This window comes from Oncorhynchus keta, chromosome 34, assembly GCF_023373465.1.
Source record: "Oncorhynchus keta strain PuntledgeMale-10-30-2019 chromosome 34, Oket_V2, whole genome shotgun sequence".
Classification (NCBI taxonomy): domain Eukaryota; kingdom Metazoa; phylum Chordata; class Actinopteri; order Salmoniformes; family Salmonidae; genus Oncorhynchus; species Oncorhynchus keta.
The window spans coordinates 42,095,045-42,167,133 of record NC_068454.1 but is presented as its reverse complement, the minus strand read 5'-3'; the positions used below and the strand labels follow the sequence as shown (position 1 = coordinate 42,167,133).

General features: G+C 43.0%; 1 protein-coding gene and 1 pseudogene across 3 annotated transcripts; one reads left to right on the top strand and one right to left on the bottom strand.

The window, feature by feature from the left end:
• Window positions 1-37,397: 37,397 nt before the first annotated feature.
• On the bottom strand, window positions 37,398-47,189 carry LOC118367555 (PMS1 protein homolog 1-like; annotated as a pseudogene).
• Window positions 47,190-48,485: 1,296 nt separating this feature from the next.
• Window positions 48,486-71,475, top strand: LOC118367162 (ORM1-like protein 1). 3 transcript variants are annotated; one of them, XM_035750265.2, is made up of 4 exons: window positions 48,486-48,949; window positions 68,101-68,281; window positions 69,215-69,366; window positions 69,674-71,475. In XM_035750265.2, exons 1-4 carry the CDS (start codon window positions 48,915-48,917, stop codon window positions 69,807-69,809), a joined length of 504 nt encoding a protein of 167 aa, XP_035606158.1. In that variant the 5' UTR covers window positions 48,486-48,914; the 3' UTR covers window positions 69,810-71,475. The 3 variants fall into 3 exon arrangements, with proteins under 3 accessions (XP_035606158.1, XP_035606160.1, XP_035606159.1); XM_035750267.2 differs by lacking the exon at window positions 48,486-48,949 and adding an exon at window positions 66,647-66,930; XM_035750266.2 differs by lacking the exon at window positions 48,486-48,949 and adding an exon at window positions 66,657-66,938.
• Window positions 71,476-72,089: the final 614 nt, after the last annotated feature.

The following is a 72,089-nucleotide window of genomic DNA, read 5'->3' as shown; positions in this document are numbered from 1 at the left end:
GCAGGTGGTCAATCCAGTTCAACTGTTCAGAAGTCTGATGGCTTGTAGTTAGAAACTCTCTCTGAACCTGTTGGTATCAGACCTCATGCTCCAATATGGTCTGCCCAACAATAAGGGAGTGAACAGCTTGAGGCCGGGGTTTGTGGGGTCCTTGATGATTCTGAGGGTCTTTCCTCAGGCACCGTTTTGAGGAGATGTCCTGGATGGGTGGGAGCACTGTCCCAGTGACGTACTGGGCCATCTTCACTTCCTGCTGGATGGCCTTGCGGTCATGGATGGAGTAATTCCCACACCAGGCCATGATGCAACCAGTCAGGACGCCGTCAATGGTGCAGCGGTAGTATTTGGAGAGAGTCCAAATGTGAAATTTTGGGCTCCAACCGCTGTGTCTTTGTGAGATGCAGAGTAGGTGAACGGATGATCTCTGCATGTGTGGTTCCCACCGTGAAGCATGGAGGTGGTGTGATGGTGCTTTGCTGGTGACACTGCCAGTGACTTATTTAGAATTCAAGGCACACTTAACCAGCATGGCCACCACAGCATTCTGCAGCGATGCGCCATCACATCTGGTTTGTGCTTAGCGGGACTATCATTTGTTTTTAAACAGGACAATGACCAAACACAACCCCAGGCTATGTCATGGCTACTTGATCAAGAAGGAGAGTGATGGAGTGCTGCATCAGATGACCTGGCCTCCACAATCACCTGACCTAAACACAATCGAGATGGTTTGAGATGAGCTGGACCGCAGAGTGAAGGAAAAGCAGCCAACAAGTGCTCAGCATAACTGGGAACTTGTTCGTGACTGTTGGAAAAGCATTCCAGGTGAAGCTGGTTGAGAGAATGCCAAATGTGCAAAGCTGTCAACAAGGCAAAGGGTGGCTACTTTATGATTCCATATGTGGTATTTCATAGTTTTGATGTGTCCACTATTATTCTACAATGTAGAAAATAGTAAAAATAAAGAAACACTTGAATGAGTAGGTGTGTCCAAACTTTTGACTGGTACTGTTGTAAATGTGATAGTTCTGTTTTTGTTGTTGTGGATTAAATCGTCCCCCCCCCCCACCTTCTCATCAATCTATAAACAAAACCTCATAATGATGAAGCAAAAACAGGTTTTCATAAATGTTATAAAAACTGTTTTTACGTCGTCATTATTTAAAAAACTGTTTTTGTTTCATCCTTATGGGTTTTTCTAAAATGTATGGAATATTCTAAACATACAATATACTTTCAGTGAAGCCACTCAACAACCCCCCCCCACTTCCCACACACACAGTTCCCCAATAGCTGTCCCTGAACCATTCAAGACCCCTCCCACAGTCCCCCCCAGGTAAAAAAAAATCAAATACAAATCATTCCATTTCCCACCCCCAAGAACCCCCCCAATGAGAAAAATTTAAAAAAACGATTTAATCAATTTTAGAATAAGGATGTATCATAACAAAATGTGGAAAAAGTGAAGGGGTCTTAATATTTTTAGAACACACTGTAACAAAGATCCACCACCAGATTTTACAGTAGGTATGGGGTTCTTTTCTGCTTATGCATCCTTACTTACAAAAACACCACTGGTGTGAGTGACCAAAGAACTATATTTTCATATCATCTGACCATTGCATCGGTTCCAATCCAAGTGCCAATCATATTTAGCAAACTCCAGGCGTTTACATTCGTTGGATGACATGACAATAGGGCTCTTTGGCCATTTTATTCTCCATTTTATGCACCTGCCCCCTGAAAGGTCTGTGCACTGCATGATTTTAAGTGTTAATCACTCAACAATGAGGGAAAACATGGCCAAAGGAAAGCAAATGTAATAGGGGCCGCACTGGCAAGAGATCAAATTTGGGTCAACAAGCTACAAGTCACCGCTCAACAATTTTGTAAGATGGAACATGGTCATGATGGTCATTATAAAACCAGTTTTTATCTTTTCCTATGGACAAACATGCAAGCAATTTTACATTACTCTTTCCAGAATATATCTATCTGATATAGCTACTGTTGGCACTCTACACCCTGGCTACCTCAACTAACATTCACACCCACCTGCTGGGATTGGCAGAAATTCTTCCCTCTCTAAAGGGCAAGCCATTCTGTTCACCTGCACACTGTGGTACAAACCCACTGTGAGGGCACAGTGCCTGGCATAATGCCAACGTCAACTGAGGTGACCCATACAGGCACCAACACAACCAGGATTTGAATTTGGAGAAGGCCTTTTCAATCGCAAGGAGAAATAAGGTCACACAAGGACAAGGGGAGGGGAGTAGGCTGAGCTTTCGCAGGCATTCATGGTATTCTATACAAACACAGAACACAATATTACAAATATACACATTATAGTACAGATAAAATGTGCAGATGTCATATGAAAAACACTAAAACCAGTGGTTTATTTGAGTTGGAATCTGCTGGAACAGGATCTGGCACCTCTCAGATTTGCCCTCTCATAGCATGATTTACACTGAACAAAAATATACAGGCAACATGTAAAGTTGGTCCCATGTTTCATGAGCTGAAATAAAACTCTAAATAAATGTCCCATGTGTGCAAATAGCATCTCAAATGCACAAATGTGTTTACAATCCGGTTAGTGAGCATTTCTCCTTTGCCAAGATAATCCATCCACTTAACAGGTGTGTCTTATCTTATCAAAAAGCTGATTAAAGCCCTAGTGAAGAGGTCCCTACGTAATCACGTAATATAGCCTAGGCTAACTAGCAGTCTCCCTAGTCTACTGTTAATTCTGAATTTGAAAGGTGAGATAGCCTTCTTTAAAATAAATTGATAAGAAAAGGCAATCTAGTTTAATGACCTTTTTCAAGTTCAGAAATCCACAGAAAGATGAAACATTAACCCGAAACAAGCCAAAGAATTGCCAGATCCAGAGAGGAGTGAGAGGCAAGCTGCTCCTGATGGAGATGCCTTAGCTAACGCTTCTAATGCTGCCAGTTCAGTATCACCACGGCACCACCACTTGCTATTAGGCCTACTAGCGAGTCAGACTTGGCGGGAACGGGAGTAAAGAAGGATAGTGCATCCACCAATGAAGTCCGGTGCATTTTGGACGGAGGCTCAACTTCGAGAACAAACTATAACCCTTGGCCTGTCATGCAAAATTCGAGGTCGCGCTGTACAACATGCAAAAAGGCAGGGAGCTTGGGTCCGGAAAAGACTGGGGGGATGAAACTCGCAACAGAGTGGGTGGAATGTACACTAACCTCCAATATTACAAGAAAAGAAAGAGTCCTCAGAATGAAAGTTGAACATGCCCGAACCAAGACCCATTTAGCGGCAGCAAGTATTGTACAAGGATAAAGAGGACACCTTATCTTCTTATGACTGGGGGCAGTATTGAGTAGCTTGGATGAATAAGGGGCCCAGAGTAAATGGCCTGCTACTCAGTCCCAGAAGCTAAGATATGCATATTATAGTATATAGTATAGTAGTATATTTGGATAGAAAACACTCTGGCATTTCTAAAACTGTTTGAATGATGTCTGTGAGTATAACATAACTCATATGGCAGGCAAAAACCTGAGAAAAAATCCAACCAGGAAGTGGGAAATCTGAGGTTTGTAGTTTTTAAACTCATTCCCTATTGATGATACAGTGGGATATTGGTCATGTTGCACTTCCTAAGGCTTATACTGCGAAGGAGGGGGGAATGAGAGGGTAATGAGTCAGAGGTCTGCCAGAGAGCCATGAGCTGGTGACGATCGTTCACGTGAGAGCGAGCTCTGTTCCATTGCATTTCTACAGACAAAGGAATTCTCCGGTTGGAACATTGAAGATTTATGTTAAAAACATCCTAAAGATTGATTCTATACTTCATTTGACATGTTTCTACGACCTGTAATATAACTTTTTGGACTTTTCGTCCGTACTTTCCGCTGGACTTGCACGATAACAAAAGGAGGTATTTGGACATAAATGAACTTTATCGAACAACTCAAACATTTATTGTGGAACAGGGATTCCCGGGAGTGCATTCTGATGAAGATCAAAGGTCATGTCAAAGGTCATCAAAGGTAAGTGAGTATTTATAATGCTATTTCTGACTTCTGTTGACTACACAACATGGCGATATCTGTTTGGCTTGTTTTGGTCTCTGAGCACCGTACTCAGATTATTGCATGGTTTGCTTTTTCGGTTAAGCTTTTTTGAAATCTGACACGGCGGTTGCATTAAGGAGAAGTTAATCTAAAGTTCCATGTATAACACTTGTATTTTCATCAACATTTATGATGAGTATTTCTGTAAATTGATGTGGCTCTTTGCAAAATCACCAGATGTTTTTGGAACTACTGAACATAACGTGCCAATGTATGCCGAAAATTATTTTTTAGAAATATGAACTTTATCGAACAAAACATACATGTTGTCAAGGTTTACCAGAATTGGACCCAGAAGCAGACCAGGACAAGGTGAGTATAAAGATGGTGAGTATTTATTAATCAATGAGAACGTGGAGGTAGATAGTTCCGGGTGGAGGAGCGGGCAGCGGAGGTGGGTTGATGGGAGTGGATAGGCAGATCCAATGGATAACAACACACTGGCGACGAGCAGACAGGGATGGGGTATGGGTTCCGGGTGAATGGCTGTAGACAAAACAAGCGGTGGTAAGTTAAAGGCAAGCAAGACATACAAAACAATAAAACAAAACAAACTCTATAAACTGGAGGCTGGTTCGTGGGCACAACATACTGTTCATGGCTAACGATCCGGCAGGGAATGGATGTCAGGTCAGAGCTTTTGAAGGGGAGAGGTGATGATCAGGACAGGTGTGCAGATTACTGATTGGATACAGGTGTGGGTGAACATCGATCTCCCAACAAGCTAATTTGCCCGGCAACCAGACAGGGTGCGTTCCAGGACACCGGAAACACACTCCAGGACAGAAACACAAGCAAACACAGACTCAGGAAGCGGGATTCGTGACAGTACCCCCCCTCCGACGAACGCCACCGGGCGGACTACCTGGAGCGCCAGGGTGGAGGCGGTAGAAGTCACGAAGCAGGTCGTCATCAAGGATCTGATGCCGAGGAATCCAACTCCTCTCCTCTGGACCATATCCTTCCCAATCCACGAGATATTGGAAACCTCGACCCCGCCGTCTGGAATCCATTATGCGGCGCACCGTGTAGGCAGGACCACCTCCAATCATCTGAGGAGGAGGAGGACGAGGAGGAGGGGTCAACAGAGGACTGAGGAGAACCGGCTTGAGGCAGGAGACATGAAAGGTGGGGTGTACTCGAAGCGTTGCCGGCAATTTGAGTCGGACCACAACAGGGTTAATGATTCTCTCCGGACCAATGAACTTTGGTGACAGTTTCCTCGACTCAGTCCGTAGAGGAAGATCCCGTGTAGCCAACCAAACCTTATCTCTGATGGTATAAGCGGGAGCAGGAATACGGCGACGATTCGCCTGGATCTGATACCGGTCAGAAACTCTAAGGAGGACCTTCCTGGCCCGATGCCAGGTCCGGTGGCAACGACGAATGTGGGCCTGGACAGAAGGAACCGAAAGATCCCTCTCCTGAGAAGGAAACAAGGGAGGTTGGTATCTGTACAGGCATTGGAAGGGGGACATCCCAGTGGCAGATGAAGGAAGGGTATTATGGGCATACTCGACCCAGGGTAATTGAGATGACCAAGAGGTGGGATCAGAGGAGACAAGACAACGCAGCGTGGACTCCATCTTCTGGTTGGCTCTCTCCGCTTGACCAAGACATACAAAACAATAAAACAAAACAAACTCTATAAACTGGAGGCTGGTTCGTGGGCACAACATACTGTTCATGGCTAACGATCCAGCAGGGAATGGATGTCAGGTCAGAGCTTTTGAAGGGGAGAGGTGATGATCAGGACAGGTGTGCAGATTACTGATGGGATACAGGTGCGGGTGAACATCGATCTCCCAACAAGCTAATTCGCCCGGCAACCAGACAGGACACCGGAAACACACTCCAGGACAGAAACACAGGCAAACACAAATTCAGGAAGCGGGATTCGTGACACATGTATTGTGTAACCAGCTTCTTCAGGCAAAAGTTTGCATCCTGTAGCTCCAACTCCAAAAGTTCTGGGACACTGTGAAGTCCATGGAGAACAAGAGCACCTCCTCCCAGCTGCCCACTGCACTGAGGCTAGGAAACACGGTCTCCACCGATAAATCCATGATTATCGAAAACTTCAATAAGCACTTCTCAACGGCTGGCCATGCCTTCCGCCTGGCTACTCCAACCTCGGCCAACAGCTCCGCCCCCCGTAGTTCCTCACCCAAGCCTCTCCAGGTTCTCCTTTACCCAAATCCAGATAGCAGATGTTCTGAAAGAGCTGCAAAACCTGGACCCGTACAAATCAGCTGGGCTTGACAATCTGGACCCGCTATTTCTGAAACTATCTGCCGCCATTGTCGCAACCCCTATCACCAGCCTGTTCAACCTCTCTTTCATATCGTCTGAGATCCCCAAGGATTGAAAGCTGCCGCAGTCATCCCCCTCTTCAAAGGAGGAGACACCCTGGACCCAAACTGCTATAGACCTATATCCATCCTGCCCTGCCTATCTAAGGTCTTCGAAAGCCAAGTCAACAAACAGGTCACTGACCATCTCGAATCCCACCGTACCTTCTCCGCTGTGCAATCTGGTTTCCGAGCCGGTCACGGGTGCACCTCAGCCACACTCAAGGTACTAAATGATATCATAACCGCCATCGATAAAAGACAGTACTGTGCAGCCGTCTTCATCGACCTCGCCAAGGCTTTCGACTCTGTCAATCACCAAATTCTTATCGGCAGACTCAACAGCCTCGGTTTTTCGGATGACTGCCTTGCCTGGTTCACCAATTACTTTGCAGACAGAGTTCAGTGTGTCAAATCAGAGGGCATGCTGTCCGGTCCTCTGGCAGTCTCTATGGGGGTGCCACAGGGTTCAATTCTCGGGCCGACTCTTTTCTCTGTATATATCAATGATGTTGCTCTTGCTGCGGGCGATTCCCTGATCCACCTCTACGCAGACGACACCATTCTATATACTTTCGGCCCGTCATTGGACACTGTGCTATCAAACCTCCAAACGAGCTTCAATGCCATACAGCACTCCTTCCGTGGCCTCCAACTGCTCTTAAACGCGAGTAAAACCAAATGCATGCTTTTCAACCGATCGCTGCCTGCACCCGCATGCCCGACTAGCATCACCACCCTGGATGGTTCCAACCTTGAATATGTGGACATCTATAAGTACCTAGGTGTCTGGCTAGACTGCAAACTCTCCTTCCAGACTCACATCAAACATCTCCAATCAAAAATCAAATCCAGAGTCGGCTTTCTATTCCGCAACAAAGCCTCCTTCACTCACGCTGCCAAGCTTACCCTAGTAAAACTGACTATCCTACCGATCCTCGACTTCGGCGATGTCATCTACAAAATGGCTTCCAACACTCTACTCAGCAAACTGGATGCAGTCTATCACAGTGCCATCCGTTTTGTCACTAAAGCACCTTATACCACCCACCACTGCGACTTGTATGCTCTAGTCGGCTGGCCCTCACTACATATTCGTCGCCAGACCCACTGGCTCCAGGTCATTTACAAGTCCATGCTAGGTAAAGCTCCGCCTTATCTCAGTTCACTGGTCACGATGGCAACACCCATCCGTAGCACGCGCTCCAGCAGGTGTATCTCACTGATCATCCCTAAAGCCAACACCTCATTTGGCCGCCTTTCGTTCCAGTACTCTGCTGCCTGTGACTGGAACGAATTGCAAAAATCGCTGAAGTTGGAGACTTTTATCTCCCTCACCAACTTCAAACATCAGCTATCCGAGCAGCTAACCGATCGCTGCAGCTGTACATAGTCTATAGGTAAATAGCTCACCCTTTTTCACCTGCCTCATTCCCATACTGTTTTTATACTGTTTTTATTTATTTACTTTTCTGCTCTTTTGCACACCAATATCACCAATATCTCTACCTGTACATGCCCATCTGATCATTTATCACTCCAGTGTTAATCTGCAAAATTGTATTATTCGCCTACCTCCTCATGCCTTTTGCACACATTGTATATAGATTGCCCATTTTTTTCTACTGTGTTATTGACTTGCTAATTGTTTACTCCATGTGTAACTCTGTTGTCTGTTCACACTGCTATGCTTTATCTTGGCCAGGTCGCAGTTGCAAATGAGAACTTGTTCTCAACTAGCCTACCTGGTTAAATAAAGGTGAAATAAAAATAAAAAATAAAAAAAAAATAACATGAAGTCCTATGAGTGTCATCTGATGAAGATCATCAAAGGTTAGTGATTAATTTATCTATATTTCTGCTTTTGTGACTCCTCTCTTTGGCTTGAACAATGGCTGTGTTTTTCTGTGAATAGGCACTCACCTAACATAATCGTTTGTGATGCTATTTGAAATTGAACACTGTGGTGGGATTAACAAGAAGTGTATCTTTAAAATAGTGTAAAATACTTGTATGTTTGAGGAATTTTAATTGTGAGATTTCTGTTTGAATTTGGTGCGCTGCACTTTCACTGGCTGTTGTCATATCGATCCCGTCAGCGGGGTCTCAGCAATAATAAGTTAAAAAGAGCAATTCACCTTCTTTTCAACCTCAGGGTCTACATATGTGACCGACCGGCTCAAATCGGTCTTATATCAAATTTGAAATATTTTTTTATATTTTTACATTGGATAAAAGCCTCAGAGACTCAGAGCTACAAAATGGTATATCATACACTACAGTTGAGGAACAAAGGGAAGAAAATTACCTTTGAATGTTTTGGTACTACTACTGGAGAGCAGTTCTTTGTCTGCACCCATTCAGCATCGTGTACACCCTCTTAAGCTTTAGCCCCACCCATCTATTTAAGGGTTGATTCGTGTTCTGTACTAACAGCAGCAGTCAAGCACCCAAGCTAACCTGCTAGCAACTTCCAGACACAAATGAGAGAACGGCTCACTGAACATTACTCGTCCAAGCAGAGCTGGTTAGGCTGTTATGTTATCCAGAGCGTTGGTGACTACAACTGCTGTCAGATTGTCCATTCGTAAATTCAGAGCGTTTCGAGCTGCAAAAGAGAAACTGCACCATTATTAATACACACAAGGATGTCTTCAGAGGAACAAGGGTGGTCAGTGCAATGGCACAGCAGCCAGGCTGACACACAACTCAGCCAGACAGGGACTCAGGAGAACTCTTTCCAAGGTGTCAAACTGAATGGGGGAGACCCAGCAAAAGAGTCCTTAATCAAAGGGAGTTTTTTGAGAGCTTGGCGAGGAACTTGGATGCTAGAATGTTCTCTCAAGGACAGGCAGTGGACAATACAGGACATTCATTCAGGACATTCATTCATTCAGCCAGTTCATCGAGGAGCTGAAGGTACTTTGTATGGGGAAATAGAGATAGAATCTCTCTGCCAGCGGTTTGATGCGGGCCTACAGACAGTACAGGGACACCAAAGGTAAAGGAGACATTCCAGATGGATTGAAAGAGTGGTTTGTGACAGTTAGCACCATTCCCAGTGCAGAATGCGAGCTGGGATTTTCAGGGTCTACAGACAATCACGGATTATAAAAGGAAAACCAGCCACGTCATGGACACCGATATCTTGCTTCGGGACAGGCTGAACACCTTTTCTCGCTTTGAGGATAATACAGTGCCACCGACGCGGCCCGCTATTAAGGACTGTAGGCTCTCCTTCTCCATGGCCGACGTGAGTAAGACATTTAAGTGTGTTAGCCCTCGCAAGGCTGCTGGTCCAGACGGCATCCCTAGCCGCGTCCTCAGAGCATGTGCAGACCAGCTGGCTGCTGTGTTTACGGACATATTCAATCTCTCCCTATTACGGTCTGCTGTCCCCACATGCTTCAAGATGGCCACCATTGTCACTGTACCTAAGAAAGCAAAGGTAATTGAACTAAATGACTATCGTCCCGTAGCACTCACCTCTGTCATCATGAAGTGCTTTGAGAGACAAGTCAAGGATCATATCACCTCCACCTTACCGGTCACCCTAGACCCACTTCAATTGTCTTACCGCCCCAATAGATGCGCAGACGATGCAATCGCCACCACACTGCATTGTCTCATCTGGACAAGAGGCATACCTATGTAAGAATGCTGTTCATTGACTATAGCTCAGCATTCAAAACCACAGTACCCTCCAAGCTCATCATCAAGCTCGAGGCCCTGGGTCTGAACCCCGCCCTGTGCAACTGAGTCCTGGACTTCCTGACGGGTTGCCCCCAGGTGGTGAAGGTAGGAAACAACACCTCTTTGCTGATCCTCAACACTGGGGCCCCACAAGGGTGCGTGCTCAGCCCCCTCCTGTACTCCCTGTTCACCCATGACTGCGCGGCCAAGTACTCCTCCAACTCAATTATAAAGTTTGCAGATGACACAACAGTAGTGAGTTTGATTACCAACAACGATGAGACAGCCTACAGGGAAGAGGTGAGGGCTCTGGGAGTGTCGTGTCAGGAAAACAACCTCTCACTCAACCTCAACAAAACAAAGGAGATGATTGTGGACTTCAGGAAACAGCAGAGGGAGTACCCCCTACCCCCATACACACTGATGGGACCGTAGTGGAGAAGATGGAAAGCTTCAAGTTCCTCGGTGTACACATCACCAACAAACTGAAGTGGTCCAGCCACACAGACAGTGTAGTGAAGGCGCAACAGCGCCTCGTCAACCTCAGGAGGCTAAAAAATGTTGGCTTAACACCTAAAACCCTCACAAACGTTTACAGATGCACAATTGAGAGCATCCTGTCGGGCTGTATCACCGGCTGGTACGACAACTGCACCGCCCACAACCGCAAAGCTCTCCAGAAGGTGGTGCAGTCTGCCCAACACATTACCAGGGGAAAACTTCCCACCCTCCTGGACACCTACAGCACCAGATGCCATAGGAAGGCCAAAAAGATCATCAAGGACATCAACCACCCGAGCCACTCCCTGTTCACCCCACTATCATCCAAAGGCGAGGTCAGTTGAGGTGCATCAAAGCTGGGGCCAAGAGACTGAAAATCAGCTTCTATCTCAAGGCATCAGTCATCACTAGCACATCAGAGGCGGCTGCCTATAGACACAGATTAGGGATCACTAGCCACTTTAATAATGTTTCCGTATCTAGCATTACTCATCTAATATGTATAAACTGCACTCCACACTATTCTACGGTATCTTAGTCACTTTTAAATTGTGTTTACATATTGCATCACCCATCTCATATGTATATACTGTATTCTATACTATGCCACTGTATCTTAGTCCAATGCCGCTCTGACATGTGTATATATATTCTTAATCCATTCCTTACTTAGATTTATATGTATTTTGGGTATATGTTGTAAAACTGCTAGATATTACTTGTTAGATATTACTGCACTGTCGGAGCTAGAAGCACAAGCATTTCGCTACAACCGCAATAACATCATGGCAAACACTGGCCGATGAGTAGGGTTGATCCGAACGGTCTGACCTCACAACGGCAGTCAAGCATCCAAGCTAACTGGCTAACATTGGCTAGCTTGCTAGCTACTTCCAGACAAAAATTAGAGAACACTCCACTCTGACCATATTCCTCACCCTAGTTAGGCTGTTTTCATGTTATCCAGAGCGTTGGTGACTGTAACTGTGTTGCTGGCAACAATTGAATAACGCTTTTTTGCCGACGCTTACTGACACTGCAATATTCAATGGGTGTTGAGCGTTCGTATATTCATCAGTTATTCTGCGCTCTGGCACACTCAAACAAGAGTCTTTTTGATTAGACATGTAGCTAGCTAGCTAGGTAAACAATGAACTATAATCCCAACTCATGACGTTACTACCCTGCATGAATCTGCAGGTAGCTAACCAACCAGGTTCAATGTTAGCTAGCTAACATTAGGCTATAACTAGTCAAGCAAATGGCTCTGAGATACGAATAATAAGATCATACACGTAACGTTAGCTAGCGAGCCAGCTAACATTAGCTAGCTAGCTAACAGTACAAATTTACCAGCTAGTACGCCTATCAACAGTTGTTGGTGACATTCTATTGAAATGGATACTTGCATAGTAGAGTCCTTTGTTAAGCCATGTCATTCACGTAACATTAGCAAGCGAGCCAGCCAGACAGCTAATGTTAGCTAGCTAATAGAACACTTTAACTTGAAATAAAACCATTTTCTGTCAAATTAGAAACGTGTAATATCTGAAAATGTAGCTGGCTGGACTATCTTACCTGTATACATCATGGATGGACGGGTCTCCTGTCGGATGCCATGGTTGCCCTTAGTTTGAAGATATAATCCGGAGACAGATGTTTTCTCCATCTCCTTAGCTATCATACTCGAATTCCACTGATTTCAAAACTCGGGCCTCCAGAAAGTGGAGAGCATACACGTAACGTTAGCTAGCGAGCCAGCCAACTAATGTTAGCTAGCTAACAGTACACTTTAACGTGACGTTAGGTTTATGCAGTTATACTACGCAATACATTTTTAAAAATCCACGTTAGACAGGTTTACCTAGACATATTGACCAGCTCAAATAGACAGAAGTGTGTTATATGGCAGACCAATCCAAACTCATCTCTTGGCATGTCCAGCCCACTCATTATTTCAGCCAATCATGGCCAGTGGAAGGTTGCTTACCTTTTCTGTGGCTAAACCAACTAGGCTCGTAATTTAACAATTGTACTCGTATTTACAGATGGCATACAAGTTTGTTATTAAGGCACATGAACGTTCACATGTTCGAGAAGGCATTTCTGCCAAAAAACACTTTTTAAAGTGTCATACACCTAGTTTCCTTAAACGGGTCACAAATGTGAAAACTGCGAGTTTCTATGACTTGTGGTTAAAAGGGTCCTAAAAAGCGCTTCTCTGTGACATCAAAGGGTAGGATTAAAAGTAAGAAAAAACAGTGATTTTCAAATCCTGCAATGAGTTTCTAGCCAGAGGGAGGGTATTTTCTTGCTCCCCACATCACTGCAAATCTCATAATGTTTGAATATCACTGTTTTTAAAATGTTTAAACTTTTGATGATCTCGTCAGGTATAATCAATCAATCCGATTTATTTATAAAGCCCTTTTCTACATCAGCCGATGTCACAAAGTGCTGTAAAGTAATCCAGCATTAAATCCCAAACAGCAAGCAAATGGCTAGGAAAAACTCCCTAGAAAGGCCAGAACCTAGGAAGAAACCTAGTGATCGAACTGGGTGGCCAGTTCTCTTCTGGCTGTGCCGGGTGGAGATTATAACAGTACATGGCCAAGATATTCAAACGTTCATAGATGACCAGCAGGGTCAAATAATAATAATCACAGTGGTTGTAGAGGGTGCAACAGGTCAGCACCTCAGGAGTAAATGTCAGTTGGCTTTTCATAGCCGAGCATTCAGAGGTTGATACAGCAGGTGTGGTAAAGAGAGCGAGAGAGCGAGAGAGCGAGAGAGAGAGAGAGAGAGAGAGAGAGAGAGAGAGAGAGAGAGAGAGAGAGAGAGAGAGAGAGAGAGAGAGAGAGAGAGAGAGAGTGTGTGAGTGAGTGTCAAAAACAGCAGGTCCGGGACAAGGTAGCCGTCGCATTTTATCTTACTATGTATTTTCTACAAAACGCAGAAATGCATGCAGACACTGGTATTGTACTGGAGATAATTAAAATGAAGTTGAAAAGTGGTGGAGTTGTCTTTTAACAGAGGTCATACTTAACACTCAAAATGAAAAAAATTGGCACTACAGCCAGAGTTTTCCGAACAGCTTACAAAGGAGGCTAAACGTCACAGGCCCGCTCATGGCTTTAAGCAAGAAATCAACTGTCAGGAGTTAAATGGACTTGACATGGGGAGAATTCTCCATTCCAACAACGCTGGCTGCAACACACAGCAACATATTTAATCCGAAATGAAGCGAAAACTATTTGAAAGAATAGTACAGGATACTCCCAAAATCAGCTTAATGCTGGATGAGGCTACTAGTTTGAATAAGAAAAGTGCCTTGATTGTAAATATTAGACTTCAGCTGGCAAATACGGACATACCTGCAAAAAAATGTTTTGACCTTGTAGAACTGGATGATTTATCTGCAGAGGGATTAGTCCATAATCTGTTATCTGCATTAGAGGGTGTGAAGTTGACTGAGAACTTTCGATCCAAAACGCTCATTGGAATAATGTATGATGGTGTGCCTATCATGCTGGGACGCAAGAGTGAAGTAGCAACCAAGCTCCAGGCAATGTGGTAAAAGAGATGGGAGCGATCAATCATTTTAAAATAGTGATGGACAAACTATACGCACTCTATAGCGTATCTAACAAAAAACAAATGTAGCAGAGGAAGTGCGTAGATAGTTTAGACATTCAGCTGTGAAACTTGGCAGGATCTTGGACTCTAGATGGGTGGCATCCAGTTTTAGAACTGTAGATACTGTTTGGAAGCATTTCAACACAGCAGCTGAGGATGCCTCCCGCGACAGCGTGACTCGTCAGAGCTATAGTGACCTTGCTATGCTCATATCCTTGCATACGTTTGTTAACAATCTAGGCCTTGTGTAATGTACTTTAAGAACTGAGTTGTCACTCGAGCTGCAAAAGAGAAAATGCACCATTATTAATACACACAAGGATGTCTTCAGAGAAACAAGGGTGGTCAGTGCAATGGCACAGCAGCCAGGCTGACACACAACTCAGCCAGACAGGGACTCAGGAGAACTCTTTCCAAGGTGTCAAACTGAATGGGGGAGACCCAGCAAAAGAGTCCTTAATCAAAGGGAGTTTTTTGAGAGCTTGGCGAGGAACTTGGATGCTAGAATGTTCTCTCAAGGACAGGCAGTGGACAATACAGGACATAGCCAGTTCATCGAGGAGCTGAAGGTACTTTGTATGGGGAAATAGAGATAGAATCTCTCTGCCAGCGGTTTGATGCGGGCCTACAGACAGTACAGGGACACCAAAGGTAAAGGAGACATTCCAGATGGATTGAAAGAGTGGTTTGTGACAGTTAGCACCATCCCCATTGCAGAATGCGAGCTGGGATTTTCTCGAATTAACCTGATATGCACCTCACTGCACACCACCAGAAACTGTGGATAGATGAGAGCATTCGCGCAAAACTGAAAGCGCGAACCACCGCAATTAACCAGGGCAAGAAGACTGGGAATATGGAAGAATACAAACAGTGTAGTTATTTCCACCGCAAAGCAATCAAGCAGGTTAAATGTCAGAATAGGGACAAAGTTGACTCCCAGTTCAACAGCTCAGACATCAGAAGTATGTAGCAGGGTCTACAGACAATCACGGATTATAAAAGGAAAACCAGCCACGTCATGGACACCGATATCTTGCTTCGGGACAGGCTGAACACCTTTTCTCGCTTTGAGGATAATACAGTGCCACCGACACGGCCCGCTATCAAGGATTGTAGGCTCTCCTTCTCCATGGCCGACGTGAGTAAGACATTTAAGTGTGTTAGCCCTCGCAAGGCTGCTGGTCCAGACGGCATCCCTAGCCGCGTCCTCAGAGCATGTGCAGACCAGCTGGCTGCTGTGTTTACGGACATATTCAATCTCTCCCTATTACGGTCTGCTGTCCCCACATGCTTCAAGATGGCCACCATTGTCACTGTACCTAAGAAAGCAAAGGTAATTGAACTAAATGACTATCGTCCCGTAGCACTCACCTCTGTCATCATGAAGTGCTTTGAGAGACAAGTCAAGGATCATATCACCTCCACCTTACCGGTCACCCTAGACCCACTTCAATTGTCTTACCGCCCCAATAGATGCGCAGACGATGCAATCGCCACCACACTGCATTGTCTCATCTGGACAAGAGTCATACCTATGTAAGAATGCTGTTCATTGACTATAGCTCAGCATTCAACACCACAGTACCCTCCAAGCTCATCATCAAGCTCGAGGCCCTGGGTCTGAACCCCGCCCTGTGCAACTGGGTCCTGGACTTCCTGACGGGTTGCCCCGTGGTGGTGAAGGTAGGAAACAACACCTCCTCTTTGCTGATCCTCAACACTGGGGCCCCACAAGGGTGCGTGCTCAGCCCCCTCCTGTACTCCCTGTTCACCCATGACTGCGCGGCCAAGCACTCCTCCAACTCAATTATAAAGTTTGCAGACGACACAACAGTAGAGAGTTTGATTACCAACAACGATGAGACAGCCTACAGGGAAGAGGTGAGGGCTCTGGGAGTGTCGTGTCAGGAAAACAACCTCTCACTCAACCTCAACAAAACAAAGGAGATGATTGTGGACTTCAGGAAACAGCAGAGGGAGTACCCCCCCCTACCCCCCATACACACTGATGGGACCGTAGTGGAGAAGATGGAAAGCTTCAAGTTCCTCGGTGTACACATCACCGACAAACTGAAGTGGTCCACACACACAGACAGTGTAGTGAAGGCGCAACAGCGCCTCGTCAACCTCAGGAGGCTAAAAAATGTTGGCTTAACACCTAAAACCCTCACAAACTTTTACAGGTGCACAATTGAGAGCATCCTGTCGGGCTGTATCACCGGCTGGTACGACAACTGCACCGCCCACAACCGCAAAGCTCTCCAGAAGGTGGTGCAGTCTGCCCAACACATTACCAGGGGAAAACTTCCCACCCTCCTGGACACCTACAGCACCAGATGCCATAGGAAGGCCAAAAAGATCATCAAGGACATCAACCACCCGAGCCACTCCCTGTTCACCCCACTATCATCCAAAGGCGAGGCTAGTACAGGTGCATCAAAGCTGGGGCCAAGAGACTGAAAATCAGCTTCTATCTCAAGGCATCAGTCATCACTAGCACATCAGAGGCGGCTGCCTATAGACACAGATTAGGGATCACTAGCCACTTTAATAATGTTTCAGTATCTTGCACTACTCATCTCATATGTATAAACTGCACTCCACACGATTCTACGGTATCTTAGTCACTTTTAAATTGTGTTTACATATTGCGTCACGCATCTCATATGTATATACTGTATTCTATACTATGCCACTGTATCTTAGTCCAATGCCGCTCTGACATGTGTATATATATTCTTAATCCATTCCTTACTTAGATTTACATGTATTTTGGGTATATGTTGTAAAACTGCTAGATATTACTTGTTAGATATTACTGCACTGTCGGAGCTAGAAGCACAAGCATGTCGCTACAACCGCAATAACATCTGCTAAACACGTGTATGTGACCAATACATTAGATTTTGATCATATCAGGAGTATGTGACCAATACATTAGATTTTGATCATATCAGGACAACTTTTTCTGAACCTTGTTTTCCCCTGACCAAATTCAACCCATGTGATGTCATGGATTGCTAAAGGACAAAGATGTGGCACAGACACCAGAAAAAAAACAGGAGAAGACACAAGAGTGAAGGGCTGTCTTGTGGGAGGTTTTGGAAAACTAAGGTAGACACATACTGTATGTTGTTTTTGACAAACCTGTTCTGTACTGTGAAGTTAATCTGAATATGCGCTTCATATCATCACATAGGCAGGCCTATACAGTTTGATACAGTATGTGTGTTCTGCTGTATTCTACATTGACATATGTTATTAGAAATGATAAACTGGGTGGTTTCTTCCCTAAATGCTAATTGACTGACAGCCACGGTATATCAGACCGTATAACACGGGTATGATTATAATTTTTTTACTGCACTTATTACGTTGGTAACTAGTTTTTAATAAGGCACCTCAGGGGTTTGTGGTATATGAACATTATACCACGGCTAAGGACTGTATCCAGGCACTCCACGTTGCGTTGTATAGCATATACCTCACACCCTCTGGCCTTATTGCTTAATTATATGAAGTTGGGGCATGTAAAGCTCAGAGCTGAGTATGTGGGCATATGCGTATGATGAGTGTTCTGCAGTGACGTCTAAAATGCTTGGAATTAATCAGCACCTTGGAGAGCGCTGTCCATTTCAGTACCATTGTACTGAGTGTATACAGGTAAAAACTATGATCCCATATTAACGTCACTTGTTAAATCCACTTCAATCAGTGTACATGAAATGGAGGAGACAGGTTAAAGAAGGATTTTTAAGCCTTGATACAATTGAGACATGGAATTTGTATGTGTGCCATTCAGTGAAGGGCAAGACCAGATTTAAGCGCCTTTGAATGGGGTATGGTAGTTGGTGCCAGGAGCGCCGGTTTGTGTCAAGAACTACAACGCTGCTGGGTTTTTCACACTTAACAGTTTCCCGTCTCAAGTTTCCCGTCTGAGTTTCCCGTCTCAAGAATGGTCCAACACTCATAGAAAATCCAGCCAACTTGACACAAATGTGGGAAGCATTGGAGGGGGGGGAGGGGGGGCAACTCAATATGAAGAATGTGTCCTTAATGTTTTTTACACTCAGTGTGTAGTAGGCTACCTGGCTGTTTCATTTGTCTTCTGTGCCGTTACGCTGGTTGCCATTTTTTACCCCTCATTAATTCTGGTATTTTGATGTGTGTTCGGTTGCTGTTGTAAGGCAGGTCCTCACAAGACATCACCGGCAACAACGTCGCCTATGGGCACAAACCCACTGTCGCTGGACCAGACAAGACTGGCAAAAAGTGCTCTTCACTGACAGGTTGCGGTTTTGTCTCACCAGGGGTGATGGTCGGATTCGCATTTATCGTCGAAGGAATGAGCGTTACACCGAGGCCTGTACTCTGGAGCGGGATCAATTTGGAGGTGGAGGGTCCGTCATGGTCTGGGGTGGTGTGTCACAGCATCATTGGACTGAGCTTGTTGTCATTGCAGGCACTCTCAACGCTGTGCGTTACAGGGAAGACATCCTCCTCCCTCACGTGGTACCCTTCCTGCAGGCTCTTCCTGACATGACCTTCCAGCATGACAATGCCACCAGCCATACTGCTCGTTCTGTGTGTGATTTCCTGCAAGACAGGAATGTCAGTGTTCTGCCATGGCCAGCGAAGAGCCCGGATCTCAATCCTATTGAGCACGTCTGAGACCTGTTGGATCGGCGGGTGAGGGCTAGGGCCATTCCCCCCCAGAAATGTCCGGGAACTTGCAGGTGCCTTGGTGGAAGAGTGGGGTAACTTCTCACAGCAAGAACAGGCACACCTGGTGCAGTCCATGAGGAGGAGATGCACTGCAGTAGTTAATGCAGCTGGTGGCCACACCAGATATTGACTGTTACACTCCCCCCTTTATTCAGGGACACAATATTATATTTCTGTTAGTCACATGTCTGTGGAACTTGTTCAGTTTCTCTCTCTCAATTGTTGAATCTTGTTATGTTCATACAAATATTTACACATGTTAAGTTTGCTGAAAATAAACGCAGTTGACAGTGAGAGGACGTTCCTTTTCTTGCCGAGTTTATATGGTGTGTTTCTGCAATGACACTGAACAAAAATAGAAACGCAACATGCAACAATTCAAGATTTTCCTGAGTTACAGTTCATATAAGGAAATCAGTCAATTGAAATAAATTAATTAGGCCCTAGACTATATATATAACATTACTGGGAATACATATATGCAGTTGATCACAGTTACCTTAACAAAAAGTAGGGGCATGGATCAGAAAACCAGTCAGTATCTGGTGTGACCACCATTTGCCTCATGCAGCACAACACATTTCTTTTCGGCATTAGGCTGTTTATTGTGGCATGTGGAGTGTTGTCTCATTGCTCTTCAATGGCGAAGTTCGAAGTTGCTAGATATTGGTGGGAACTGGAACACGCCGTCATACATGGTGATCCAGAGCATCCCAAAAATGCTCAATTGGTGACATGTCTGGTGAGTGTGCAGGCCATGGAAGAACTGGGACATTTTCAGCTTCCAGGAATTGTTTACAGATCCTTGCAACATGGGGCGAGCATTATCCTAATGAAACATGAGGTGATAGCAGCAGATAAATGCACGGCAATGGGCCTCAGGATTTCATCAATGTATTTCTGTGCATTCAAATTGCAATCAATAAAATGTTTTTTTTGTCCGTAGCTTATGCCTGCCGATACAATAACCCTACCACCACCATGGAGCTCTCTGTGTACAACGTTGACGTCAGAAAACATCTCGCCCACACAACAACCATCTGCCTGGGCCAGTGGCCATCAAAGGTGAGCATTTTCCCACTGAAGATGGTTACGACACTGAACTGCAGTCAGTTCCTGGCGAGGACGACGAGCATGCAGATGAGCTTCCCTGAGACGGTTTCTGACATTTTGTACAGAAATTCTTTGGTTGTGCAAACCCACAGTTTCATCAGCTGTCCGGACGGCTGGTCTCAGATGATCCCGCAGATGAAGAAGCCGGATGTGGAGGTCCTGGACTGGCGTGGTTACAAGTGGTCTGCAGTTATGAGGCCGGTTGGACTTACTGCCAAACTCTCTAAAATGATGTTGGTGGAGGCTCATGATAGAGAAATTAACATGCAGTCAGCATGCTCCCTAAAAAACTTGAGACATCTGTGGCATTGTATTGTGTTACAAAACGGCACATTTTAGAGTGGCCTTTTATTGTCCCCAGCACAAGGTGCACCTGTGTAATGATTATGCTGTTTAATCAGCTTCTTGATATGCACAGCTATACGGAGCTCTCTGCATTGTTACACAATTTGGGAGGCACGCGGCGATGGAGTACAGAACTTATTTTGGCCTCCGAATGCCTCCGGATGCGCCGCAATTATGTCACACCCTACAGAGCTTCCGACCACATTTTCGGATCAAGCGTAAATTGGCTTTTAAATCAGCACCGGAGAGCGCTGTCCATTTCAGCACAACTATATAGTAGGCTACCTGGCTGTTTGTGCTGCTATGTTGTGTTTGACACTTTTTTTCATGCGTTCCAATACCTCAGAACCCCCCCAGTTCACCCCCCACTCACGATCAATTTTGCCACCTCACGATTTACAAATAAAGCCCAGATAAAAAAATGCTGGTACACACATATTGACCAAAAAGAGAAACCTTGGAACACTATCAAAAAGCTAATACACATGGTAAATCTGTGGCCTTTGAATCTTAACTTGAATTTTCCCCTTCCGTAATTGATGGCAAGGGATTACAACTACGACTCATAATAATGGGGTGGATCTATTTAGCGCTTTTCACCAGGGGGAATTTGGTCCCAAGTCAGCACCTAGACAAGATTCTTGTGAGAATACAAAAATCCCTTCATCAACTCTAACATGTTGCATATGGTGGAAGCATTTTGGAGGAACATTTTATGTTTTCTGTCTCACCCACTGCTAATCCAATACTGACATAGCAACTCTGTCAGAAATAATTGACCATAATCCTGTTACTCCAGCTCTTATGTTTGACATTTCTAAATTATTTGTGAACTATGACATTAATGATCCAATGGGCCCAACCTTTGTTAAATCGAATTGGACAATCCTTGAGACCTTTAAACAGCTTGAATCAAACGATAATAAAGGCCTATTTTCTCTCGGAAGGAACGAGTGGGCTGTAAACTGTACCGTCTTATTTACCAGCTAAAGAAGGTAAGTTGGATGAAAGTACCATACTAGGAGAACGAGCGAGAAATATTCTAGTGCTTAAATCCTTTTTAACAAGCCAATGAACTTTCACTGCTTGTTCAACTGCAACACCAGGACCAGGGAAATGCTGACATTTTTTCCTCTAAAGCAATTTATCCTCGCAACGTCATCATCATAGGTGTTAATAAGGGGATTTGCTAAAAGTGTCAGCTTGTGCAAAGAAAAGTCATGTTTCTTCAAGCTAATTACTGTCTGGAAACCCTCAAAAGGTTCAAACTCAGTTTGTTTTGCTCAAACAAATTCTTTGCATCCGCTCTTGTCTATCGCTTAGCCAGGTAACATGGAGAGGGTCGATCTCCTCACCAAACAGCCAAACAAAAGGTGTTCCTTAGGGATCAGTGCTGGGTCCCCTAATGTTGTGAAGGTTTTACATTTGTCAATTTACCTACCACAATGGAGCGATCTATTAATTTAATATTCTACCCTACCTGGAGTGAGTCGGATTTGAAACCCGTTGGCCACAAGCCTGGGATCAGAGAAGGCCACTCCACCACTCATCTCAGGACTTCCCTTCTCCATGTTCCAGAGAACCTGAGTACACCCACTCGGAAACTAGAAAAACACAAGAACATATTAATCAAGGATACCAAATCTGTACCTGATACCAAATGGGACATTGTAGTACTTTTTTCAATGAATCTCACAGTAATTATAGAAAAAGTACACAGTTTTATTTATAAGTATATCAGGTAAATAGCAAACTGTAAAATGAAGTGTAACTAGATACATAAGGGGTGCTACATAATGACCAGATTATAGAATGCGCCATGAAATCACTCTGAACTTATGAGCTGAGAACAAGATTGTGTCAATGTTCCCCTTTTTTCTGTCAGGTGAGAAATTGGAGTGATATGTCACCCATCTGTTAACTGTATAGGGTTCTGCAGGATCGCTGTGGGAAGTATATTATTCTGCAGAAGTCTCCTAAACAGCAAGGCCTCCTCCACCCGAAGCAGATTTAACAACATGAGCTTTCTACCAAATAAAACGACCCAGGCGCTTTGAGAGGCCAAGCCATTTACAAGCCTGAGGCCCCGAAGTCTTGGGACGCTCTGGGACAAAAGGCGATTAAGCCGCTGCCTGAGGGCAACCACACTGAACGGCAGGGGTTGTGAGGGCTTGGGCCTGGGGCTTCTCTTCTTCTGGAGTTGGGAGGAGAAGAGCTGAGCCAGGACGGGCTGGTTAGAAGGCAGTTCCTTGTGTTTCTAGCCCTGGGGCCGACTCAGCGGGGAGCCCAGACTGAGCCCCCTCTCGGGCTCTCTCACACCTCGATCTGAGGCCAGCTTGGTCTGGAGGTCATAGCATTCCAGGTGTTTCTTTGCCTTATCTTCATACCTGCAAGGACCAGAAACCCTTTAGCCAATTAAGAAAAGGTATATTATCATCTCCTGAAAGAAAGGAAAAACAAGTACTCGCTGAAATATTGTCCTGTTTTTTTTTTTTACAGGAGCAGAGGTCAAAACAAATGTTTCTGAGGCAGCCTTCATCAGCGTTTGGAGAACTATAGACATCCACCCATATTTATAGCGGACGTCACATTGTAGTACTGCTTTTTTAAGAATCATTATTTATATACATGTTCTACTGTTTTCCCACAAAATAAAAAGAAACAAAGAAAACTGCACATTTCTCAAGGGAAGCAACCTAACACGAGTTCTTCATTAAGGCCTCTAGGGCTCTCTGTTTTGTAAGACATGGATATAATATGCCTCTCTCTGTAACAGTCATTTGTATCTATTACCTCCCCTCTTATGTGGCTGTACAACTTGGAAAGTCAGTTTGCACCCGTCTGACCGCATTAAAGTGCCTGGCTTCAGGGGGCTTCTCGTCACCAGTTCTGATGTTGCACTTGTGCTCTGTAATACAAACATTCAATTCCCTCTTAGACTTTCCAACATAATAATAGCTACATGAGCACTTGACAGTAAATGGACCACAAATTTGGTTTTCATTCCCGTATGAGGGTGAAGAAAGAAAACACCATTGGCCATTGCATTACAGTTCACACAATTATGACATCACAGTTCACACAATTATGACATCACAGTTCACACAATTATGACAGAAAATTGCCAGGAGGGAGGGTATACAGAAAATGTTGAAGGGGTACATATTAATCTGCTCTTACCAGGCCGTCCCTTAGGTTTCTAGCACGCTTAAAAGCGAATCGAGGGATAGTCTGAAAAGCCCGACCAACATAGGGGTCCGTAGAGAGAACATGCCAATGCTATTTAATGGAAGATTTAACAGCCAGAGACATAGGGGAATAAGTAATAGGGTTGTCCCCAACTAAAAACAAAATCTTGGTCGACCGAAAGTCTGTTCTTTCGACAAATACCTAGGTGTCTGGCTAGACTGTAAACTCTCCTTCCAGACTCATAAGCATCTCCAAACCAAAATGAAATCAATTTCGCAACAAAGCCTCCTTCACTCACGCTGCCAAACATACCCTCGTAAAAGTGACCATCCTACTGATACTCAACTTCATGTGATGTCACTTACAAAATAGCCTCTAACACTCTACTCAGCAAACTGGATGTAGTCTATCACAGTGCCATCCCTTTTGTCAACAAAGCCCCATATACCACCCACCACTACGACCTGTATGCTCTCGTCGTCTGGCCCTCGCTACATATTTGTCGCCAGACCCACTGGCTCCAGGTCTTCTATAATTGTTTGCTAGGTAAAGCTCCGTCTTATCTCAGCTCACAGATCACCATAACAACACCCACCCGTAGCACGCGCTCCAGCATGTATATCTCACTGGTCATCCCCAAAGCCAACACCTCCTTTGGCCACCTTAAATTCCAGTTCTCTGCTGCCAATGACTGGAACGAATTGCAAAAATTGCTGAAGTTGGAGACTTATATCTCCCTCACTAACTTTAAGCGTCAGCTATCGAAGCAGCTTACCGATCTCTGCAGCTGTACACAGCCCATCTGTAAATACCCCATCCAACTACCTACCTCATCCCCATATTGCTTTTATTAACTTTTTTTGCACACCAGTATTTCTACTTGCACATCATCTGCACATTTAGCACTCCGGTGTTAATTTGCTAAATTGTAATTACTTTGCTACTATGGCCTATTTTTGCCTTACCTCCTTACTCCATTTGCACACATTGTATATAGATTTTTCTATTGTGTTTTGGTTAAATAAAGGTGAAAAAAAAATAAAAAATAATAATAATCGTTTGGTCAAAATATTTAAACGTGCATTTTTCCATATACACAACCTATATGTTTAATAAAATCAACTATATATATGCATGGAGCTTGTCTGATGCTATAGAGATTGTAGAGGAATACAAATACCTGGGCGTTCTCTTGGACAATAAGCTTCAGTGGAGTAAATGTACAGACCTGATCGACAAAGAGTCAACAGAGACTGTACTTTCTCAAAAAGCTAGGATCTTTTAATGTTGACTGTACTAACTCTGTTTTTACAAATCTTTCATTGAGAGTATTTTAACTGTTTGTATTGTTTGTTGGTTTGGCAATGCCAATGTCAGCCAGAGAAACATGCTGAGAAGGATTATTACCACAGCAAGCAAGGTGCTTGGAGTCAAACAGACAGGCCTGGATGAGATCTTTTAAGGTCAGGGCCTTCCGCAAGGACCACAAAATCATTTTAGACCCAAGCCACCCCCTGTACACGGACTCTGAACTATTTCCCACTCAGCGCAGGTATAGAGCACCCCTCAGCATGAAAAACAGAACAAGACAATAATTTGTGCCAGGCGTGATATCCCTCCTAAATAGCTTGGGCTAATGTTCCTATCGACCCAGTAAGGCCAGCAGGCTAGTCTCTTGTTATTGGTATGTAACTGTTGTGGAAGCTGTATTGTCAATTTGTTTTGTATTTAAACACTGCAACAGAATGTCCCCATGGGGACAATAAAGTCAATAAAGTTAAGCTCACTGTTCGATGAAATAAGACACTAATGACTCAAGAGGGAACCAGAGATAAAGATCAAATTAAAAATTAAACTTAACCTGTGCAGAACATCCTCCTCCCGCTCCTACTGGCTTTCACAGATTCTGCCGTTATACTCCTGAAGTTGCCAGTGGAATGGCAATTTATCTGACCTTTTCTACCGATCTGGCGTGCCAGTTATGATTTTCGTATGGAACAGTTTCGTTTCCTTTCTAATAACGTCTTTGTATCTCCAAATCATTGTCATGTGGTTAATCAAAATTCTATCAATCTAAAAAGTCATTTCTATTGCCATTGCCAAATGCTATGTAAAAATAGCCTATAAAGCCAACAAATAAAAACATTGCAGCCTTCAGGTAGAAAATATCCTGATAAAAATAAATATCCTACAAATCACATTGGCTACGCATGGCCTGTCTGCAACAAACTTGAAACACTGTATCAACTATTAACTTGGGTCTGACCTGAAGCTCCTTGCAAGATTTTATAAAATATTCTGGGCCCTCAGTTTCCTGCGCCAGTGAGCTGGGGACAGACTGTAACAAGTGTGCTGAGAGTCGGGAAACAAGTTCAGGGAGTGAGTGTTTTAATAAAAAAACAGATCATAATTACAAAGCAAGAAACACTAACAGCACACAGACAAGAAACCTAGAGAGTTCTCATCTATATTATTCATAGTAGTCTATTTACCACCACAACCCGATGCTGGCACTGAGACCGCACTCAACCAACTCTATAAATGTCACGTTCTGACCTTAGTTCCTTTGTTATGTCTTTGTTTTAGTATGGTCAGGGCGTGAGTTGGGTGGGTTTGTCTATGTTCCGTTTTCTATGTTGTGTTTTGCGTTTGGCCTGGTATGGTTCTCAATCAGAGGCAGGTGTCATTAGTTGTCTCTGATTGAGAATCATACTTAGGTAGCCTTTTCCCACTTGTGTTTCGTGGGTGTTCATTTTCTGTGTCCTGTGTGCTCCACACGGAACTGTTTTGGTTGGTTATTTCACGTGTCGTTTATTGTTTTGTTTCATTGTTCGCTTGTTTTAATAAAGAGCATGAACACGTACCACGCTGCGCATTGGTCCTCCGATCCTTACTACTCCTCCTCCTCCGAGGAATACAGCCGTTACAATAAAGGCCATAATCACACAAGAAAATGCTCATCCAGAAGTGGTGATCCTAGTGGCCGGGGACTTTAAGGCAGGCAAATTGAAATCCGTTTGACCTCATAATCAAACAAGAAAATGCTCATCCAGAAGCGGCGATCCTAGTGGCCGGGGACTTTAACGCAGCATGTCACATCTGCAACCAGAGGGGAAAAAAACTCTAGATCACCTTTACTCCACATACAGATGCATACAAAGCTCTTCCCCACCCTCCATTTGGCAAATCTGACCATAATTATATCCTCCTGGTTCCTGCTTACAAGCAAAAACTAAAACAGGAAGTACCAGTGACTCGCTCAATATAGAACTGGTCAGATGACGCGGATGCTACAGAACTGTTTTGCTTGCACAGACTGGAATATGTTCCGGGATTCATCCAATGGCATTGAGGACAACACCACCTCAGTCATCGGCTTCATCAATAAGTGCATTGATGACATCTTCCCCACAGTGAACGTACGCACATATCCCAACCATAAGCCATGGATTACAGGAAACATCCGCATCGAGATAAAGGCTAGAGCTGCTGGTTTCAAGGAGTGGGACACTAATCTGGGCGCGTATAAGAAATCCCTCAGACGAACCAACAAAAAGGAAAAGCGTCATCCAGACAGATTACAAGGATGTGTACTCAAAGCATGCACAGACCAACTGGCAAGTGTCTTCACTGACATTTTCAACCTCCCCCAGACTGAGTCTGTAATACCTACATGTTTCAAGCAGACCACCATAGCCCCTGTGCCCAAGGAAGCGAAGGTAACCTGCCTAAATGATTAACGCCCCATGAAGTGATTTGAAAGGCTGGTCATGGCTCACATCAACCAGCATCCTCCCGGATACCCTACACCCACTTCAATTCGCATACTGCCCCAACAGATCCACAGATGACGCAATCTCAATCGCACTCCACTCTGCCATTTTCCCATCTGGATAAAAGGAACACCTATGTGAGAATGCTGTTCATTGACTACAGCTCAGAGTTCAACACCATAGTGCCCACGAAGCTCATCACTAAGGACCCTGGGACTCAACACCTCCCTCTGCAACTGGATCCTGGACATCCTGATGGGCCGCCCCCAGGTGTTAAGGGTAGGCAACAACACGTCTGCCATGCTGATCCTCAACACTGGGCCCCCTCAGGGTTGTGTACTTAGTCCCCTCCTGTACTCCCTGTACACCCACGACTGTGTGGCCAAACGACTCCAACACCATCATTAAGGTTGCTGATGACACAAGTGGTAGGCCTGATCGCCGACAACGATGAGACTGCCAATAGGAAGGAGGTCAGAGACCTGGCAGTGTGGTGCCAGGACAACAACCTCTCCCTCAATGTGAGCAAGACAAAGGAGCTGATCGTGGACTACAAGAACAGGCCCCCATTAACAGCGACGGGACTGTTGTGGAGCAGGTCGAGAGTTTCAAATTCCTTGGTGTCCACATCATGGTCCAAACAAGCCAAGACAGTCGAAGATGGCACGACAACACCTTTTCCCCCTCAGGAGATCAAAAGATTTGGCATGGGTCCCCAGATCCTCAGTTCTACAGCTGCACCATCGAGAGCATCCTGACCGGTTGCATCACTGCCTGGTATGGCAACTGCTCGGCATCTGACTTTAGGGCGCTACAGGGGGTAGTGCGTATGGCCCAGTACATCACTAGGGCCAAGCTTCCTGCCATCCAGGACCTACACTACCATTCAAAAGTTTGGGGTCACTTAGAAATGTCCTTGTTTTTGAAAGAAAATCATTATTTGTCCATTTAAAATAACATCAAATTGATTAAATACAGTGTAGACATTGTTAATACATTTCAAAAAACAGTTTTTACTTTGTCATTATGGGGTATTGTGTGTAGATGGATTAAACTGTTTGTTTTCTCATCAATTTTAGAATAAGTCTGTAATGTAACAAAAAGTGGAAATAGTCTAGAGTTCTGAATACTTCCCGAATACGCTGTAAAGTTACTGGATGATTGTAGCGGGTTTATTAACGCGTTAGATCTCTTTTTACTATGATGTTACTTTAGCTAATATGGTGACAACGATGTAGGCTGTGTGTAGCAGTTATTTTTTGGCTTAGAAAGGTCTTTTCGCCTGGTCACATACAGCTGATGTGTTGTGCATTAAAGTCCACAAACAAAGGGAAAAAATGAGAGGAGGAGAGCGCGGATGTGACATAGAATACAACGTGGCTGTTATGAATGTGAACTGTGTTTACGTGTGACCAGGGGTGTATTCATTTAGCCGATTATGTTGAAAAACATTTAAGTGGAAGCAATAGAAACTCTCGTTTGCAACTGTTGGACTAATTATTATAGCCTAGATCAGGTAGATGCAGGCAAGGCGGTATTGAATGTGTCGCTGTCTGTCCACTTAATGTTCTCTCGACCTGTGCACCTACGTTGTAATCTTTCGTTCATAGACTAGGTTGTAGCAACCTCATGATGGGTACAGGGAAAATTAGAGTATCATGTAGTAGCCTAAACCTATCAATGTTACATTGAACTGGGTGAAGGGAATATGAATGACAGTCATCCAATATGCTGTAATAGAAATAAGGTCATGCTCATTAAAAAATACAATTGTCCTCCCTCATCTGAAACGGCACAGACTGCCATTGATTGAATTTAGTCTTCAAGATCAAATCCAACTTTATTTGTCCCATGTGCCGAATACAACAAGTGCAGTAGACCTTACCGTGAAGTGCTTACTTACAAGTCCTTAACCAACAGTGCAGTTCAAGACAGAGTTAAGAAAATATTTACCAAATAAACTAAAACAAAAACACAAAATAACAATAATGAGGCTATATACAGGGGGTACGGGTACCGAGTCTATGTGGAGGGGTACAGGTTTGTTGAGGTCATTTGTACATGTAGGTAGGGGTAAAGTAACTATGCATAGATAAAATAGTGAGTAGCAGCAGTGTATAAAACAAATGGAGGGGAGGGGGGTGGTCAATGTAAATAATCCGGTGGCCATTTGATTAATTGTTCAGCAGTCTTACGGCTTGGGGGTAGAAGCTGTTAAGGAGCCTTTTGGTCCTACTGTAAACTTGGTGCTCCAGTACCGCTTGCCGTGCGGTAGCAGAGAAAACAGTCTATGACTTGGGTGACTAACCCCACCTAGTATATACACTACCATTCAAAAGTTTGGGGACACTTAGGAACGTACTTGTTTTTGAAGAATCACATGTATTTGTGCATTAAAATAACATGGAATCGATCAGAAATACAGTGTACACATTGTTAATGTTGTAAATGACTATTGTAGCTGGCAACGGCTGATTTTTAATGGAATATCTACATAGGTGTACAGAGGCCCATTATCAGCAACAATCACTCCTGTGTTCCAATGGCACGTTGTGTTAGCTAATCCAGGTTTATCATTTTAAAAGGCTAATTGATCATTAGAAAACCCTTGCAATTATGTTAGCACAGCTGAAAACTGTTGTTCTGATTTAAAGAAGCTAGTTGAGTATCTGGAGCATCAGCAGTTGGGGGTTCGATTACAGGCTCAAAATGGCCAGAAACAAATAACTTTCTTCTGATACTCGTCAGTCTATTCTTGTTCTGAGAAATTAAGGCTATTCCATGCCAGAAACTGAAGATCTTGTAAAACAGGTCGTACTACTCCTTTCACAGAACAGAGCAATCTGGCTCTAACCAGAATAGGAGTGGGAGGCCCCAGTGCACAACTGAGCAAGAGGACAAGTACATTAGTGTCTAGTTTGAGAAACAGACGCCTCACAAGTCCTGAACTGGCAACTTCATTAAATAGTACTGGCAAAACACCCGTCTCAATGTCAACAGTGAAAAGGTGACTCCGGGATGCTGGCTTTCAATACTTCGCACCTTTGGCAGCGATTACAGCCTTGAGTCTTCTTGGGTATGACGCTACAAGCCTGGCACACCTGTATTTGGGGAGCTTCAACCATTCCTCTCTGCAGATCCTCTCAAGCTCTGTCAGGTTGGATGGGGAGCGTTGCTGCACAGCTGTCTCTCCAGAGATGTTTGTTCGGGTTCAAGTCCAGGCTCTGGCTGGACCACTCAAGGACATTCAGAGACTTGTCCCGAAGCCACTCCTGCGTTGTCTTTGCTGTGTGCTTAGGGTCGTTGTTCTGTTAGAAAGTGAACCTTCTCCACAGGTGAAGGTCCTGAGCGCTCTGGAGCAGGTTTTCATCAAGGATCTCTCTATACTTTGCTCCGTTCATCTTTCCCTCGATCCTGACTAGTCTCCCAGTCCCTGCTGCTGAAAAACATCTCCACCACCATGCGTCACCATAGGGATGGTGCCAGGTTTCCTCCAGAATTGACGCTTGGCATTCAGACCAAAGAGTTCAATCTTGGTTTCATCAGACCAGAAAATATTGTTTCTCATGGTCTGAGAGCCCTTAGGCAAATTTCAAGCGGGCTTTCATGTGCCTTTTAATGTGGAGTGGCTTCCATCTGGCCACTACCATAAAGGCCCGATTGGTGGAGTGCTGCTGAGATGGTTGTCCTTCTGGAAGGTTCTCCCATCTCCACAGAGGAACTCTGGAACTCTGTCAGAGTGAGCATCGTGTTCTTGGTCACCTCCCAAAGGCCTTCTCCCCCGATTGCTGAGTTTGGCCGGGTGGCAAGCTCTAGGAAGAGTCTTGGTGGTTCCAAACTTCTTTCATTTAAGGATGGAGGAATCTGTGTTCTTGGGGACCTTCAATGCAACAGAAATATTTTGGTACCTTTCCCCAGATCGGTGCCTCAACACAAGCCTGTCTTTGAGCTATACAGACAATTCCTTCAACCTCATGGCTTGGTTTATGCTCTGATATGCACTATCAACTGTGAGACCTTATATAGACAGGTGTGCGCCTTTCCAAATCAAGTCCAATCAATTGAATTTACCACAGGTGGAGACCAATCAAGTTGTAGAAACATCAAACATCAAGGATGATCAATGGAAACAGGATGCACCTGAGCTCAATTTCGAGTCTCATAGCAAAGGGTCTGAATACTTTTGTAAATAAGGTATTACTATTTTACTAGTAAAAAAAAAATTTTCACTTTGTATTTATGGGGTATTGTGTGTAGATTAAGGACTTTTTATTTAATCCATTGTAGAATAATGCTGTAATGTAACAATGTGGGGAAAAGGTATGTTTCATTTTTAACAAGAAAATCTTAACAAGAACATTTTCTTAACAAGAAAATTTCCCAGGACATCGACATTTCTTATCTGGGCCGAAAGCATAAATTCTTGTTAACTTAATCGAACTGCACTGTTGAATTTACAGTAGCTATTACAGTGAAAAAATACCATGCTATTGTTTGAGGAGAGTGCACAAATTTTTTTTTATCACAGCAACTGGTTTGATACTGTACATTCACCTCAAAGGTAAATAATGTACTTCCATTCAGTAATCTTGCACTGATTTGTCATCCTGAGGGTCCCAGAGATAAAATGTAGCATAGTTGTTTATAAAATCAATTTTTATGTTCAAATGTAGGAACTGGGTTCTAAAGTTTGAACCCCTGTTGTTTCTAAGTCTATGGAAGGGGGTGAGAACCATGAGCCTCCTAGGTTTTGTATTGAAGTCAATGCACCCAGAGGAGGACGGAAGCTAGCTATCCTCCGGCTACACAATGGTTCTACTCTACAGAGTGCTGTTGAGGCTACTGTAGACCTTCATTGCAAAACAGTGTTTTAATAAATTATTTGGGACATCTGCACCTTTGTTTAAAAAACTCAATATCTTGTCTATTTACAACATTAATGTACAACAATTATGTACTTTCATCTACAAATACTCCTTCCTCCCAGACTGTTTACATAAACCATTCAATGGACTATTCCAGGTTAATTCTGAATCCATCTATTGACCACCAGACACTGTGATAACTTTCACCTTCCCCACTGCCGCACCTCACATTGTATGTGATAGAGAATTGACTGAGGTACCATACTCTGGAATTCTTATCTTCACATTGTCAAATCACCGTCATCCCTCAATAACTACAAGCTTAAACTGGGGGTCAGCCTGATGAACCAAACTACCCAATTTGATTATGTATACTGAGTATATTTTGTACAATTATAATGAATGTGCTTTGTTTAACTGTCTGAACAAACTTTTCTTTGTACATATATTTGTGGTGTGGTTTTCATAAGCCCTTTTGCACTTCCAACCTCAACTGCACACCGTTTTTACCAGTGTTATATCAGTTAGTTTTGTATTTGACTTTTCTTTAGTGCGAATAAATAAAACCTACGAATAAATAAAACCTTCCATACTCAAATGGTGAAACACTAAATGTGATGTTCTTTGTTCGACTGTACATGCATGAAACGAACATTATGGAAAACATGCCTCACACTAAGTCATAGTTAGGAGTAGAATAATGTATTGGCAAGAATTTGGCACTGTCAACTTTAAGAAGGTTACTAAGAAAGTTCAGCCAGACACAAGTCAGTATTCGATGCCCAAGGACGTCGGGAGATGACGGGGAAACCGGACACTAGGGGCAACAGGGATTCATTTCACCTTACTCACTTCGAAATTTGACGTTTGGAACAACTTGGCAATTTGATGTTTGAGAAACATGGATGAACGTCTAATTGTGACGTGTGACTGTGAGAGCTTGTTGGGAAAGTTAGCCTAATCATTTAAACCACCCAAATATATTTCCTTTACATTTGGTATTTGAAACTCAAACATGAATTCCCATCTGCTTTTTCTATAATGCTGCAGAATCTGTATCATTATCCATACCTTATATTCCAATGCATCAAACATTAGGGGCGGCAGGTAGCCTAGTGGTTAGGTTGCACGATCGAATCCCCGAGCTGACAAGGTAAAAATCTGTCGTTCTGCCCCTGAACAAGGCACGTAACCCACTGTTCCTAGGCCATCATTGAAAATAAGAATCTGTTCTCAACTGACTTGCCAAGTTACATAAAGGTAAAATAAAATTTAAAAAATAAAAAGTTACACATGCCCACCATGGTGTTGGGTAGCTGCTGACATTTGAGAACTCATCTAGTTTAGAAATCAAACTCTGGTCATGTTATTGCAGAGCACATTGTATACATTTTTTGCCCAGCTGTTTTTAGAGAAGATTGTAATTGTAAGGTAGCTGTAATGTTCGTTTTTAAACCTCCATTCTAGCATACATGACACACACATTTTTCAATCGACATGCTTTTATTTGGGTTTCTATGCTAATTATATAACTGAAATGTTTCTTTAAGCTAGTTACTTAAAATTGTATAAATATAACCATGCCAACACATGATTCAAACATGTAATTCACCAACAGAGAGGGAACTAATGAAACACTGGCTTTGTCAGCAGGCAATTTTACATTTACAGTAGCTTGCTAGGCTAATCAAACTAACATTAGCCAGCCTCAATAAATTGGCTAAGTGGTCAATGGAGTTGGTGCTTCATATGATTAAGACAATGTTCATTGCAAGCTGTATTTTTCAAGTGCACTCAAACAGATATGGATCTTATTTCAGTCATTACACAAAGTGAGCAGCTCGAGTTGTTTCAATGACTGTATATCTGCGTTTACATCTTAGATAGAAGCCGGCCATTGGCTGCCTTCATCACGAGGGGTATGTACAGGAGTTCTGATTGGTTCCAATTTTGGCAAATGTGCCTGTGCAGACAGTGTTGAAATGTACTTTTTATGAAAATGTGCAAGACTTCAAGGTGCCAACAAATTTGATAGTCTTTATAACAATGTTTCACTGATATACAAAAAAAATCTGACCCCTCGAAGGAGATCAATCAACTTCACGTTTTTCGGCTTTCTGCCCACCACCTAGAATATTGAGGCATTCCATAATGGATGCCTCAGAAGAATCTGCAGAATTTTCTGGCAAAATAAAAACCACCAAAGACGAACTCTACAGGAAGACCAAAAGCCAGATTATCACATACCAAAATCAAGATAAGAAGAATGCGTTCGCTTGGCCATGTTTTCCGGATGGAGCAGGATAGCATCCCAAAATTTGCCCTATGGTGGACCGCCAGGGAAAAGAGAACCTGGAAGACCTAAAACTACTTGGAGCAGAACTGTGACGGACGAGCTGGCCAAGATGAACCTCTCGTGGGGGCGAGGCACAACACGTGGCCAAGGACAGAGAGCGGTTGAAGGAACTCATTGTAGCCTTATGTCCCCATAGGGGAAGAAGAAGTAAGTAAGTATAATGTAGATTGTCAATCAATTAAGCCCAAAAGGTTGTAATACTACAATGACATAATATTGCTGCTAATGCCTCTGGACCTTTCATCAGAGGGCAATGAGACGAAATCCCAGGTGTGCCACTGATGTCCTAGAGGTAAGGTCAACTAAATTACACTCATAAAACGCCTGCTTTGGTTTAAGGGGTTAAAGGCAATTGAATCTGCTAACTTGCACTCCCATACTCTTCAATGTAAATTATTATTTTTGGTATTATGGCACGGCATCCACACATGCAACTGACCTGTGTTTAATAGAGTTCACGTGAGAGCGATAACGATTCCTAGAAGTGGCGTGCCCCTTAACTGTGGCGTCGAAAAAGGAGTCAAATATTTGCCTCGTCTTATTTCACGTTTAAGACAGCGGTAACACAAGGTGGGATTCTAAACAGATGTCTTTTTCCATACACTCGTCCATACCTTACATAAGTTCCACACGTAGGCTAGCGCTGAGACACATTTTCCGTCCTTTCAATGACTTTAAACTGGTATGCAGTGATCCACGATAATTGGGTGGAGTGCTTTCGGTAGAGGGAAATGATGCTATTCCATGATGCTGGTTGAGTTGTTCAGTCTCAGTGGATGTAGATCAGAAGATAATGCCATTTATGATTTGTTTTACTGGCATGTGAATGTACATCTGGATGTTGTTAGAAAATAAAAAGGAAAGGGGGATACCTATTCAGTCCGTTGTACAACTGGAGGCATTCAACTGAAATATGTCTTCCTCTTTTAACCCAACCCCTCTGAATCAGAGAGGTGGGGGGGCTGACTTAATCGACATTCACGTCTTCGGCGCCCGGGGAACAGTGGGTTAACTGACTTGCTCGGGGGCAGAGCTATAGATTTTTACCTTGTCAGCTCTGGGATTTGATTTTTTCCGAAGGTCCCTAATGGCAGTACGACGTGCATTGCGTATCTTTGATATGGGGCGGCAGGTAGCCTAGTGGTTAGAGCGTTGGACTAATAACCGAAAGGTTGCAAGATTGAATCCCAGAGCTTACAATGTAAAAATCTGTCGTTCTGCCTCTGAACAAGGCAGTTAACCCACTGTTCCTAGTCCGTCATTGAAAATAAGAATTTGTTCTTAACCGACTTGCCTAGTTAAATAAAGGTCAAATTAAAAATAAAAAAATATCCAATTTAAAACAATTCTTCACTATTAGGGAAGCACAAAGGTGAGTGACCTCTCTCGTGCTGAATCATGAGTCATGCAGACCCTATTACAGTGTGCTGTACTATACAGATACCACCGAAAATCATGGCCTCTCAGCTGTGGAAAGGCAATTAAGGGTCCACAAAATGTAACTTTCACATTTTCTTATAAAATGTTCAATTGCATTTTCTGAATTTTTTTCATATCAGTTTCGTTCTCCTACATTTTATTTTTATTAAGCGAAATACTCAAACTTGTTCATAATTTACATACTGAACAAAAATATAAATGCAACATGTAAAGTGTTGGTCCCATGTTTTATGAGCTGAAATAAAAGTTCCCAAACGCAGCAAAGGCTTATTTCTCTCAAATGTTGTGCACAAATTTGTTTACATCCCTGTTAGTGAGCATTTCTCCTTTGCCAATCCATCCACCTGACAGGTGTGGCATATCAAGAAGCTGATTAAACAGCATGATCATTAAACAGGTGTACCTTGTACTAGGGGCAATATAAAAGGAGACTCTAAAATGTGCAGTTTTGTCACACAATCCAATGCCACAGAAGGTGCAATTGGCAAGCTAAATGCAGGAATGTCCACGAGCTGTTACCAGAGAAAATACCTTTGAGTGCTCAAGATGCATGGCATACTTTGGAAAAAGGAGATATTTCATGCAGAATACCTGTTTAACAGTGGAAAATATTGACCATGTAACCTAGTAATCAGATGCAGTCTGGAAAATATAAACATAGCTCATATTAACAATTCTGTCTGGGTAGCAACATGAATAAGCCAAGCACAATTTCCAGGGCCATATTTTACACATGCAAGTGACAGGTCAATATTTCTTTTTTTTTGCCTTGCTAATAATAACTAATGGAAACTGCTTCGAAGGTGAAGTCTGGAAACTCACTTCTTTCAGTCCTCCTCCCCCAGGTTTTTCCATCTCTCCTGCACGGCAGAGGTGATGTCCTGGAGGCTTGCTGCGGGCTTCTCCTGGAGAACCTCTGCCCGGGTCTCCCTCTCAAACAGGCAGCGGGGGACAGGGGGACGGGGGGGTCCTCATGGTACGGCTACTGATCAGGTTGTAGGCCTTCAGTGACACACGTTGTAGCGTTGGACACCTTTTTGCCAGGGCTGCTCTGATCCTTGGCCTGGACCAGGCCCAGGTCATTGCTGCATCCGGTGGGCAGGTGGACCTTGACGGACTGCAGTGGCTCTCCTGTGGAGGGGTCTGTCAGAGCCGTGCCTCGGCTCCAACTCACTGCTGATAACTGCTCAACGTTTTGGTCAGGACCTTGGTCATGGCGGTTGAGCCTCTCCAGGCCTTTGGCTGGGCCTGGATTTGTTATCTCGCTGCAGGTCAAAGCAATTTCATCTTCCAATAGTGGAAAAGTCAAAGTCCCCTGGGATTTGGTTGACTATCCAGTCTTCAGAGGAAGAGGAGGAACTAGTGTTTACTGTCTGGTCACCAGCCACTACCCTGGATGGAGAGCCATCACTGCAGCCAAATGGCGCTTTGTCCACCGTGACACTGTGCTCCATAAGACTGTCCTCTACGTCAGCGTTTCCCCTACAGTTGCCCAGTGTCAATGGGCAACTGTAGGCATCTTCTCCAGTGACTGGTGGAGCCTCACTAGGAGACCCCGAACCAGGGCCATACAAGGAAACCAACAGCGTCTCCAATGCTGCCAGCACAGCCTCCTGACAGTCACAGTCTCTGTGAGAAATAACATAACACACTAATGCCCATGCTGTTCACTTTCCCTTCTTTACAGGCAGTGGCTGTGCACCCAGGTAACTGCACATTTAGTTAATGTGGTTAATTACAGCACTGGTCAGCTCCTCCTATTTCAAATGGTGGTCGCTAAGGAACTGATTGGCAACTTATTGTTTACTGTCAGCGCTTTCTATTTTTTTATCACAGAAAATCAATCAAGTTCTTTTGAGGAGAGAAACGAGATAGTTGGACAAAGGGTAAAGGGACTGTAACGTTAGCTAGCCAAAGCAAGTGTATGGATTCCTTGCTGTACCGTAGAAGCTACATGTAGGGAAATCATACATTTGCTAACTGGATCTTGCATCGCATATTTGCAGCTGAATCGGTCAGAAAGATGAGAAGGATAAATTGACTGGTAACTGGTTCTGCAGCTACTGTCCGTTTTTATACATCTTTTGAACATCCTCAATCATATTTAGTTTCCCCTAAGTTTTGTATTCTTTCAACCAAAGATCATAGAAAGAGAGTGGTAGTATGGAACATGTATCTGTCCGCAAGGAAATTGAGAGAAAAAAAAAGAGAGAAAACGGAAACCCTGTTCTGGTGCAGAATCTGGGTCTTCTTGGGGGGGGTCAGGTTGACGCCTACAGTGGATGCGGGAACAGCGATGTTGAGCATCATAGTGGGATAACGGCTGCAGGCAGAGTCTGCCGGGTACTTGAGCCAGGTAGTGCTGCCGGACCACCAGATGGTCAAGCAGAGAGAACGTATCAGATCGATCATTCAAAGATAGATGTTTTGCTGGGGTTACTGGAGCTTGATAAAGAGCCATCCATACCAGGTTTGGGAAAGAGTCGATCTATCACAATCTGTTAAAAGAAATCAAATCAACATAATAAACTGGGGAACCATTTCAGTGAAAAACAAATGATATTTTCTATATTTGTATTTCGGTCCCCACTTCATTCCAAGTGGCTCTGCCTATTAACATGCATAGTACGCAGGAAGGTAGACATTTTTACATAGCTACTGTTTTTACATAGCTACTTTTTGCATAATTTGTAACAATATGTAGCTATCCACACAGTACTTAAAAGGCATCTGTCATTTAAACACCATGTAAAAATACAGAATGCTAAAGGGATAGTTCACCCAAATTTCAAAATTATTTATTTGTTTCCTTCTATGGACAAGGAGAGACAATTCTCTATGCTTTCATTGTTTACCTAGGCACTGCACTGTCACCAACCGCTTACAATAATGTTTTCTTACCAAAAACCAGACACCCAATATTAACATGTTTAAAATTTCACAGCCAAACCATGTTCACTTCAAACCAAGTTATTGAAAAATACAAACTTTTGGACTTTGAGATTTTAAAAAGTACACTATCAAATCGATTCATGTCGGATCCTCAAGGGTTTTAAATCTTAAAAGGATTCACGTTTTTTTTCTCCCCAACACAAACACATCACACGCTGTAGACACTTTGAAAAAGTTTGAACAACCAATGACATCTAAATGCTGTTGCCTTCTAAACTCGAAGAAAACAGTTTACGTTGACAAGTGTTGGTGAAAAGAGAAACTGCTCCAAATTACTTAACTAGCAAATCTCTCACTGCATGACTCGGGCAAACAATTCTAAAATAAACAAGCTTCGCAGTTGACGAGCATCAGGGTCATACAACTGGAGTTTTTTAAACTCTCTAATTACTGCCATTGAGACCTTGATAATAGCTGTGTACATTACATATACTTTGCCATTACAACATTTGTCAATTACTGTGATACAGTTGATACTGCCTGCTGACTGCCTGGCCATGAATGAGCCCTATTATTCCCATTCTGAGTTGTGTAGAGGCATCTGGGCCTCATTGGCAGCAGTGTTCACTGCCACAGGATCCTGCTAATTAGAAAAGCAGCACAGAAAAACTGACCAAGGTTCACTGTCAATAAATTTAAAGCTAAGTCTCTTAAACTCTCGATTTGTCCACTCAATCAAGGAGTGATTACGAGTATGGACTTTTCCCCCCCAATAATATTTTTTATACAAAATTTGTTAAACAATTCTATCTTGCCTAAAGTGATAAAATACTTCAGAAAGATAATAGGCACGACAAGAAAAGGAAAATAATAAAACAAAACAAGTCAGAACTCTGAGGCTTGTGAAATCTGAAAGAAGATCTACCTAAATCTGCAAAACAGAGGTCCTAGGTTTGACACAAAGTCCTAAGATTGATGCAAACGTTTCTCAGGTGACATGAGCAATAGGCCGGGGCTGTGTTCCCCAGTCTGTCTGCACACGTCTTCACGTGTCACACCCATGAGCCCGGAACTGGAACACATCTCGGCTTGGCGTCCTACCTGATGACTGATCATCTTTTCCTGGCTAATGACTGATTATTCAAGCAGATCTCTCACCGCATAAATTAAGAGGGTGAGACATTCTAAGAATTGTTGAGAGAAAAGTACAATAAATTGGTACACAAAAACATTTCCTTATCTGGCAAATGATGTTCATGAGCCAGACCTATGGCTAATATTATATAACAGGCAAGAGAGGAACAAATTGCAAAGCAATCACTGTGGCTGGGCTATATATAGTGCTGTACCACAAAACCAAGCACTATCCTCACACATGGAAGAAGTAGTTCCAGGGACACATAGCTTTGTTTTAGGATTGGCACACTGATCATTTTAATGAGCAATACAAAACTTCTCATAACTTTTAAAACACATAGTAAATGGAAAGCCAGTTCATTGATGCAACACTGTTTGAGGTTTTGCGGGTACATGTGGTTTCCTCTCGTTCAGCTCATTATCTACTCATTAGGTCAGGTTATGAGAGAACCAATGGCACCTTTGCTCAAAAGGGCATGGTTGTGGGTTGACACGTTGCCAAAATAAGTGTAACATTTTGTTCCACAAGGGGCATGGCTCCTCCATCAACTTGCCAGAGTTGTGTGTGGAATCTTTGAACTGGATTCCGTGATCGCTAAGCTTCGGCCAGAGAAGGGGGAAGCAATAAGTGTTCTTTCATTGCTACAGGGAGTAGAGGACAAAGGCCAAAGGTCCTTGTCATAACTGGGCTCCAGAGTCCTGCTGCAAAATAACAACAAAGGAAACGGGGGAAAAGGGACTTGCGCTCCATATCTGTCAGGCCATATTAGCCGGGAGATGCACGGCAGGTAGCAGCCACACAACGCCTACCGTGACCAAGCAGAAACTTAACGCTCCACAGCCAACTCAATTACCAGCAGCAAAGCAAATCTCTCTCGCACAGAAGGAGAAAAGGGCAAGGACATAGCTGCCCAACAGCCAGCCAACATCACATACTGGCTTGAAATCAAGAGTTCTTGATGCAGCCATTTTACAAGCTTGCTGTCTAGTATTTCTCTTGGATTTTTCACTTTGCAGTCAGTCACACAGACTGTGGTGGACCTGTTTGTTTTGCAGCTCAACCACCACCTTCCAGAGAAAGGTTCATGCAGACTGTGGAACACACCCAGGGTATGGGGAGAGGGTCTCTGGGACCCCTGGTGTTGGCCAAGACAGGAGGGCAGTGGGAGGACGAGTGGCTGGGTGCCAGTGCAGCCGTGCTATGTCTCTCTATGACGCTAGGCCATCCACATGCACCACGGGCCACAAATTAGACACACCCTATCTTTAATGGAGCCCAGTTTTGCATCACTCATTGTACTCCTGGTTAGGAGAAAATGCCAATCTCAGGGCACTTATTGTAAAGCAAAACAGTGTGACATGTACTTTTGGGAGATATGGAAGTCTGATTTGAATCAGTAAAATAGAAATTGGTGTCATTGAGCACTGCAGGAAAGGACAGAACTGCAAGAGCAGCAATATTTAAGTCAAGCTTCGTGTGGACACCTCCAAGAACAGCTGCCATCAATGTAATTGTCTGCATCTGCATCATTTCCAATCGCCATAAAAAAAGATTATGTCAATATATATATTTTTTATATATTTTCCTTTATTATTTTACCTTAACCCTACTACCCCTCCCCTAACTGGAGTAAACGAATGGACATCTGCAACTAGGCTTCTACTTTGCAGCTTATACATACTATATACACTTTATAGACACGGTATAGCTTACAATAGTTATATTTTGTTTGTATTTAGTCTCATCCTTCAGCTACCCTCAACCTCTCCTCAACATCTATCTCTGAAGACCATCCAGTTTTGATTTCTATTTGCCATATGTATTTAAACTGTACTGTTTCACAAAAGTTCTGGACCTCCATGCATTTTACAGACACAGTATGTTTTAAATGATTTATGTTCTTTCTAGTTCCACCCTTCAGCTCCACTCAACCACTCCCATCTATCTCTGAACACCATCCAGTTTCGATTTCTATTTGACATATGTTTTTCAACTGTGCTGTTTCACAAAAGTTCTGAACCTTTCTATTCTCAAAGTTGATTTTAAATCACCCAGCAGTGCTATTTGCAGAGTTAGCTCCAGGTAAGTGTTGAAATTCTTCAGCCATTCCTGAACCTGCGACCAAAGACAAGCTACATGTGGACAGTATCAAAACAAATGGTCTAACGTTTGTCTCTCCGCAGGCAAAACCTGCAATAAAATACAAATCTTTGTGCTTCACTTATTTAGCATTGTTACGTGACATTTCTGCGGTATAAGAGTGTTGTTTTTATCTCTGATGACTGGGTTGGATGGACCAGGACCATGGCTGAGTGATGCTGGTGTTTGACTGACCTCTGGTTGTTCTTGTTGATGGTGGACCGAAAAGCAGGTGGGCCACAGCGTTGGGCCCCAGCGTAGCCATGAGAGCAATCCTGTGATCGGACACCTTGGCCTTCTGCCACACCACCACCTGCAACAACACGCAGCAGCTTATTTTCAGTCCGCCTAAAAAAAGACCACCTGCCGGATCTTGCATTCAAAACAGCAGACCCTGATGACCAATCAAAGCCTCTTCTCTAGCACTTCCCGTACCTGTGTGGATCGCTCGGAGAGAGGTTCAACAGTAGTCCTACTCGCACGGTACTTGCATTACTATAGAACGTAGGTTATGTCATTATTAACCCCCAGTATGTCTGTTTTTCCCAGAGGATGATTCGGACGGGATTCGTTTTCACCAAACTGCCCCCTGTAATTATTTTTTCCCCCATTATGACGGAAGCCTGGAGGCTGTTCTAGGCATGAGGATATTTCAACTTGTCTAAAGATAGCCTAATAATGGCTTTCAGTTGGGAGAATGTCAAAATAACATCAATAAGACCCGTGAACTAACTGCGTGCAGACATTGAATTAACTGACGTTTTTGGCAATTTATCAATTCATTGGCACCATATCATCCGCTTCATCTTTAAACAGAGTAACAATCTGATGAGACAAAACAGATCATTCATCTGTAGGGTATGTGCATAGCATTACATTTTAAGCATCCATTTGTTCCCATGTTCTAACCCAAACTGCAAGCAGCACCTGCTAAACACAGTAATACCCCTAAGTATTATCAGAGGACCTTGGAGTCTGCATGCCAAAAAAAACAGTAGGTTATTCTGGCTGGAATTATCACTCTCCTGTCACGTGAAAATGATTGACATGGCATATTCGCACGGGTGTGGTGTTTTGTGCTGTGCACATAATTACATTACCCGACCTCCCCCAGTAAAACGAATCCCGTCCGAATAGGGCTTACGTGTCATCTGTTCTAAAAAGGCCTAAACCAGACCAGAGGGGTTTGGGGATGACTCGAGAACAAGCTACTGTGCGCTGATGCCTATGTCAGGTCACAAACTGTGAGAGCAGTTCGACTGAATAAACGGACCGTACTTCACACCATTCCCAAATCAGCATGTTGTCTGAACATATTATTTCAACCCACTGGATCAACAATGTACACTACATAATGAAAGCAGATACACAGTGACAACAAGGTTACACAATCTTCCTCATCTCTGTGCAACCTCCACCACCGAGGCTTGGAATCCTCTACTTTTCCTTCATGTCCGATATATGTGAGAGAAAATTAGTCCAACACTAAATGAGAACACATATTTTCACACCCACGGGTGGGCTTGTCGTTGACGTGTCCACCAGCGAGTATATCTCCTGGGTGTTGATTTCTGAAAGTATGCTGTCCGCAGCAGCACACGTCTCCGCTATGAAATATGCAATTTGGTGACTGTAAACGGATCACACACAGCACTTGGAGAAGCCATGAAACCCAACACAGGCCGAAGTGCAAAGTTCGGGATACAGATATGCCTCCCATGTGCTGATGCCATGAAATGGGGGCACGCTCCTCCCTTGATGATGTCAGAGTGATTTCAGTGAAAAGTATACAGTGGTGTTATACCTCTGACCCCTTCCCTTAAAGATTCACTCCAAGTGGCCATTGACTGAAACTGAATCTGGGGTTAAGTCTGCAGCCCAGTGTTCTACAGCTTTCTCTGACGGTCTTCCTTTCTTCCATAACTCAGCTCCAAAGGCATCCACAGTTCACTAAATATGACGACGGGAGGGAGTGGGTTCAGGTCATGGGAAATTGCGCATCTTTTCACTGGCACCACAAAATAATCTCTGTCGTCTGGACAGCGTGCCCGGCAAGAACTAAATGGATTCCTGCACAGCATAAACATGTCAAATTCCCACACAAATGTGGTACACTAATTGGTGTGCTATTAAGTGAGAACCTGTGTAAAAAGAACTTGAATTCTCAAGATACTGCAGTGACAGCATAAGCAATGTGTTACTAGTTTTTTTTTTAACGATAATTCCTTATTTCTCTGCAATACTTTGTCTCCCATTTTATCTCCTGGAAAGTTGTGATAAATGATGGGAAAACTACATCTTTACATCGATGCCATATCTAATGATACTTTACTTTGACAAGCAGAAACCTCGGCTAAATCACGCATTTTTCACAAAATCAATCTCATTCACAAAATAAACCCACCTGTGCTCAATATATGGACATTTTTTTGGTGAAAAGAAGGTAAACGCCCAAGAAATGTTGGAGGAAGGCTTTTTGACATAGATATGAGTTGTGTGGCGTGTTAAATACACTGGAACTACTCCAATGCCAGTAACTTTTGAAAGACATGGCCCATTGATGAAGCTCTAACTAATAGCTGAGAGCAGTGACAGTGTTCGAGAGAATGAAAGAGGCGTATGACTAAAGAAAAATGTTTGCTTCATGTTTAAGCCCTATCAACGACAACACTAAAGTATCAAATCATTGATGGCATTAATGACGCTTAAGCAGTGATTAATGGAGTTGGAATGCGGGGAATGGGTTTCACCCATGGAAATGCAGACAGATGAGGACACCTTGTGGTAAGAAGTGTTATTGTGTGCAAAAAGATTAATAAACAGTGAGAACGAAGTTGTACCTTACTGTGAGTGAGGGGGAGTCTCGGCTCTGGTTTTACAGTGGCATACGCCATGAGAAGGTCCTGCACCTTCTTCTGCTCCTCCTTGCACTTTTTCAATACTGCCTCCTCAGTGGGAGATTCTTAAAAAATGCTTCAGTGCACAGACTGTGGTACCTGAAAAGACATCATAGCCCCTGTCTACCTATAAAATGTTTCTGTGACGTACACATAATAAATACCATCAGAAACTGACTCCAATTTCAGTAAAAAGGGAAATGCCAAACCTTGCCCTGGGTGAGGGCTTCTGGGAAACGACCCTGCCCGTGAGGTCAAGCGTGTACTGGGTGCCGACGTCGTCCTCGGCAGTCTTTGTCGTGACAGCTACCTGGTGGGAGACCACGGGGCAAATCTATCACAGCTGCTTATTACCACTTTGGACTTTTTCAAGCAGAATTTAGTGTAGAAGAGAGCTGCTTCTGACCTCTGCCACAGCACATAGGGAGCCCTGGGCCTTTCCTCTGAAGCCATATGTCTCCAGGCGCTCCAGGCCATCGTGGCTGCAGATTTTAGTGGGGTAGTATTTCACAGCCATCACAGCAGTATCAGCAGATTTTATGCCTGAGCCATTGTCTATGATTTCTATTCGATGCAGACCATAATTCTCGTAAGACACATGAAATACATAAAATAGAGAATGTTCAGTATTGTCCCTTTAAAGAGCCTTGAAAGCAGATTAGATTTTTTTTTGTCATATTAACAGTTATGTGTTCTAATTTCTTAAAGCCTCTTTTGTGGATTGATCTGATTATTATATACACTGAGTGTACAAAACATTAAGAACACCTGCTCTTTCCATGAAAGACTGACCAGGTGAATGCTATAATCCCATATTGATGTCATTTGTTAAATCCACTTCAGTGTAGATGAAGGGGAGGAGATAGGTTAAAGAAGGATTTTTAAGCCTTGAGACAATTGATGCATGGGTTGAGTATGTGGGGTGTGTTCCTATTTGGAAGGTGTTCCTAATGTTTGGTATACTCAGTGTATGTTTGTGTCCACTCCAGCTCCGTTTCCAATTCAATGAGGTGTAAGTACAAGAAATTATAAATTGTGCTTCAAATAAATTGGGCTCCCCAGTGGCACAGCGGTCTAAGGCACTGCATCTCAGTGCTAGAGGCATCACTACAGACCGTGGTTTGATCCCAGGCTGTATCACAACCAGCCGTGATCGGGAGTCCCATAGGGTGGCACACCATTGGCCCAGAATTGTGCGGGTTAGTGGAGGGGTAGGCCGTCATTGCCTAGTTAAATGAAGGTTAAATAAATACAAAATAAAAAACATTTGCTTCCTTCCATACAGGCAGGTTTATGTGCTAGAGATACTTGGAGGTGGTTTGATATTGACCATGTGGTGTTCAGTTCCGGGAAAATGTTTTCCTCTTGATAAGTGGATTTGCTTTCCTCTTGGCAATATAGGAGAAGTGTTGGAAATATTAGTCCAATCAAAAGGCTTCACTATGTCCTCAGAGACTGGCTGTGCTGCCTGAAAGGATTACCGCTGACAGCTCATTAAGAAATGGCTCTGAAGTGGGCAAAGAGTGCACTCATGAGAGAGAACTCAAGTATTCCCCCATGCCAAGAAAAACAAATTCACAGAGAGAGCAGGTGTGCCGAGCCCACTCGAAATGGGAAAATGTCTGAGGAATTCAGATGACATGACCATATGAGTACACTATAACCATTTCTGACAGCATTGGGAGTTGGAGAGGGTGTGTGTATAGTTACATACATTTTATCAGGACATGTTTAACAGGATACCTTTAAGTAGGCCTAATTCCAACCAGGGAAAACGAGTACAATAGCTATGTGCTTTACAATGTGACAATTTCAACATGCCATGAGTGATTTGCATGTGCTTCACTGGCCACACTAAAGAGTGAACACACATTTTTTTTTTTTTTTACGAGTTTAATGTAAATTCTCAAGGCACCAGCACCAGGAGTTCCTTCACCACGTTTACCAAAGAGGTGATGATGACCTCACAGTTGGACAGAATGCGCAGTTTCTGCAGGCAGCGGTTTCATGATTAGCTACTGTTTATGGACACCTGTAATATGGAGAAAGAAAATTGATGTGACATTGTTGTACAATGAGCTGTCATTCACAACTGGAGGTTCTAGTCTGGAGTGTCCGGTTAAATTGTGGTTGAGGGCATTTTTAAACTCTCTAAAATTGTTCAATGAGTGAGAAATAGATGTCATTGTTGCAATAGTTTGTGAGTGGGCAACATATACTATCATCTTAAATGGGCATGTTTCATTATTTTGCCATATTAAAATAAAGTACATTGCGCTAATTTACCTAATGTGGACAGTTTGTGATACTACCTTACACAAGCTTGCATTTTCACCCATAAAATTGAGTGGAATTACACATGCTTTTTATCTCAGATTGGTGGTTTTAGTAGAAAAGTTTATTCATTACGATGACATAAGACTGATTGCTTCAAACGGTTCAATATCTTTGGTTTTGTACGTCACGCGCCCTGGGATGTGCAGGATTTAGAACGCGGAGTTAATAAAATTGCCAGAAAATTACACAGAATATTGGGGGTGGGGTCTCTATAAAAGTCGCTGGCCACACACCAATACATGGATTTGACAGTCAATATATCACTTAAATTATCCAACAGAAAAAGTGTTTTGTTCTCTTTTCCATGGTGGCAGCCTCCCGAAATCAACATGCGACATTGCAAAATATAGATATAAGCCTTCTACAGGTCATGAGTGACGTGCATGTGCTTCACTGGCCACACTAAAGGGTGAAATACCAACCATCTATAGGTAATTTCTACCATGTATAGGTTATTTACTTACTTAACGAACCATGTAAATATTATTCCAAGTTTCAGTGTGGTCTTTGACTAGTGTTAGTTTAAACAGCGCTACACCCCAAACGTTTTACCCTGTATTCTACTGATTTCTGCGTGATATCCATGAAAGTTATTAAAGTGTTGCGTTTAAACGTACAGCTTTGGCGACCCACTTGAATCAAAAGGTAGCGAAGCTGTTCGATACAAATTGTCCTCTAACCAGTGACATCAAATTGTATTTGTCACTTGTGCCGAATACAAGTGTAGACTTCACCGTGAAATGCTTAATTACGAGCCCTTTCCCAATAATGCAGTTAAAAAGTACTAACATTAACAAATAGATAAATATGTAAAAAAATAACACAATACCTATATACAATGAGTACCGATACGAATCAGTGTACTGGGGTACGAGGTAGTTGGGGTGATTGATTGCGGTAATATACACATTCCCAGATTCCATGTATTTTTTTCCAGCTGTGTTAGTTAACAGACCGTGGAACCTCATCTCCCCTCTCCCGCAATTGATATCGATGTGTGATTGACAAATACATGTGGAGTTTCTCTTCCCATTTTGGCGAACCCCTACTCAAAATACATCTAACTGATTGTTTGCAGGTTATGTTCCCCATTCATAGACTGGTTTTGCGCCTATTCACGGTAGAATCTTCTGACCAGTTTTGTTAGGAGTCGCGATACTTGCTCTAAACATTAAAACGCATCGCTTGCGGTAGGTTACGTTTTTTGGAAACATAAGAAACGCATCTTTCATATCAGCGAGGAATAATTTTTAAAAAACGAATGGTTAAATTACTACACACCTTTATTGTGTTAGTGTTCCCACACCGCCAACATCGCTTGTTTACTGAAGACAGATGGAAGACATTGGCGGCTATATTGCGAGCAACGAACATCTGTGTAAGCGTAACATGGGAGGATGTCCAGCTTGTGGATCTGTGCAAAACTAAGACAGTAAGTTTATTTTTATTTTTTAAGAGTCCTTGTTGATACGAGAGATAAAGGGCATATCAGCATGTTTCGAAAACCGGGTTGAAAGTGATGATTGTTTACTTTTCTAAACGTTAAAACACACCGCGTCGGAATTGTAGTGGAGCCAAAATATGGGCGGATGTAACCGCTGAAAACCTTACATTGTTGTGTTAGTTTCAACAGCGCATTACCCGATTTCCCCTCTAATCGATAGTTTTATTACCACTTGTCAAAACAGGGTTTTTGGTGCTTGTTTAAAATTATTACTATTGTTACACATGTATGTGTAGATGGATAGCAAATTGTATGTTTAAGCTTTCAACATATCAGGATTTGTTTCTGCATACTGGATATTGATTTGGATACGTTACAACTGTGTTTTGTCATTGGGCTATTTATCAAAATGTCTAGTCAACAGGAAGCAGCGACGAAAAAATAATTGATGTTAAAAAACAATATTTAACTTAAGTTTTAGGAATATGAATTAAACTTAATTTCCAATTGAACATTTCTAATGGTATTTAATCAGGTAAAAACGGCCGAAGGAGTCAAAAAACTGCTTCGATGAATTTACTTGTATGATATACCAGAAATCTCCAAAACATGCCTAGGCTGAGTAGGGTTTAATTAGTTAATTAACTAACGTTACAGCTAACGTTAGTTATAACCTTACCTGCCAATCATTAACTCTTGAAACGAAGAACACATTTACAATACATTATGAATAGTGATTCACTGGTGGGCTGTGTAGTTATTAAACAATATTTATTTGAATTGACAAGGTTATTGCATTTTACATGATAGCTGTCTCCTCTGCACTTCTTCTTCGGGTTGAGTTTGATGGCGGTTGGCATCCAATATGGTGCAGTACCGCCCCCAACTGAACTATAGTATAAATGAATTACACTTTGTGATACCAAAGGGGAAAGGGAAAATTAAATATTTTTAATTACCCTACCAACTAACAATGCACACATTAAAACCCACCACCATATTCCACTACTTTAACCCGATCTGATCCTACCCCAGGCCATGATCTGAGAGGATCACACTACCACTCAACACACCCTGTACTACTACTGAAGTCAAATCTCGTACCCCCAAATACTTCTCTGCAAGCTGCCACCACAACATCTATTTTCCGTGAAGTACGTTTCCTTTCTGTGATACAGATAACCGTTGCTATGAACGCTAAGAAGACAACCTTAATGAAACATACACTGTATCACTTATTGGCTTATTCCTCTGTTCTGGCACAGATCTACTCTTCACAGAGATCCTCTCAGAATCCCTCACCCTTAATCCACCCTCCTACTTTCTTCACTGCCTCAGCATACGACATCTTCTGCACTACTCTGACCCTGGCCACCTCAATATGCCTCTCTTGCAAAGGACACCTCCGATGCCCAGCAAAATGGGCACCCCTACAGTTGACAACTTTTTCCACCAAAACTACACATTCTTCTGTCCCATGTCCTCCTGCACACTTCCCACATTTTGGAATCTCCATCCTACACACTGCTGTGACATTTCCATAAACATGACACCAATAACAGTGTATTCAGCACAAAAGCTATGACAGCATAACTCATATATATATATATATATATATATATATATATATATATGTCCTAACATTACTTTGTCAGGTAAAGACTCTCAATTAAAAATCAAAAGAACAGACTGTCACCTCTATTTCACCACGCTCCCCACCGGATCTGTGTCACACCGAACAGCGGGTGTCACAAACACCATGAATCTTCAAATTAAATTGCTCCACCTCCACACTTAACCCTACCCCATAAATCACTCCTTTCAATGGTGCCCTGTACCTAAGCTTAAAGCAAGATACAGGTCTTTCCCCAAGTTGTCGCATGGAGCACCTGCTCCCTCTGATCTGAAGAAACACAAACATACATCACAAGTCCACTTTGGGTTACCTTCACCGACTCAACGGCACCCGCCATCTTTTCCACCCAACATGAAACCACCCTTAGATCTGCCGAAAGGCCTGGTTCCACCCTCTTCAAAAATCTCACTTCCATTGGAGCAAACGTATCTTTATCATAACCATGTCCATCAATGCAAAGGCTCTGAGCTCCTCACAACACCTTCCACCCCTTCTATTTCACCTCCAGGACTCGAACTGGGGTCCGCAACATACCCTCTCCCTTGTTATTGCTAGCGTCAACAGATTCAAACCCATCCTCTACTTCCCTCAGTCTTTTGAACCTCCTCTCTCTTTTCCTCCAATCCTCCTCCCTTAACGAATTACCTGCCTCCATCTGAAAATATTCAACATTTCCAACCCGAAAACATTTTTTTTGGAGAGAGACATGCTACGCCCTGTACTCCCTTCACTTCAAACTCAAGCCCGTCTCATGCCCAACTGGTTCAATAACAATGAAAATGTGCACCTTCAACCCCTCTAGCTTGTGATTCTTGTTCTTTTGGTGGTGCATGACTCCTGTAGTTGGTTGAAGGAGTCGACTCTTGCTCGACTCCCTAAACACGTTGAAACAGATGCGTACACGCCACCTCATTATTGCAGAGTCCTACTTGGAAGACCACAGTGTGGGGGTGATGGGAGTAGTGAGGTTTATAGGGAATTATTTGATTTGATTAGAAATTCAGAGTAAGTTTAAGAGAACATAGTGACCGGGCCTCACACTCCAGTACAGTAGGTGGCGGGGTATGCACCTGTCAGTTGGTTGCAATCTGCCAATAAAAACTTAAAGAAGAAGACAGAAGACTATTTGCATTCTAGAGGACTGACAATTGCATGATGCTGCCTATTTGCTCATCAATTTAGCCTATAAAAAGCCTATTTTGTTAAATATTGTGTTGCAAAAGTCGAGGTCTGATATTTATGTAATCAAATTTAGAATAAGGCTGTAACGTAACAAAATGTGGAAAAAGTAAAGGGGTCTGAATACTACCCGAATGCACTCTATCTGTATCCTTTCATCATCATCAATAGCGTCTCCCAGGTCTTCCTCACATTTTTGTTTGACATGTTTTGTGTCATCGGAAAAGGCCTCTATCAACCCTTGATACAGTTTGGAAATCAACTTTGGAGATTTGTCAGACTGCCTTAAAATAGCATCTGGCTTGTCCAATGTTTGCTGCACAGAGAATAAAGTTTTGTATCTTCAAAAATTCACCTCAGCTCTGTCACAGACTGGTGTTCCCTGGCTGCCTGACCCTGCTGAGACCCCCGTCACAATCTGATCCTCCTATGATGAGACCTGACAAAGAATTACCTTGGTGTACATTTATACATTACATTATCCAAGAATAGAATCAATGGTTCAATCATTTAAATGACCATTATTCACAGATCCCAGACTGTAGCTGTAAGCTTAAACTGCTGTCATGTAGCTGCTACTGTAGGTCTACCCATCAATTCAAGATGGAACTTTGTATCATTCACTGATATTGTTAATATACTGCAAAATTCACCTGAGCTCCATAGACTGGACTTCCCTGGCTGTCTGATCCTGCTGGGACCTCTGTCACCATCTGATCATGCTAAAACATCCCGACTGTGCACTAGAGGGCTGCATTCCCGCTGGATGCCTATGGGACCTGCGGGTCCTGACAGAGATAATTGCGGCCTGGTCAGCATTTTTCATGCTGTGGGCAGTCAAGCAGGGATGCAAATATTTTTGTTGGCCCAGATTATTTGGAAACGCTCGTCTTTCTGCTTTTTATGCGTTACCCTACCTATTGTATTAAAAGCACATCTTTTGTTGCATTATCCACACACTTCAACTTCAGTAGCCTACCTCTCCTAGTTAGGCGTGAGATTTCCAGTTCGCCTAGTATGTGGGTCTCATTGAAAATAGAGTAGGCTGCAGACATTAAATATGAAATGAACTTAAATGTGATTAGAATGTAGTTTATTACAGTGTCTGAAAATACATTTTGATCATGGAAAGAAGTGGAGGGCGCTCAACCAACGTGAGTCGAAGTGCAATCGAATAATTTATTGAAAGGGAAAAAAGACAACGCGCAACTATGGTGAGCGAGCCTTGCATCTTTTCATTTTCAATAAGTATTGATTCCCCATTTTATTATTAGGTTATATCCCATAGGCCTATGCAAAATGTAGCAATTCCTGTCATCGTTCATTCTGCTTCAAGTTCAATAGCCATACCAGAGAGATCGGGTGCGCGTGTGGTCTCAATTAAATAGAGTAGGCTATAGCCTATGCATGGGTGGAGAAGCACGGAGCAGTTATCTTTACAAGGACATTTACTTCCTAAAGGGTTTACTACATTGCCTAGAAATAGGCCTACATATTTATCACCCATATTTCTTTGTCTGAAAACCTTCCCACTCCTAAAAGGCAGGCTATACAAATAGCTCGAGAAAGTGCAAGTCTCTCCTACTCTTCTCTCCTCAAACGACATTCAGCATATTGGCTGATATAGCCCAGTAATAAAGATGGCATAATATAAGGGCCATGTGAGAATCTCTGGTCATTTGAACTATTTCGTAAGTTATTTTTTCTCATTTGATACTGCCTATTGGACGCAAAATTGCTGGGACCATGGCTGGCAAGTGAGCTGGATCACATACGCCTAAAATAGCATTGCGGGACTGTGGTTGGGTTTGGGACCATTACTTGCGTAGTACGTGTGAGTCGGACAGAAAGCCAGCAGTTGGAGTGTGGTATGAAAAGCTTCCGGAGCGGGAGGAAGAAATTGCTCCCGCACAGACCTTAACTGTTCACCGTGACAGTGAAGCCTGTAATGTTAGAGCTGTTTATTACTATGTCCGTGTGAAAAGTAGGGAATTAGCTAGGAAAACAGACAGATCAATAACGTTACATTGGCATACTGACTAATAACTCACATTGCACTGAAAAAGCGTCAGAATATCAGTCTTCAAAAGTTTGGCTGATGGTTTCATCGTTTGATTCAGTTCTATTGTGATTGAGGCAAAAATAATATCTAACATTAGCCAACTTTTGGCCGGCTCTCCCTCTCTCTCTAATGGTACATCAACTGGCGAAAGCTAGCCAAGTTAATTTTAGTCTGTTGACATGGGACAAAACAAAGGCTAAAATACATTTCCATACAAACAACTGTTTTAAGATAGCAATATGAGGTGGCTATTATTACTATCTGACAGGTAGCTAGAGGTTTGAGCTGACCTGGCTGTGGTATCTACTAGCTAGCGTATTTAGCTAATTTATTTACCTCATTTGAGATGGGATGAAACATTATGTAACATTACATGTCAGTTACAATACTAGCTCAGCACCAGAATAAACACTAGTTTAGTTTATTTGTTTAAGTTAAACAGCTGTTACCTTGCCAGCTACATCAGTCAATTGAAGAGTAGTCAGTTTATGCTCTGCTTGCTTTTACAACTAGGTGAAAGAGTGCAACACACACTATGGTCAATTCTCCTGTCCTGACCCGGCCAGCCTTCCAGAAGCTTTGCTTTCACACAGCCTGTCAGCCCGCTTTGTGGTGTCTGCGCTGTCCTAAATCCAGCCGGCTGAACACTCCAAACAGCCTACCCGACCGCTCAGTCGTCCGCATGGTCCTGAAGCACACCGTCACTGTTTTTTGTATTAACATTGCAATGATAAAACCTGGGGGGGACAAAATGCAATTTCAGAATGTAGGGGGGATATGACACTGTTCGCAGTGAAAGTTGTGTCCCCATAATATTTAAATTGATGAAGTGTGATCATAATCATTATTTTAGCGATCCATGGTGGTAGACGTGTTTCCTAAGAACAAATCAAATCAAATTTTATTTGTCACATACACATGGTTATCAGATGTTAGTGCGAGTGTAGCGAAATGCTTGTGCTTCTAGTTCCGACAATGCAGTAATAACCAACAAGTAATCTAGCTAACAATTCCAAAACTACTACCTTATAGACACAAGTGTAAGGGGATAAAGAATATGTACATAAAGATATATGAATGAGTGATGGTACAGAGCGGCATAGGCAAGATACAGTAGATGGTATTGAGTGCAGTATATACATATGAGATGAGTATGTAAACAAAGTGGCATAGTTAAAGTGGCTAGTGATACATGTATTACATAAGGATGCAGTAGATGATAGAGTACAGTATATATGTATACATAGGAGATTAATAATGTAGGGTATATAAACATTATATTAGGTAGCATTGTTTAAAGTGGCTAGTGATATAATTTACATAATTTCCCATCAATTCCCATTATTAAAGTGGCTGGAGTTGAGTCAGTGTGTTGGCAGCAGCCACTCAATGTTAGTGGTGGCTGTTTAACAGTCTGATGGCCTTGAGATAGAAGCTGTTTTTCAGTCTCGGTCCCAGCTTTGATGCACCTGTACTGACCTCACCTTCTGGATGATAGCGGGGTGAACAGGCAGTGGCTCGGTTGTTGACCTTGATGATCTTTATGGAGCGGCAGGGTAGCCTAGTGGTTAGAGCATTGGACTAGTAACCGAAAGGTTGCAAGTTCAAATCCCCGAGCTGACAAGGTACAAAATCTGTCGTTCTGCCCCTGAACAGGCAGTTAACCCACTGTTCCTAAGCCGTCATTGAAAATAAGAATTTGTTCTTAACTGACTTGCCTAGTAAAAAAGGTCAAATAAAATTTAAAAAATAAAAATGCCCCCCATCCCTGTTGATTTGAGCTGCTGAACTGTGTTTGCACTTAAGATGCGTTTGTGGATGAGAATGTGAACTTGCCATTTCCAAAAAAAAAGTTTAGTGAGGATGCCCTGCTTTGCGATCTATTGCCTAGGACAGGGCTCTTAAACTTAAGCATGTTAGCTAACGCTTCCCCTAATCTTAACCATTTTAGCTAACCCTTCTCCTAACCTTAACCCATTAACCTAACTTTTAACCCTAACGCCTAGCTAACATTAGCCAGCTAGCTAACGTTAGCGTTAGCCATCTAGCTAACGTTTGCCACAACAAATTGGAATTTGTAACATATCATACATTTTGCAAATTTGTAACATACGTCACAAATTGCCATTTGGAAATTATCATACAAAATGGAGGAAGGTAACCCACAAATGAATACATACCATACGAATCCTATCATACTAAACGGGGTGTCTCTGCTTTACGTACTTAATAATACGAAATGCTCTGAGACTATGTTGCAGCGCAACCAAGAAGAGTAGTATGTTCAGATTCTGCATCAGTTTTTTGCAGTATAGGATCTGGGAAGTCAGAAAGTGAGAATTGTATTTGCGAAACAAAGAAATGGGATAGAGGTTCTGTTTTGTTGTATCCCTGCTCATACAGGTCTTGTAATGGGAACAGAAGAGAGAAATAATGTTGTCTAGGATGAGATTAGAGCATACAGGATTTCATAAATTCTTTAAATTGACAGGGAAGCATGGTACTGGAACGTGCAATGGGTGTATGGTGGAAGAAACAGTTGAACATGTGGTATTATTATATTGTGAATTTTATGATGTATATAGGGAGAGTTTACTTGACAGGGTAAGAGAGGTGCGATGGGGTTTGGGTGGTATTTTGGAAACACGGAGGTAGATAAGAGGCTGTGACCACTGAGGTACAAAGAACCGTGACCGGCCTCACACTCCAGTACATTAGGTGGCAATGTATGCACCTTTTAGTTGGTTACGATCCGCCAATACACATTTTTTAAATAAGAAGAAGCTAGCTGCTATGTGTATTAACTATACCCCATTGAAGTTGAAATGTAAAATGGTTACAGTAAGAGTTTAGGTTAGGGTTTAGGGTTGGGATGTCCTAAGGATCCCAGATAGCATTGACTGTGAGAGAATGGCAGGTTGAGGTTTCCAGGGTCAGAAGGTATCGTATGGGTTAGTTGGTAGGTACATTTCTTCCCTTTTCCTCATCCTTTTTCCCCCTCATCTTTTTGTATCATAAAGTGCAACAAAGTCACACTTCAGAGATGCAGGCAGACACCGCGCACACAGAAAGTGTTGGCATGCATCGAGATCCTATTAAATTACTAGAGGGGCTATGTCATAAACCCGCAAAGTTTCAGAATGGAGTGAAATAGTCAACCATATTGCTCAGTGAGAAAGCCAAATCGCTCTAATTTGAATGAATGGCTGTAGTGGCATAATCCAGGAAAATAAAAGTAATGCATGTGATATGTCAGAAATTGTGTAATATAATTATTGGCAACTTAAAATATTGTCATATGTGGCATGGCTTGCAAACTATCACGAATTACAAAGGGAAACCCAGACGCGACCTGCCCAGTGACGTGAGCCTACAAGACGAGCTAAATGCCTTCTATGCTTGCTTCGAGGCAAGAAACACTGAATCGTACATTAGAGCACCAGCTGTTCCAAATGACTGCGAGGTCTTGCTCTCCGTAGAAAATGTGAGTAAAACCTTGTAGTGGAAATTACCACCAGGGACACCCGAAGTCAAATTTAAATGAATTATTATCAGCAAGCACAGTCAAACTGAGATGCAAAAAGTACCGGTCTGAAGTGAGCTCTGCTGGGGAAGTCCCGTTTGTTCTGTACGCTGTACTGTAGCGCCAGCTGTGCCACCAGAGACTCTGGGTTCGTGCCCAGGCTTTGACGCAACCGGCCGCGACCGGGAGGTCTGTGGGGCGACGCACAATTGGCCCAGCGTCGTCCGGGTTAGGGAGGGCTTGGCCGGTAGGGATATCCTTGACTCATTGCGCACCAGCGACTCCTGTGGCGGGCCGGGCGCAGTGCATGCTAACCAAGGTTGCCTGGTGCACGGTGTTTCCTCCGACACATTGGTGCGGCTGGCTTCCGGGTTGGATGCGCGCTGTGTTAAGAAGCAGTGCGGCTTGGTTGGGTTGTGTATCAGAGGACGCATGACTTTCAACCTTCGTCTCTTCCACCACTGGGTAATACTCTCATCATAATAAAGGTTATACTTCTATTAACGAGAGTGAATTCATAAAAAATATACACACAGCATGTTAAAAACACAATTAGGCAAACAAAACACACGCTGCAGATCATTTGGCAATTTGGGATCCCAAACTTCCAAATAGGGATTCCAACCACGTTGCAAGTGCCCTCTCTGGTTGTGGGGAATTCTTTTTAGCAACAGTGGCAATGTATTCGGCGAGATCAGTCATATTAGAAGAGTGATCTGGGACAAAAGTACAACATTCATCGCCAATGATTGCACGAGTGCCCCCTTGACCTGTCAAAAGATAGTCCCAGGAAAAAAAATATACCATAGAACCTGGAGGCAGGTGCCTGGGTGTGAATGATGTCAGTCAGATACCTCCTCAGATACAATCCAGGAGGTTTGTCCAGGAGGTTTGTCTCTCTTGTTTGGAATGGTTCTCATAGCTGTCACCTCAAACCCAACAGTGCAGGCAATTGATCCATTAAGATTCATAGTACATTGTTGTTCAAAGTCTTAAAAGGCATTTTTCCTGCAAATGCTATAGTAAAGTTCACCTCTTTAACCAGACACAACCCACACATCCAATAGTCCCTTTCTTTGGATATCAGGTCGGCAACCGTTTCTGCTCTAGATAAAAACAAATTGTCCTCATGGTTCTTCCACAATGACTTCTGGGCCACTCCAGGCCTGCGTTGGTCCCTTTGGCTCGGGACTTACCTCACCATTATAGAAACAAACATGCCGCCTTTGTACTTTGCCTCAGGCCACAAATACATTTGCACATAAATCATTCCATCTCATCCATAACACATTAATTGCTCCACTTATATAGTTATAAACATACTAATAACTTGCTCAAGTCAATTAGTCAGTTACAAAAAATGTGTCAGTTTCCAGCAATCCCTCATCTGGAACAATGATCACTCACATGTTTGACACCACCTAGAAACCATATTGACTTTCACAGGGAAGAGAGAGAACACATGTTATAACAGTTTCATACTAACCTTGATAAGAATGAGATTGGGGATTGAGTCATTTTAGCCCAAACTACAATCTGATGGCTCTCCTCACTGTAACACTTGTCTTTGGGAGATAGAGAGGAGGACCAAGGTGCAGTGTGGTAAGTATTCATATTCTCTTTTAATGAAAACGAATACTCGAACAAAAACAACAAACACGAGAACGCCATGAAAACAGTCCTGAACGGTGAAATATAAACACAGAACAGAAAATAAACACCCATGGAACACAGGTGGAAAAAGGCTACCTAAGTATGATTCTCAATCAGAGACAACTAACGACACCTGCCTCTGATTGAAAACTATACCAGGCCAAACTCAAAACACAACATAGTAAAACGAACATAGACAACCCACCCAACTCACGCCCTGACCATACTAAAACAAAGACATAACAAAAGAACTAAGGTCAGAACATGACAGTACCCCCAAAGGTGCGGACTGCGGCCGCAAAACCTGAACCTATATGGGAGGGTCTGGGTAGGTGTCTGTCCGCGGTGGCGGCTCTGGTGCGGGACGTGGATCCCACTCCACCATAGTCTTTCTCCGCCACTTTACCCACCTCCGTGGCCTCTTAAGAGCGGTGATCCTCGCCGCCGACCTCGGACTGGGGACCCAAGCCACGGACGGGAGATTCCGGCAGCACCGGACAGACTGGAGATTCCTGCAGCACCGGACAGGCGGGCAGCTCCTGGCTGACGGACGGCTCTGGCAGCTCCTGGCTGACGGACTGCTCTGGCAGCTCCTGGCTGACGGACTGCTCTGGCAGCTCCTGGCTGACGGACGACTCTGGCAGCCCCTGGCTGACGGACGGCTCTGGCAGCCCCTGGCTGACGGGCGGCTCTGGCAGCCCCTGGCTGACGGGCGGCTCTGGCAGCTCCTGGCTGACTGGCGGCTCCTGGCTGACGGGCGGCTCTGGCGGCTCCTGGCTGACGGGCGGCTCTGGCGGCGCTGGACAGGCGGGAGCACCTGTAGGAAGTCTGTAGCCTAAATCAATTTCGGGCATGATTGACTACCCCCCTCCTTCATGGCACATATGTTCAATGTGGATGGCCCTTGATAATGTCCGGATTTCAATCTCTCACCTGAGCCGCTATATATATATATATATATATATGAGAGAGAAAAAAAAATATCCATACAAACTGTTTACTGTATGACAAATTATTACTACTACCAATATTCTTAATACAGATCTCTGAGACAAATGTAAAAAATAAACAAAAAAACAACACACAGATCTTGGCGAGTTACAGGGTCAGGGAGTCAAAGGGCCAATCCTTAGGAAGGAATCCCGAACATCCAGCAGACCCAATCGGGTGAGATGTGTATCGAAACAAGACAACAAAACAATTACAACAATACACATAAAACGACAACAACAATACACTTCTTCCCTTTTGATACGAATCACTTCATGATTCATGCGTCCAAAAAAAACACTGCTGGGTAAATCAAAATAACAAATTAGAATTAAATAAATAAATTAGAGACAGGTATCCCTCATTCAGGGGCAGCTCGAGGGAGATCAGGCCTCACCACAGAGTCAGAACAGAGGTCAGAAGTCATTCCACCCCATTTAAGTGAGCTTTTCTTTCCCTTTACTGTACCTCAGACTCATTATTTAAAGACATTTCAAACATTTTGTGCACCAGGTTTACATTGGATTTTTCAGTACATTTATTATCAAGAAAATGTACATGTGTGCACCTAAAACTTGGAAAATAGGTAGAAAATGTCAGTTGTGTGCCATTTAATGTGCATCCTTTCTAACCTGTGAAAAACCCACTAAAACCAAAATAAATAGACCTCACACAAAAAAATCAAACAGTGTTAACACCACTAACAGATATTCATAACAGGTGGGTTGTGTGGGTGCTGGCATGTGAGTTAAAACATGGGGTAACAAAATGGCCAGACCTTACTTAGCGTGGGAGCTCCCTTAACAGCCCGATCAGGGTACTATAGTTACGTATAGTACACTGTCGTGTTTTTACTATCATTAAATTGAAGACTTAGTTTTTATCAAAGATTCCTGTAATTAGTATTACGTGATTAAACTGAATAATCATGTAACTGTAATTAACTAGGAAGTCAGGGCACCAAGGAAAGTATTCAGATTACAAAGTTATAATTTCCCAATATAACCTTTCAGATATTTTCATATCTGATCAATAGTCTTCTGATTAATGATTTATTTATTGTACCTCACGTTAGTCTCATTCCAAACGTCGTAAATTGTTGGTTATCTGCACGAACCCAGTCTACACTATGAGTCTTCCATACATCAATTGTCTTAAATCATTTATTTACTACTAACTAAGTAATTCACAGAAATGCATAAACAAACAAACATGGTAAATGTGGTTACATGAAATGATAGTAAAATGTGCCCTAGTGGGCTGAACCGCATGGCGGCTTGTTAGACAAGAGGAGGAGTGTGGGTCGTCTAAGAAGTTACTACAAAGTGATAACTATAACAATTGAAATGCTAATCCTTACACGTGAACGCTCACTCAGTCGGGAACAATTGCAATCAATATATATATTTACGCTCAGTGTGTCGTCTTGATCTCTGGTGAAAAGTTCATTTCTTTTGTAGAATTGTCTGTCTCTCTCCCTCTCTCTCTCGGTTGAGGTTAGAGGGGATTGTTCAGAGTGACATTCGTTATAGAATGGATGCTTCGGCGGTTGTCGTTCTTCGCGTTCAATGATACCGAATTCCTAGCTGCAGACTAGTAATCAATATCAAAGACTTGTTCTTATTCTGTCGGTATCGATAGTCTAAGAGTTTAACCACATGGTGTGGTTAAAAAGATTCAGCAATGGTCTACACCTTTAGCCATCTCGTAATTGAGGTCAGCTTGGTCTGGGGATAATTTCTCAAAGTTGTGTTTTATTCGGAATGGTAGAAAAGGGCTGTCCCAGGATGTCTGACCCTAACTGGGCTCAGGGGCGGTCCTCTGATTTAGTTCAAATCCAATTCCCTTTTCGAGTTTTCCTTCATTAAACAGTCCAAAATCACATTGTAAAATTGTGTAAACAGTATCATACTCACTCATTCATCTTATACAACAATTAGATGTAAACCTTATATCTGGGGCTATTATATAAACAACGTTATGGTAATGTGGCCACACTGTCTCCCATGAGCTTCCCAAGTTGTGACAAACGGACCAGTTCGTAACTGGATTCTTCACCGATCTTTTACACTTTCTCCGGAACATGAAATTTGTTCGTACCTCAAGTTCTGTGAGGTGGAAGGATTTCCTTTGTCTCCATGAAAAACTACTCTCTATAACTGTGTCCATGAGGTCTTCTCAGGAAATTACGACCTCTGAACACAGCAGCCTAGTTGAAGGAGGCGGGGAGAGGGGGATGGGCTTGCTATACCCAAAGAGGCCAACGTCAAGACAACACAGTCTCAATAACTGCTCTCCTAAGGCACCTGCCTCAGGAAGCCTTTCAAAGGGAGAGATAGAGAATCATTGGTAAACTTGTCCAAAAAAACATTGTAGCGGACATTCCATCAGTCCTGGAAGAAAGAAAATAAATATGTACTTAGTTGTTACATTTGAATCATTCCTAAAATTCTTCATCTTAATCGAGTTTTCTGCATCTTGGGCAGGAGGTCTTGAGAAAAGCATGGGAGACGAGTTAGGATCGAGGGAAAGATGAATGGAGCAAAGTACAGAGAGATCCTTGATGAAAACCTGCTCCAGAGCACTCAGGACCTCAGACTGGGGTGAAGGTTCACCTTCCAACAGTACAACGACCCTAAGTAGACAGCCAAGACAACGCAGTAATGGCTTCTGGACAAGTCTCTGAATGTCCTTGAGTGGCCCAGCTAGAACCCGGACTTGAACCCAATCTAACATCTCTGGAGAGACCTGAAAATAGCTGTGCAGCGACGCTCCCCAACCTGACAGAGCTTGAGAGGATCTGCAAAGAAGAATGAAAGAAGCTCGCCATATATAGTTGTGCCAAGCTTGTAGCGTCATACACAAGAAGACTCAAGGCTGTAATCGCTTCTGTGGGTGAGAGAGGGTCTGGTTGAAATCATCCATTGCAAAGCTGATCTGACACATCTGGATCCTCACAGGACAGTCATGACAGCATGGTTCATAGGGTTGGTTCCTGCATGTGTCTGGCACAGTCTCCTATCTTAACTTAGAACATATTCTGGGCATTCTGCCAAAAGGTCTGAGGAGGAGTTATGACCGTCTCCCCCTCATATTTCTACCCAGTACCTACAGGAACCAATGATTGTATGAAACAAGCTGTACAATTCAAGGCTGTCCCTTCAGACTAAACACTTTTCCTCCACAACCTTTAAACAGGTTCACATTCACAAGGCCGCATAACCAGATGGAATACCAGGACGCGTACTCAGATCATACGCTGACCACCATTTTCAACCTCTCCCTGACCCAGTCTGTAATACCTACATGTTTCAAGTAGACCACCATAACCCCTGTGCCCAAGAACGCCAAGGTAACTTGTCTAAATGACTATCACCCTATAGCACTCACATCTTTAGCCATGAAATGCTTTGAATGGCTGGTCATGGCTCACATCAACACCATTGTCCCAGACACACTGGACCCACTCCAATTCGCATACCGCCTCAACAGATCCACAGATGATGCAATCTCTATTGCACTCCACACTGCCCTCTCCCACCTGGACAAGAGGAATACCTATGTGAGAATAGTGTTAATCGATTACAGCTCCATGTTCAACACCATAGTGCCCTCCAAGCTCATCACTAAGCTCAGGACCCTGGGACTGAACACTTCCCTCTTCAACTGGATCCTAGACTTCCTGACTGGCCGCCCCCAGGTGGTGAGGATAGGCAACAACACTTCCCCCATGCTGATCCTCAACACGGGGGCCCTTCAAGGGTGCGTGCTTAGTCCCCTCCTGTACTCCCTGTCCACCCATGACTGCATGGCCGTTCATGACTCCAACCCCATTATTAAGTTTGCTGACAACACGACAATGGTAGGCCTGATTACCGATGACGATAAGACAGCCTATAGGGGAAAAGTTAGTGACCTGGCAGTGTGATGCCAGGACAACAACCATGCCCCCATCGACATTGACGGGGCTATAGTGGAGCGGATTGAGAGGTTCAATTCCTCAGCGTCCACATAACTAAGGAATAAACATGGTTCACACACACCTCACAGTCGTGAAGATGGCACGACAACAACTTTTCCCCCTCAGGAGGCTGAAAAGATTTGGCACGGGCCCTCAGATCCTCAAAACATTATACAGCTGCACCATTATACAGAGCATCTTGACTGGCTGCATCATCGCTTGGTATGGCAACTGCTTGACATCTTACCGCAAGGAGCTACAGAAGGTAGTGCATACGGCCCAGTACATCACTGGAGCAAAGCTCCCTGCCATCAAGGACCTCTATACAAGGTGGTGTCAGAGTAAGGCGGCTTAGGACCAACACTTTACATATGTTTTATGAGCTGAAATAAAATATCCCCGAAATTGTCCATACGCACAAAAATATTATTTACTCTCATATTTTGTACACAAATTTGTTTCCATCCCTGACAGTAAGCATTTCTCCTTTGCCAAGATAATCCATCCACCTGGCAGGTGTGGCATATCAAGAAGCTGATTAAACAGCATGATCATTACACAGGTGTACCTTGTGCTGGGGGCTAAGGCCACTCTAAAATATGCAGTTTTGTCAAACAACTCAATAACATGTATGTCTCAAGTTTTGATGGAGTGTGCACTTTGCATACTGACTGCAGGAATGTCTACCAGAGCTGTTGCCAGAGAATGTAATGTGCATTTATCTACATTAAGCTGCAGCCAATGTCGTTTTAGAGAATTTTGCAGTACGTCCAACCAACCTCACAACCAAAGACCACATGTATGGCCTCATGTGGGTGAGTGGTTTGCTGATGTCAACGTTGTGAACAGAGTGCCTCGTGGTGGTTGTAGGGTTATGGTATGGGCAGGCATAAGCTACGGACAATGATCACAACTGCATACTCACCAGACACCAGTCACCCATTGTTTGGGATGTTTGGGATTCTCTGGATCGACGTGTAAGACAGCCTGTTTCAGTTCCCACCAATATCCAGCAACTTCGGACAGCCATTGAAGAGGAGTGGGACAACGTTCCACAGGTCACAATCAACAGCCTGATCAACTCTATGCGAAGGAAATGTGTCGCGCTGCATGAGGAAAATGGTGGTCACACCAGATACTGACTGGCTTTTATGATCCCGGCCCTACCTTTTTTCTTTTTAAGGTATCTGTGACCAACAGATGCATATCTGTATTGTATTCCCAGTCATGTGACATCCATAGTTTAGGGCCTAAGGAATTTATTTAAATTGACTGATTTCCTTATATGAACTGTAACTCAGTAAAATTCTTGTGTGTTGCGTTTATATTTTTGTTCAGTATACATACAGTGCCTTCAAAAAGTATTCAGACCCCTTGAATATTTCCACATTTTGTTACGTTACAGCCTTGTTCTACAATGGATTAAATAAAACATTGCCCTCATCAATCTCCACACAATACCCCATAATGACAAAGCGAAAACAGCGGTCTACGGCACTGCATCTCAGTGCTTGAGGAATCACTACAGACCCAGGTTTGATTCCAGACTGTATCACAACCAGCCGTGATTGGCAGTCCCATAGGGCGGCGCACATTTGGCCCAGTGCCGTCATTGTAAATAAGAATTTGTTCATAACTGACTTGCCTAGTTAAATTAAGGTAAAAAAAATATATATATATATATATATATATATGACATCAGGTCCCCAAGAACAGTGGCCTCCATCATTCTTAAATGGAAGAAGTATGGAATCACCAAGACTCTTCCTCGAGCTGGCCTCCCGGTCAAATGGAGCAATCGGGGGAGAAGGGCCTTGGTCAGGGAGGTGACCAAGAACCCAGTGGTCACTCTGATAGAGGTCCAGAGTTCCTCTGTGGAGATGGGAGAACCTTCCAGAAGGACAACCATCTCTGCAGCACTCCACCAATTACGCTTTTATGGTAGAGTGGCCAGAGGGAAGCCACTCCTCAGTCAAAGGCACATAACAGCCCGCTTGAAGTTTTCCAAAAGGCACCTAAAGACTCTGACCATGAGAAACCAGATTATCTGGTCTGATGAAACCAGATTGAACTATTTGTGCAGATGTAAAACCTGTGGAAGTAGATAAGAGTGGTGGGCGCACGTGGTTGACTGACCCGTATGGTAGATGAAGTGAAGAAATTCTGTTCATCCATACTTGTTTTCTTTGATGAAGAGTCTCTCCCTTCTCATGTCAAGTTGGGCTATGTGAGATAACCTGTAAGAGACTTTGCACAAACCCCCTCGGTGCCATAAATGCAAAAGATTTGGTAATGTGTCAAGCGTATGCATATGGGAAGAGTATTGAATTGTGGTGGCGAACATGCCCTCGAATTTCTGGATTGCTTTGTTGGGTTTAGGAGACAGAGGTTGCAAGAATAAGAGCTGTCCAGTGTGTCTCCTATCTGAAGGATGTGAGAAGAGTTGAAGGAGCAAGTGGCGTTGAAGATGCAGTGGTAATTGGGGCTGCACCAGTGAAAGTTTATCCGCAATCAAGGGATCCTGATATATTACATGTGGAAAAAGGTGGACTTTAGCATTTATTGCAATGGTCATTAACTGCATAGCGCAAACAAAGAAGAAATCCTGAAATCCTCTGAGTTTACAGCAGAGGTATTGCAAGAAATCCTGTCAAAGGAGGATCCGCCCTCACATGCCCTATAGATGTGACTTGAATTGGAATGTGACTGAAGGAGTGTGATGTTTTTTTAATTATTTTTTTCTACAATAACTTTTTCAACAATATATGTTTTCCTATAGTTTACCACCCATACGGTGGCGACATGCACGACATGGTGGACCGCCATAATACCATAGAAGAAGAACTGCGCCAAAGTTAGCTAGATAGCTCACTAGTCGCTAGCGGACAGGTTCAGTCAACAGCACGTTTGATTAGGGGAGACTGGCCTTCTGCACTGCCACGTTTAAAAACAGATTCATAACAAGGTACTCCAGTAAGTATATTTACATATCTATGTGTTGACTGTTCAAGTATTTGATAACACTAGCTATTGGTATGCAAATGTTGTCACCTAACTATCTAACGTTACAGTAACTAGATATTCGTAGCTTATCACCAAAATGGCTAGCTAGGAAGTTAGCTATTCAACTGGTGTTTCAAGCATACTTTACTTACTAACATTAGCTGGAGTTTGGCTGAATCATTAATAGCTGGGACTTCTACAAATGTGAACATAATGCAAAGTAAGCTAACTAACTAGCTAGCTAGAAATATGATAAATGAATGTCAATGAATTACAAGGCATCTCACTTAGCATAGGTAACTAAGCAAGCCCAATTTTAAGAGCAGGGTTCATGTTGAATTCACCTTTTTTTTAAAGAATCACACTTATCTAGGGAAAGTTGTAGTTGACTTCTGATCACACAGGCTTGGCTCGGGAAAGTTGTTTAATGTAGACGCTGCTGTCTGCTACCTGAGGTTAGTGAGTTGCTTTTCGTGCCTTGATCTTTTCTGTCTCAAAACGAAGTTCGCAAGTGTTGCCTGGCATTGCTGCTGCACTTTTCTGAGCCTCCGTGCATTCCCTTCTTAGGACAGTTGCACGTGAATAGCTTGGTTTCCCATTATAGGCTTGAAAACGAACATGCCACACGCTTTCACGAAACGGCTGAGTTACAAGCTAACCAGCAAAGGAGTTACATAAACATGCATTACTTGCCCACAGGCGTATTTATTTTCCCAGCATTATCAAGAGCTTGAGAAATCTTAGACTGTATGACGCAACCTCGAACTTTCAATCTCATGCCAAGCAATTGGTCTGAAAAGCAACTCTTAAGACAAGTGAAGTCCAAATCGGTTACTCATGTCATGTTGTGAAAAGCTTTCTTTGATTTGCCTGTAAACAGCTGTAGGTATTGTTGTGCAAGAAAGGTGAAAGTGTACTACATAAGCAGATCATGTTCATAATATTTGCGTAATAATTTCTTGTACCTCCAGGCTATGACCTTTTTTGTGTATTGCAATGCAGCAAGTAATTATTTTATACTCCTGAAGCAAATGGCTCCCTGTTGGGGTTAATTTTGAATGACTCGTTTTTGTGTTATGTTTTTCAAAGGACTAATGCATGTTCATCAATAACATAATCCACTTGTTCACAGAAACAAAATGAATGTTGGTGTAGCCCACAGTGAGGTGAACCCCAACACTCGGGTCATGAACAGTCGAGGGATCTGGCTGACCTATGCCCTCGGTGTTGGAATGCTTCACATTGTGCTCTTGAGCATACCCTTCTTTGGTGTACCTGTGGTGTGGACTCTCACAAATGTTATACACAATTTTGTAAGTAATTTTTCTTCTCATGAATACATTTGTGTTGACCCCATTTTGAGTGCTTGTATCACCTATTATTACTTGGGACAATATCGGCATTGCAATTAAAACATGAAAAAGACCAAATGTTGGTCCTTTTTAAAAACCTGCTGTATGTAAAATATTGTGTGCAATGGCTTGGAAAATAAATGAAATGTGATTCTGGATGACACTAATGTTTGTTTCCAACATTAGGGCTGTTTTCCTAAAGAAGTTCAATCTGTTTTGTTTCCTTGCCACAATACTAACGAGTGTTGCGGTATTGTCCCAGCCCTAATTATTCTAATGTAATTTATTATGGATCCCCATTAGTTGCTGCCTTCCTGTGGTCCTGCAAAATCTAAGGAATGACCTCATGTCCACAGTGCCAGGTGTTATAAAGAAACTAAGTGAATACCCAGAACATACTAACTCCCATTGTCCCACTTATGAGAAAGTAGTTTAATTATCAGTCCTGTGTTGTGGTAATTATGACATGCTTTGGTCAGCAGTTTTCACACGCGCTCAGCTTCTTATCATAAATACAGTTCAGGTTCTATCGCAGCTATGTCTTTTAAATGTGTACATTTAAGTCATTTAGCAGATGCTCTTATCCAGAGCGATTTAGTCGTTAGTGCATACTTTTCATACTTTTTTCCCTTCTTCTCCGTACTGGTCCCCCATAACCCTGGCGCTGCAAGTGCCTTGCTCTACCAACTGAGCCACACGGGACCATGGAAGGATGAATTCTCTATTCTTGAAAGAAAAAGACACGTAACCGAAAAGACACATAGCTGTGCTGCAACATCTACCCTCAGTCCCTGGCACACCATTTGCTACTTTAAAATGTGTTCGTCTTGTCTTAGTGGACTGTCACTCACCATTGAGACTTGGACTCATTTCCTGTATGTCTGTGTCTTCCAGGGGATGTATGTCTTCATGCATGCAGTGAAAGGCACTCCGTTTGAGACCCCAGACCAAGGCAAAGCCCGGCTCCTGACACATTGGGAACAGTTGGACTACGGCGTGCAGTTCACATCATCCAGAAAATTCTTCACTATCTCCCCAATCATTTTGTACGTAGCCTTCCGTCATTTACAACAAGAGGTTAAATTTTTGTACATTTAGCTTTAGATACCCACTTAGCATCCAGTGCAAAAGTAATTGTAAACTGTATGGGGCGGTTTCCTGAACACAGATTAAGCCAAGTATTGGACTGAAAAGCACTTAAATGGAGGTCTTCCATTGAGATTGTGTTTTAGTCCCGGACTAGGCTTCATTTGTGACTGGGAAAACGGCCCTAAAAATGCTCATTGTTGACCATGTTGCTGATATCTTTTAATTGACACATTTGCTAACTTTTTTTTTTTTTTATCCCCCTAGATATTTTCTTGCCAGCTTCTACACAAAGTACGACACAACACACTTTGTCATAAACACTGCTTCCCTTTTGAGCGTGCTGATCCCCAAATTGCCACAACTACATGGAGTCCGAATCTTTGGCATCAACAAGTATTAATCTGAGTGTTAAGAGGGTCAGCGGTGTGTGACCAACTCTCAAAGGAGCTCTTGCCTCATAGCAAGATGAATAGTTAACCCTATGTACTCTGTACCACTGGAGTGTGTACTAAGCAGTTTTGTACAGTACGTGCAATTATCACTCATTGTTTAGATACGTCAGGTTAAACTAGTGGGAGAATGAGCGAGAATGCCATGTGCATTACTAACTTAAGTAAATATTTAATGTTGTATTTTTTTGATCTGCATAGACCTGGGCTGGCCCAGGGTTCAAACGTGGGCCTTTTTTTGTTCTGTTCTGTTTTTTTTGTTATTTGCCCTCACTTCACACAGTGACATGGACTGCGTTCCTTGTCACAATGTATTTTTCTGTTCTTAACCGGAAGCCTTAAAAATACCAGATGTATTTTTAAAGATTATTTCTTCATAAAAGTAGGGGCCTATGGTTCATTGTTTGACACACACTTAAGAATGACACCCTTCTAAAAATGATTACTGGGAAAAAAGTGTGGCCTTAGAACCGTTGTGTAAATTTTACACTAAATCTGAATGCGCCATTTCTGAAGTCTGTGCACGCACAAATATTGAGATTTATAAACTTGGCACGTGCCAATCATACGCATGTTTCCCCTTAGAAATCAGACCTGTCGTAAAACTGCGTGCGTGAACAAGCATTATAACTCCGCCTGAAACGCCCCATCGTTCACCTTTTATGGTGACAATAGCGCCCTTTCTTACTTTGGAAGTATTGGAATTAGGCCAAGACCATATCTGGAAATGGCGAATGTGATCAAATGTTTTTGGAGGTGTTGGAAGAATGTTTTCTTTTGCAGTGACTGTTGTAGTGACTGTTGCGGTAGCCTATCTGACTGTTTCTGGAAGACAAACATTTGCTAATTGTCGTGGACCTGTAAACAGATTTGAATTAATTCAATCATGTTTGGGGGAAAAAGTATAAAGTAAAATGCCAATCTAAATATGGTGCACTGCCCCCGAGTTCTGAAACTGACTCCTTGAAATAGAAATAAGCTAGTAGGCCTAATTAGTGGTAGCTGACACACACTTCAATGCAAAATATCAACCTGTCTGCTCACCTGTTTAAATTCAGCTGTATGTTATAAACCACGCTCCCTTTCGGATGAATAGAGCAAAAAAACGTAATTATACTCGCCTATATTAATAGGCCCAATTAAATGAGATGCGCATTGGTAATTTGTTGTATGGCTGCTTCAGGAAAATGAACTCATGGCCAGAAAAGGTGAGCAATTTAATTTGCAATAGTTGTGTATAAATGCAATGTTGGTCTCGGAATTTGACATTAGTGTTCAGACGTGTCTCACAAACGTCAACGGGAAGAGGTAAACCCTCTGCTCTTCCGTTAACCTGCACTTAAGAGCAGATCACAGCAAAATACTTATCTATTTACTACTGTGAAGTGGGTCCAATTAAATGAGAGATGGGATGAATGGTAGCCTATCCTAACTTGTATGAAACCATCAGTCAGAAAAGGTGAGGAATTTATTCTACAATGGTCATGTAATTGAGGTAAAGAATACATCTATTTCTATAATTATTTTAGATCAAATAAAGGGATTTTTGCTCCTCTCACTAATGGTAAATGATTGCATCTTATTATATTTAGCTAGGCCTACCTGTTTTTTTGTGTGTATTTAAAAAGCACAACCTTTTTTGTTATAAGAGTGTCATTATGTATTCCTGCACAAGGCCACTACTAGGCTACTTCTGCCTTCTTACAATTCAATACTGAAACCACTAGAGACTGTGCGTACGCATGGTCTAAAGCAGCAGTGGCAAACTAATTGTGCCCCGGGGTCAGCATTCGGTTTTCAACGAGTTCCAGAGGGCTACACTGAAAATGTCATATTGATCCTTGCCATCAAAATTAGCACACAAAAAAGTCCTATATTCAGTTTTTGGAATTTTCAATGCTCCCTGACTGTCTTGTGATTTATTAGTGAGATGGACAGTCAAGAAACTGTATGAATGTAGATCCATTGACTGCACAGTGATTAGTGAGCTGGACAGTCAAACTATATAAATATAGGTTCATTATAATTTAAATTTTAAAGTATATTGAGTTGTTTTTACTGGGACCACCTTTGTGAGCTGTATGTTTGACACCCCTGGTCTAAGGTTTGCGGGAGGATAAGCACATCAAGTTACATTTTTATTAATGCCAACTTGTGTGAATACTGGCACATGCATATTTTGTGTGTATGTGAAACTTGAGGCCCCTGAACAATATGAAATACTAATTTAG

Bases quoted from the DNA above. Each gene is read 5' to 3' on its own strand.
- LOC118367162 (XM_035750265.2), top strand. From the start codon at position 48,915: ATGTCCAGCTTGTGGATCTGTGCAAAACTAAGACA. The intron at 48,950-68,100 runs GTAAGTTTATTT...ACTTGTTCACAG, and splicing joins ATCTGTGCAAAACTAAGACA to AAACAAAATGAATGTTGGTG. The intron at 69,367-69,673 runs GTACGTAGCCTT...TTATCCCCCTAG, and splicing joins ACTATCTCCCCAATCATTTT to ATATTTTCTTGCCAGCTTCT.